Raw genomic sequence first — 72,089 nt, 5'->3', positions numbered from 1 at the left:
GAAAGCAATGTCATGTCTTACTTGCTTGAGGAAAAATGTCGGGAAAACTATTCCAACTGAGCCATCCCACATCCCTCCTACAGATGGGCCTTTTCAGGTAATACAAATTGACTATATCCAATTACCACCTTGCAGGAATCTAAAGTATGTGTTAGTATGTATTGATGTGTTTTCCGGTTGGGTAGAAGCATATCCGGCAGCCACTAATACTGCTGTGTTCACTGCAAAGAAAATTGTACAAGATTTTGTGTGTAGGTTCGTGATCCCTAGAATCATTGAAAGTGATAGGGGTACCCACTTTACTGGTGATATCTTCCAAAATATGTGTAAACTCATGGGAACGAGTAGCAGACTTCACACCCCTTACCGACCACAAGCCAGTGGTAAGGTGGAAAGAGTAAATGGTACTATTAAGAACAAGCTGGGTAAGGTAATGGCTGAGACTGGGTTAGCGTGGCCTGAAGCTTTGCCACTAATCCTCCATAGCATCCGAACCACTTCTAGACCTCCTCTTAATCTGTCCCCCTTTGAGATACTGTTCGGCCGACAACCTCATTTGATCGTGATCGCAAGACGACTTAAAGTGTAATAATGAATTGACTGTACAATATCTTATCAAAATGAGCAGACAGCTAAAACAACAACAACAACAAAATCTCAAAATGCTGTCACCTGGTATGTGTCACGGGCACTAGGAGTCTTTACCCAGGGATCACCAGGTGATAAGCTTACCAGAGGAGTATAGATGGTAATATGGTACTCTGGTAGCGGGGTGATCACGGAACAGGAGACAGCAGATGATAGAGATGCTCGGGAAAGTCTATGACTAGCAGCACTGGTAATATGTATGTAGTAATACACGAGGAACTGAATGGACAAAGGACACGTGAGGGTAGTCAGTGGTCTGCGGTAGCAAGTTGTACCACTGCTATAGTGAGGAGGAATGTCCAACAGAAACGAGGAGGTGATGAGAGTCAGCGGTCTGCGTTTAGCAAGTTGTACCGCTGTCTGGGTGAAGGAATGGAATCCAGGTGAAGGTATCCGGGGAGTCAGTGGTCTGCGTTAGCAAGTTGCACCACTGCTATGTGAGAGGACACTGGAACAGGTGACACAGGAAACAGGGATCAGTGGTCTGCCTCTAGCAAGTTGTACCACTGAATATATATGTGAGGAGGAGCACGGGGAGAGACTGCAATACAGAGGATACACGGGCACCTTGAACTTGATCCACAATGACATGCACAATATAGTAATGACGAACAGCACTGCAATAATACAAAGTCGCAGAAACTATCCGGGCAAAAGCTAACACAGTCAATGATGGCAATAGTCTCAGCGGATAGTAAGCTCCAGAGGAGAACAACTCAGTCCAGCAAGATATGCAATACACCAGCACAGTCAATGAGAAGTATGCATACCGTGGTTCAGGAGCAGGCTGTCAGACAGGAGTGCAGAGATACCTGAACGGCTGGAGGCCGGCAGGATGCGAAGTCCCGGGAGGGTGAAGCAGTAATCAAGTAGGTGCAGCGCACAGGTAGATAGACCAGCAGGGAACAAATACTCAGGAAGCAGTAGTATGTAGAACTGGACTCCTGGAGGACCCTGAAGAGTAGCGATGGTCTAGACGAGATGAAAGCCGTGAGGCGCAGATCCGATGCAGACTGGCGAGTAGACACCAGCAGGAACACTGAGAAGCACGGAGAGCGGATCAGCTGCTGCAGACACGAGCAGAACCGAGGAGTAGCAGCCAGCAGGACTCTGCAGGCACACGGAGGCAGCGGATAGCAACCAGCAGGTGCAGCCACGATGAAACACGGGAGAGTAGAGCTGAGCTGGAACTGTTGATCACGGAGAGCAGCGGATAGGAATCAGCTGGAGCAGTCTCGAGGAAACACGGGAGAGTTGAGGTGAGCTGAAGACTGTAGCGCACGGAGGCAGCGGATAGGAATCAACTAAACAGTCACGATGAAACACAGGAGGGTTGAAGTGGACTGAAGACTGTAGTGCACGGAGGCAGCGGATAGGAATCAGCTAAACAGTCACAATGAAACACAGGAGGGTTGAAGTGGACTGAAGACTGTAGTACACGGAGGCAGCGGATAGGAATCAGCTAAACAGTCACGATGAAACACAGGAGAGTTGAAGTGGTCTGAAGACTGTAGTGCACGGAGGCAGCGGATAGGAATCAATTAAACAGTCACGATGAAACACAGGAGGGTTGAAGTGGTCTGAAGACTGTAGTGCACGGAGGCAGCGGATAGGAATCAGCTAAACAGTCACGATGAAACACAGGAGAGTTGAAGTGGTCTGAAGACTGTAGTGCACGGAGGCAGCGGATAGGAATCAATTAAACAGTCACGATGAAACACAGGAGGGTTGAAGTGGTCTGAAGACAGTAGTGCACGGAGGCAGCGGATAGGAATCAGCTAAACAGTCACGATGAAACACAGGAGAGTTGAAGTGGTCTGAAGACTGTAGTGCACGGAGGCAGCGGATAGGAATCAGCTAAACAGTCACCATGAAACACAGGAGGGTTGAAGTGGTCTGAAGACTGTAGTGCACGGAGGCAGCGGATAGGAATCAGCTAAACAGTCACGATGAAACACAGGAGAGTTGAAGTGGTCTGAAGACTGTAGTGCACGGAGGCAGCGGATAGGAATCAGCTAAACAGTCACCATGAAACACAGGAGGGTTGAAGTGGTCTGAAGACTGTAGTGCACGGAGGCAGCGGATAGGAATCAGCTAAACAGTCACAATGAAACACAGGAGAGTTGAAGTGGTCTGAAGACTGTAGTGCACGGAGGCAGCGGATAGGAATCAGCTAAACAGTCACGATGAAACACAGGGGAGTTGAAGTGGTCTGGAAACCACAGGAATCAGCAGCGCTGAATACACGAGGAAACACAGGAACACCTTCAGAGGCTCATGGGGAATGAGACTCCAAGATCAGGCAACGAGGTATGGAACTCAGGTGCTTTAAATAGGGAGTGTTGCCTGATCAGCCAATTAACTAAAGGGACAGGTACTGAAGGTTTGAAAGGGCTGCGCATGCGCAGACCCTCAGGATGGTGGACGGCCACGGTTCCTAAACACACGGGAAGAAGCACTCACAGTCTGGTGAGTGACAGTATGCCAGAAACGAACTGTCATGATGTTGAACCTGGGGACTATGTTATGATCCGCAATTTCTTACGCTCAGGTTGTTTAACAGACCGTTGGGAAGGCCCGTACCAAGTGCTCCTGACAAGTACCACATCATTGATGGTTGCAGAGAGAGACACTTGGGTCCATTCCACCCACTGTAGGAAAGTCAGGAACCCGGAGACAGTGCGAGATAAAGCTGAGACCGACGACACTGATCTGTCACTCGTAAACCTGTTCCAGGAGACCTAAAGCCTGCAGTCAGGACACCTGAACCAGAGACGTTGCCGCAGAACTATCTTTCCATCGATGGAGTGGCGGTTTTTGTTTTTCTGTTGGTCCAGGATTTTACTTGTTTTTACTTTTTCTAGGACATTCGATTTTTGCGAAGGAGGATGGAGGACAGAGGCAGGTTCTGGTAGTGATACGGATGAGATGGAGTTAGTAGAATACCCAGAACAGCCCATTATCAAGCTTAGTCCATGGGTTATGAAAAGGTCTGCTAGCTCGGGAACTCGGAGACATTGTGAGGGGCTATTGTCTGATGAGTATTGCATCTGTAAGTTCTGTGACTCCCCAGTTGAAGAGAAGTGCATCCAGCGATGCCAGTCCACCAGTACCCTGGACATGGGCGGGCATCCTCTGGAGGATTATCACTCCTTAGTGGGTAAGTTTCTAAATCAAACTGAGTGCTGGTTGTGCTCACATGTGCCTCAGGGACAGCATAACGTAGGACTAGTGCCGTTCCCACTAAACATCTCTGAGGTAGTCGAATTGAGGGGAGGGAGGCCCATAGAAGGGAGGTACAATAACACTAGGTCCCCTAGTCTGAAGCTTCGACAATACTCCTTAGACAGATCCTTACTGTGCCTAAATATCTCTCATGCAAAGCGTCTGGAGAATTGGGAAGCTAACCTATCAGATCATACAATGGCTCGCCACACTCATGTTGGAGGGAGACTTGCAAGGTCACCAATAAGCAGGACTGTTGATGCACACCACAAATTAGGGCGTGTAACTAAACATAAGAAAGTATCCATTGGAAAGGTCTCTATAGGTAATTGTAAGAATGTCATCCATGCCGACACGTGTCTTGAACAAATGGAGACACTAGGCATGGGTAGTTTTGTCAAAACCTTATGTGATATAATTGCTGGGCATACTGTTCCTTTTGTTCTCCCTGATGATGTGTACTTTGTTTGTGGGAGAAAATCTTATTCCTGGGTGACTCCGAGTTCCAAGGGTTTGTGTTTCTTAGCTAAACTGGTTCCGGAAATCATGACTATTACTTATGAAGAAATGGTTGGTATTCACAAGACTACATCACCACCATACATACACACACACAGTATGAACACCGTGACAAGAGAAATCTGATTCCTGGTGAGGAGCCCATAGCTACAAAATTGATTAGTGAAACTGCTGGTTTTCAAGTTATGGTTGCTCTAGACCTCACCAGGACCGCTCGGGGAACGTTAAATTTTAAATATATTCAAGACCTAGCTAAATTGATAGATAACATCACTGAGATGTATGATGACACTTTCAGGTATACTGGAAGGGAGCTACAAGCGTACAAGAGGGAGTTGGTGCAACATAGGTTGGTACTGAATTATCTTACCTCTATTACTGGTGGATACTGTGTGACTTTGGCTACACAGGTTAGTGTCAAATGTTGCACGTACATGACCAATAATACAGATGACCCCAAAAAGGTTATAGACCGGAAGATGGACGAAATTCTGCAACTGAAATGGGAATTTCGAAGGAATCATAATTCTTCGTTATATGATGTCGGGGAAAAGGTGGCAGGTTGGTTCTCGTGGTTGAACCCTGTAAAATGGTTCTCCGGCCTAGGGGAGTGGGTACAGGAAATGGTTGCTAGTGTAGGTAAGCTCCTTCTCCTTATACTTGTTGTCATCTTAGCAATTGGTTTGTGTGTCAAATGTGTTCCTACTGTGTTGAAGTGTGGAAAACAGTCTCCTGGGAGAAACACTGAAAACGAGACTGAAAGGGTGGTGAGAGATACCGAGATCTTGGTCTGTGAAGAAATATTGTATAATCCTGAACTTGAAACGGTTATCATGTGATAGTTTGGTGTACTATTAAAGGGTGGAGCTGTCGAAGTCAGCTAATTGGATAAAGTCATTTCAATTAATATCGAGCAAACTTGATTGTCTTTGTCTGAAATTATGCGTAGAGCACGCTACGGTGTGAAAGGGCGTATCCAGCTGCAACACGTGGCAATAAACAGTTTCTACACTTTTACACACATTTGCACAAATATAAACATTTGTAAATAGTACACATTAATTGTAGTTGCAACACATAGTCATTTATGTCAAAATATAGTAGAATTCATGTTTAATAAAGAAGTTATATGCATACTAGTGAAACCTATGGTTCAGGTTAAGGGAAATGTGTAATCCCCTTTACATCAGCAGCTGTCCGGTGCATTCGGCGAAGAGATCGCACATTGCATACTCTGGTTATTGATGTTAGTGAATAAACCTTTAATATGATTCTGACTGTAAAATGTAAATGGACTGGTTGTAATTGGAGTTATGGCGGGAAGAACAGAGCTCATCCCCTGGAGAGATGACCCCCACCTTTGGATTCCTTAGATTAAACCAGCCTATGATCTACAACCCCCTGGACCTTCCTTAAACCTGGACCAATAGAAGCAAGCCACATCATCTGCATTGTTTTACTGTATTTCTGTTTGCATATAAGTATGAGCCTCACATCCAGTGGACAGACTTCTTGTCCACAGACTTCAGGATTGAAGGACTGTTTGCTGGATCCAGAGCGCCTGCGATAAGTAACGGCTGTACTTATTATTATTTAGCTTGAATTATTCTGCTACTTTTTAAAAAATAAATATTTGTGCGTTGGAAACACAAATCGAGATTCGACAATCGTTATTGGATAGCGACAAAACGCTCTTAACAATATGTATTAATAAATTGGTTTTGATGGGTCTTAAAAGGCACCTAAATCAGTAATTTGGAGATCACAGCTGAACACACATACACACACATTCACATTTTAATCACAATTTATGTATATGTATACATGTACTTAGATCAGTGTTGTACATATTCCAAGTAGCATTTCATATTTACCAGGTAAGTGTATGTCTTGCCCAAATGCTTTCTTAAAGTTTTTTTCTTTACTTTCATAGCACTGGTGTGTCCAGGTGCTTAAATATTTGTTCCTCAGGTAGGATCTAGAAGAAGATAAGTCTTTTATTTTGTCCAGTTCAGTAAGTATTTATTATTGAATTGGCTGAAATTCTGAAAAAATGCAGTTTTTCATTTATGTGGGGGCTGGCTAGAGAAGAAATTTTTTGACTCAGGTATAGGTATTTGAAACTCTGCAATCTGTAAATCTTCTTAAGGTGGATGCAGTGGTATAATTATCTGCATTCCATGCAGTCACAATTCTCAAACACCCTGACATTATATAAAATTTTTATGGGAGTAAGCCTGTGATGGATAATTTTAGTTCTAGTTCACCAGATTGCACATATTGCAATATATGGAACTAAAAAAGGTTTGCTTGAATGCATGCCTAAGTGTTTTAAAGTCTAAAATGTCTAACTCAATTTTTAAAAAAAAATTACTGATAAATTAATTAGATTTAAATTGTTATTGCTGTCGGTAATTAATTTGTACTCTTTTCCATTGTTAACAGAAATAAAAGGTATGGAATTTGGTGAATTTCTGGGGGAGGAAGGTTGAAGGTCTGAGCTGTGGATGTCATTTTAATACTGCAGTAAAGCTCTTTTTGTTAAACATTACATACCGCCATGTTGGTGCATATTGCTAGCTTTTAATTGGCCACCAGTGGTAGACGATTATAAGCTACTTGTGCACACTCTCATGCAATGCATGACGCTTAGCACTTCTCGGGAATGGAAGCACTGCAAGCTGCAAACCCAGAAGACAGGACAGGTACACAAAATAGCTGGTTCGGGATCAGGACCCAAAAGGAGGAAATGTCCAGGGCAGGGACACTACAGAAGAAATTCTGGCCATATTATCACTGATGGGTGCACTATGGGGAATTACTATCATTACTTGACACAGTGCCAAAAACTAGGAATGGGGTCACACAAGCAAAAATATATTTTGGGAAGTGGGATTTAAGGGGTTTAGGCAGAGAAATATGTAATGGACTTGTATTTGTAGAATGTGGGAGGTAGGGTAATGGTGACCATGGGGAAAATTATGGTGTGAGGAGGTGGTCAGGTAGTTGGGAAAAGGGGGGAGAGCAGGTTCCTGGCATAGAGAGTAATGTAGAGTGCTTTAAGAAGACAAAGCTCCATGGAGGGCTTTTGAGTATTGGGGAGGAGCTGAGGTGCAGGAGACAATTGCGGGATGGAAGGTGCACGGAAAAGCATGAGCACTCCCAACCTGTCCCACAGGAATTTAGAGGGTTTCGGAGACTCTTGTGCTTTCTCAGAATAACTCAGCAGACCTACTCAAGTGCGTAGTTCTTTAATCGATCAGTCATTGATTTCAGGGGGATTGAAAGACTGAGCTTTCATTTCTGAAGCCTAGTCCTGAACTAAGGGTTGCTAAGGGGTTAGTCTTTGGATTCTGCCCAGCATCATTCAGGTACCAAATATGGCAGGCAGGGGAATATTGTGCAGGTAATATGTCTAGTCCATGGACCATGTCAAGTCCAATATGTCCCATATTTGTTGCAAATTACTGAAATCATAGATGTGTACTCTGAATAGCTCTTTCCATCTTGTCTCATATATGCTTGATTACATTGCGGTTTGGTGACTATGGAAGACACTGCATTAAACTGGTTTACTGTGAACTTCCTGGAACCATTACAGAGCTAGCCTTATGACATGGAGCTCTTTCTTGCTGAGAAGGTCATTCACAGATGGTTACACTGCTGTTATGAAAGGATGAATTCGTTTAGGAACAATGCTCAGAGATCCTATGGTATTCAAGTGTTTCATTACTCATATCAACGGACCAAATGAGTGCCACAAAAGCAAACCCCACATAACCATAAAACTTCAGCCTGGCTGTATTGTTGGCACATCATGATGGATTCATGGACTTTTTGCCACACAGCAATCAATTTCCAGTTTTTTGGCATATATGTTCATTTGGGAGCCTGTGATTCACACTTGGATTCGTGTGCTCCAATTCTAAATATAAAAGCAAAGCAAGGGAGGTTTTATAGAGGAAAAGGAGCTGGTGGTTACAAATTCCATCAAACTAAGTCATATGTTGGTTGTCTGAAGGTCTTCCGGCACCCTTGAACACAATACAAAGGGTCACTGGTCAAACCATTTTTCTTTTTCTTTTTTTAATGATTATGACCACTGTATATGTGTATTACAAAGATATTAATACCTGCAGAATCTATTTCAATAATGGAAAAAGAAAAACATTTTTAAAAAAACTAAAGGCAAATAAATACAACAGAAGTTCTAACAAATGAAGATAATTGACTTGGGATAACGGAACAGACCATTGCTAGGAAGAATATTTTTCTCTTTTTTAAACAATAATTGGCACATTATTTGTTTGCTTCCTGTGCAATGATATGAATATAGGATAAGGATTGCATTCTATATATAGCAAGCATGGTGAGTTGTGAATTCATTTTCCTTTACATATTTAACTAATAGATACTGTGTAACCAATAGCAGAGGAGGGCTGGCAAATGTTAGCCCGGGGGGCTAGACTTAACTCAGCAGCCTATTAGGAACATTTTAAAGGAAAAAAATGCAGGTGGCCCAGTGACCTAGCCCAAGGTAGCCTGTATGGGACCGGCCCGGGGGAAGGGGGGGGGGGGCAGATGCCCCCCAGCTCAGCCTGCCCCTGACTATTAGTAATTTTAAGCATTGCTTTGTCTTCTTACATGGACAAGTCCACATAAATTAAAGCCTACTGTTATTAACCTGCAATTTCACTTTGATGATTGGGAAATTGTAAGGAGTAGAGGAAGCAACATTGTGATATGGAATGGACTACATTTACAGCTATTTTTAGTACTATATATGCTAATATTACTATTCATAGTAAAAGAAACAATGAGTGGGCATAGTTTTCAGGTGTATAGAAGTAACCAATTTATTTTTGAACAATATCCTGATGGATAGTCCGTGGGCTTTACACAATTAAATTCCCTATTTCCACCTCTCTCCGCTTATGACCTTTTCATCCTTGAGAAATGCAGGAGCTGAGCAGCATGTTTCTGGGTATGAGTAATGAGAGAGAAACAGAACAGGATCATTTATTACTGTGCTTGCTTTTGTCTGCATCCACACCACTTATTCTCTGTAAGAGTTAGTATTATGTGAGCTTTGCATTCTATATCAGTGAAAACTAGGCTATAAAACAGAAGACAGGAATTTGGCGTACTCACATTTAATTTATTATAGAAGTTATTGCTCCTTATCGAGATGATATGGTGTGTCATTGTAACACAGCATATAATTCACTGCACTGCAAATAAAGGCAGTAATGTAAGAAAGAGTGAATTCATTCACAACCAAATATGTACCAAACTGGTGCATATGTGTTACCTGGAATGATCGTCCTGTGTAAGTTAAATGAAACATCTCCAAATCTATTTATTCCTAATGGTTTAAGGAGGAAAAAGCTCAATACTCCCATATCTGTTAATATGAAAGACTTGTTCCCTTACCTGCAGGGATTTTGTCACTCCATCCTGTTAAATTTATTATTTTTAGCTAGTACTGCCAGCCATAGTAACTCTGGGGAAAGGGGGTAAAATGTGTATCATACTGCCTACGCTAAACAAACCTTCCCACCATAATAATGACACTATCATCAATACTAAAACTATTGGTAAGAAATATTTCATTGCAGTAAACGTATTTTGTATGCATCTTTAAGACTTGGAGGCTAATGCAAAGTGTGTACTATGCCAGTTTGCGCAGCGTGTTTTGCGTTAAGTCACTTTGCACATGCTCAGAAAGCGAACGTATGCAAAGGTGTGAACGCAGCTGAAAAACAAGAATAAAAAAACCTTAGCAAAATGGCACTTAGATGGGAGACTGCTAATCTCTTAAAATATTGTCTCAAAAAATACTTGCAAACTTAGTTAACACTATACTCCCGACACTAGTACATCCTGACCAGGTTGGGTTTGTCCCAGGACTCCAGGCCGCGGACGATACTGTCAGGCTTCGAAGTGCGCTGTGGACTAAAGACGCTCAAAAGCCACTAACTGTATTAGCGCCACTGAACTAAGAGGTGCAGAGTCTAACGTACCCCTGGTGTTCACCAGGGACCCCCGCAAGGAGGTTTGGACTTAGCTGACAGGGTACGCAGGTCGTGGTCCTCTTAGACAGTTACCAGATAGTGATACAGAGTGGTCAAATCGGTCTGGGTCAAAACCAAACAGGAACAGGCGGTACCAAAGGGAGATCCAGAGAGAAGTCAGACAGGCCGAGGTCAAAAGGATAGGACTAATAGCGAAATCCAGAATAATGGTTGATAAGTTGGGGTCACAACAGAGGCAAACAAGTACAATTCAGATGAGAAGTCAGGGGAAGCCGAGTCAGAACCAAAACAGAAGCAGGAACATACAATAATGCTGGAGAACAGGAGACCTGATAATGGTGCCAGAGCAGGTTTTAAATAGAGGCAGCCAAGCTGTGATAGGAGGAGGAGAGAGGCGGTCAGGTACGCTAACCACCAAGACATGGAAGCGTCCCTTGCCTAGCAACGGGACGTGTCAGTGCGCAAGCACTCCCACAGAGCGAGGACAGCCTGTTGCTTAGCAGCTGGACGCCTCTGCCCAGAATTATCAGGCGGCCGTCCCAGCTTCATAGAGGAACAGCAGGAACGGCACCTGACAAATACTAGACGGACCATAGACCTTATCCATCACATTAATGAGCACGAACAACCCTCCTTCCTCTTGTCTGTAGATGATGAGAAGGCATTTGACCACGTTGGTTGGCCCTTCATGATGAGGACTCTTGCTTCGTATGGGTTTCGGGATCGTTTTCTCTTTGGGGTTTTTATCCTCTATTTACAACCCCACTGCCTCGGTCCAGGTGAACTGATGCTCCTCCTCTTTTCCCATTCGAAACGGGATGCAACGGGGTTGTCCTTTGTTCCCCCTCCTTTTTGCGTTAGTCATAGAGCCCCTAGCTACGAAAATACGTCTAAATCCTGATATCACCAGTATACAATTAGTAACATAGTTGATGAGGTTCAAAAAAGACACCAGTCCATCAAGTTCAACCTATATTGGATCTCCTGCAATCCTGCACTTATGTTTGAAATTACATACTCATAAGATCGCTCTCTATGAAGATGACATTCTCTTCACTATCACTAGCCCCTTAACTTCACTCGACAATCTATTTCAGGAACTTGACACCTTCTCCACACTCTCAAATTTTAAAATCAACACGTCTAAAACAGACATCCTAGATTTCCACACCCCTCCCAAACTGAAGCAGCTTTTGGAGCTGAATTTTCCTTTTCACTGGAACTCCGACCACATCAGATATCTGAGTTTTGCACTCACCAGAAAGGTGGAAGACCTCTATCAGGCCAACTATCCTCCACTCATAACCTGCATCGAAAAAAGACTTGACATCCTGGGACAAACTTATGATATCTTGGGTGGGTCAGATCACCTCAGTGCAGATGAATTTACTTCCCAGATTGCTGTACCTCTTCCACACTCTCCTCGTTAGGGTCCCTCCTTCAACCCATAAAATGTTGCAGGCTTCTCTAATGCACTTTATCTGGTCAAATAAGCGTCCCAGGATCCCCGCCCGCATCCTCCAATGCTCCTCCATAGCAGGTAGTGTCGGCATACCCAACATCCGTAATTACTACTATGCGGCCCGTCTAGCTTAATGTGTGAGGTGGCACTCTCCACCTGGAACAAGGATCAGGGTTGATATAGAATCAGACCTACTGGAAGGGTCACCGATCTGCTCCGTTCTTTGGCTCCCTACCGCACAACACCCAGCCCCAGCTCGAGATCACCCGGTGGCGTCCCTTTCCCTCTCTATCTGGTCCCGAAGTAATAGAATAGCCTCTCTTTCTCCCGCCCCCTTGATTCTGATACCCCTCTGGTCTCATGCCTCCTTCATACCTGGCTTCTCCTGTCCTATGCATAGCAAGTCGGCAGGCAGGGGCAAACTACTTCTTAATCATATTACCAGGACCGCATCATTCCCACTGTTCTCTGACCTGGCAAAGCACTGTGGATTTACAATGGGACAGCTTCATCAATATCTGCAGATCAGGCACTTCCACCATAGAGTCAAAACCCAGGTGTTAGTTACAACGCCCACTGTGTTTGAGAACCTATGTCTCTCTGGACCTTTTTCAAAATACCTCCTCTCTGTGCTGTACAATGCAATGCTTCCTCTCACTGCAGAGGTAAAAGACCATTTTCAGACACAGTGGGAGGCAGATCTGGGTGAACCGTTAGTGTACGAAGATTGGTCAGATATCTACGAATGGACAGCACGCTGTTCCATTCCAATATCTGAATTAAAGAAAATGGCAATAAATTACTCCATAGTTGGTACTATGCCTCCAGATTTCACACTATATACCCCCAGACAAGCACTGCTTGCTGGAAAAACTGTGACCACTGTCAAAGTCGTATAATTGGATGAACGAAAGTATATTGGTTTAATATTGTTTTGCCGTGCAATTGCGATCCGTACGCCACGTAACACGTGGCGTGGTGTGATCGCACGGTAAAATACGCACGCACACACTCGCATTACTACATTTAGTTATTTATATAATTCATATTCATATTGGTTTCGTTACACTGTAATTTATGAGCAGATAATATTTGGTTTATTAGTAGTATATATATAAATATATATATATAATGATTATACGTACACTTCAGTGATATATATGGTTCAGGTTGTGGGAAAGGTGGCATGTCTGGTATCATACTGAAACCCTATTCATCAGCAGCTGTCCGGTGCAGTCGGCGAAGAGATCGCACATTGCATACTTAGTTATTGATTTTAGGGAATAAACCTATTGTATGATGCTGGCTATGAAAGGAGCAGACCACCTGGAGAGACGAACCCCACCTTTGGATTCCTTAGATTGAATCAGCCTATGACCTGTTTGCCCTGGAGACACCCTTTGTCTGGACCTATAGAAGCAAGCTACGTCATTTGCATTGTTCTCTGTAACACTGAATGAATATATATGATCACAGCTGCAGCTGCCAGCCAGTCTACTCTGACCACAGTTATCTAACAGATATACTGTTCCATAGGGACCCATGGAAGCGCAGCGATTGCAGCGGTATGTATGTATTTATCTTTTGGTATTGGCTGTACTGTAATGTATCATAATATAATAATGTATTGAATTGTTGACTATTTACATCTGCTAAAATAAATCATGTTGTGCTTTGGAAACACATACAATTGATTGGGCAATGCTTATTTGAAAACGATAAAATTACTTTAATACCACATTGGAACCTTTATGCATATATGGTGGGAGTTTCCCAAAATACGCCCATACTGGGCAACAGTCTTTTCATTTGCTTCAACAATCCTTGGTATTTGTCACAAACGCCCAGCCTGTCCCATATACAGCTGGCCGTGACTGGCGTCACCTTAGTCACTAAGCAATGAATACACCTTTTCTATCACCACAATGGATTTATTATGGTGTCCTTTTGTTCACCATAACCACTTATTAATGTTTTACAGTTAAATCACATACACATGTAGCATGAGCCTCCCTGGGCTTTGTAAATTCACAAAGAATCACGGAGAGCACACTAGATTAAATTTATTTAATTTGAAAAATGGTTCCAAGGCTTAGTTACAAAAATGAATAACAAGACATACAATATGTTGCACATATAAGTTTCAGAAAATACAATAGGAAATAAAACCAGAGTCACTACTTACTAGTTAAGACCTGGTGTCTGAGGGAACACAATTGAGAAATATGTGACATTTCAGTCTTGATAGACCCCCTCATTGTACATTATTGTCTAAGGCATAAGATTTTAAACCTTTCTATACATAGCTCTCACCCCCACCTTTGGAGTTTAGCTGTCAATAAGAATAGATTGATCTCCCAGATGTCACAGGGCTTTTGAAGTGAGCTAGGGATGTCCTGAGCTCTGGAATGTTCACAGAACCTGATTTCTCACCTCTGCTCACTTAGCTGGTCAGGTCCACATCCTCTGCATATCAAAACACCTCCTCAGAGCGCTTATCTATCTCTGGATAATTTCAAAAGATTAATGACACTTGCATAGGTTCAAACTCATGTCATTTGCCGAAGCACATGTTGAGATTACATTACAAGGTTACATTAAAATATTCACATTGTCATACATGAATTCAGCAGAAAATAACAATCAGTCATTAGATATACTACATAATCATCACAGTATTCCTCTACCTTCCGCTCCCAAACACGTACTTTTGCCCTTGCCTATCCTAGACCTTCCTTCTCACTCCCATAAACTTTTCAGACATATTATTAGTGCGGCAACCTGCCAAATCACTGCTTCCTGAATGAAGCCCACACCTCCAACGCTTCAAATGGTCTGTGGTCGGATTTGGTACACCTACCAGTTGGAACATATTACCAACATCTTGAGGGGCTCCTCCGTATCTTAACCAACCTTTGCTCCGATTCTGACCGGTACCGAACCTGTGACCAAATTCCCAGCCTAGACCATCTCTGCATTTTCATTGCGTGAGCTTTTTCCCCCACACTTCACACCTAATTTCACCCCTACTCCCCCCTGCAACTTTGTACTATTCCGCTATCTCCTCTTCACCCTATAGCCCCTTCCCTTCCTTTTAAAAGTGTTAAAAACATAACATCACAACGGTACAAAACCAGCACACAGCTGATATTGGGGAATGTTCACTACTGGCATCATATAACACATTTTAAAATACTATATGCCCCATACCTGTCTATATAATGTTATTGCTGCACTCTTCTTTAATTTTTGTATTCTTTTGTAATCAATTTTTTTAATAAGTATTTTAAAAAAAATTCAGAAGGGCAAAATAGCAGCACTCTTGGTCAATCATATAAGAAATCAAAAAAATATATAAATGGGGGCATGGCTTGAATGCGATATTGTGCAGTAGCATCTTTTTGGAACTCTGCACACAGGGACCTTAATTGACACGATTTAGGGTTCCCCACCTACCTAGCCTGGTTGGCATTGGCTGCTTGGACCCCTTTATAACAGTGGATCAGCTATCTCCCTTGGTCCATCATGGAGGTGAATTCACTAGCAGAGCAGCTATCTTTCCCATCTGCCTGGTCCCTGATACAGAGAAGCTCCATTCCTACACCAAATGCACGGCCCAGTGAGCGACCTTGGGCAAAACTTACATGCAAGCTCTCTTCTTTGTCCCCACCAGCTCTCCAGATAGTGGACTCCGTTCAGCGGCCCTCCCATTCAGCTCAATGTGCTTTGTGGCCTATTTCTGGTTTGGGATCCCCAGACTGGAGTACGTGCTCTCAAGACAGCAAACTCACACAGGACTCTAACCCTTGTTACTGACATTAGTGTCAGCATGCATTCAGCAGAGGTGCATTGAGACCACTACAACACCATACCGTGCACTTCCAGTGCTCCAAGCAAGGAACCCTGGTGCTGCCAACAGATTTTGAGACCTACCTGTGGGTCTCATTTCCAGCATTAAACTGGTTTACAGCCCTGGCCACATTTCAGCCTATACAGACCAATACTATCACCATCTGATACTATCGAATTGTCTTGCAGTATACAGTGAATGTCTCTCTTCGCTACTTGGTGACATCTGATATCCTCATATACCGCTCCACCATTACATCACATGAGAGTTTGGAACACTAAGTCCACTGCTTAAGATAAGATGGCGGACATGGAGGATTGCTCCAGATGGACCAACATCAAGATAGGGGATATCCAGGAATCTGTCTCCGCCTCTGTGTTGTCTGCTTTTGTGACAGAGCTCTTTCATAAGTTACTCCCTGCAATGTCGGACTGCAATCTACTTATCCACTGCATCCATAGGCTGCCTAAGCTGAGATCTGCCCTTGAAGTGGCCCCTCATGACACACTTATGCAAATCCATTTCTTCCATATAAAGGAAAGCATCCTAAAAGTAACCAGAGCATTGGAATCTGCTATCTTCAGCTCTTCCATGAATTTTCTGCTGCTACGATTGCCAAGCAGAAATCCTATCACGTCATCGCGAAGCACTGTGGGACAATGAGATTGTATACCGGTGGGGTTTTGCTGTTAAAGTTAACATCCAGTAAAAACAATTTTACTCATATTATCTCCACAGTGGAAGATAGTGTTCACATATAGAAGTCTTGGGACATCCCAATCCCCCAGGGCCGGATCCATTGCGGAGATTGAACCACTAGCTTTTGAATTTCTTTCATCTGTGTTTTTCTCTTACTTATGGGACCCTCTTTGTGTACCATTACTTTGTTTATATTTATTTTGTGACTTCCTTCTACTACAAGAAGGGACTACGATTGGAGGCTTTGCTTCAGTTCTGTTGGCATGGTAGTGCGAGGGCTCCACAACGGTAAGCCAAACTCTTTTCTGTTATTTTTATGGTTCCGTCAGTGTTTATGTTTCACATGGATCTCTCAGATATTACACTTACAGTTTACTAATGTTCTTCTATATGTTGACATGCTGATTCAGTTATGATATTGTAGATTGATCTATGTGACATAGCTAATCACTATTAAGTCCAGAGGGCATAAGGGTTTTCATTCTATAAATATATTCCATCTCTTAACTAGCTAAGATGGTATCCCTATTCCTATTTCTCCAATCCTCCTTAATTTGTTTGCCACATTTGCAGGCAATATTATAAATACAAATTTTGGAATTACAAGTAGTAAACTCCTTAATTGCAAATTTGCGCCCATCAACGCAAGGGGATCTCTCAATCATTTTTGATGATTCGCCTTTAACTAATTTATAACCAATGCATATTATGCATATTCCGCACCTATGGAACCCCTTAGTAATTACTAATGATCTAACTTCTTATCTTGGTAATACACTCTTGACCAAATTATTTCTCGAATTAGGGGCTCTCCTTTACACAAACATGGATTTACCCTGAATAATTCCTTGATAACCGTATCTTTAGTTAAAAGATGGCAATGTTTCTCATGATACTCATTTCTATTAATTTATATTGAGCATTTTACTTGGTTATGAAAGCTATTTTGGATGTATCCTTACATTTCTTGTGTTCATCATATATAAGAGAATCTCTATTAAGATCTATTAAGATCTTTTGCTTTTTTATTGCGTTCTCCATCTGCTCTCTAGCATACCCTTTATTAAGAAATATACTTGTTCTTTAGAGCAGTTTCTTCTAACCTGTTGGAACTGTCCCAAAGGTATCCCTTTTATTCAATTCTAAAACAATAGCTGTCAGCCCTGATATAGAAATTACTATTTGGGCTTACTATATGTCTTAGTTACTATATATCCTTCTTCAACATATATGGTGAGGTCCAGAAAATTCACTGTCTCTTTACTATCGTCAAACGTGAGTTCTATTCCATATTCATTGGTATTCAAATAGGTACAAAACATATCCAAATCCTTCCTTTAACCCCTCCAAACAAAAATAATATCATTGATGAAGCGGTACCATGCCACCAGGCCCGCTTCCTGCCCGGAACTCGTCCATGCAAACTCCAACTCCCACATATTCATAAACAGATGCGCGTACCAAGGGGCGAACCTGGTGCCCATTGCACTACTGACTTCATGCAGGTAAAACTCTTCCTCAAAATAAAAATAATTGTTTTTTAAAATAAATCCAATCCCATCGACAAGGAACTTCCTAAGACCTTCCACACACCCTCTTCCAGAAAGAGCCCTATTCACAGCTTCTATTCCCTTTTCATGGTCAATAACTGTGTACAGTGACCTCACATCCACTGTCACCAAAAAACTATCACTGTTCCAAGGTAAGTTCTTTAATTTCTTGGGGATATCTGTTGTGTCTCTTAGGTAGGTTCTATTCTCTTTCACTATTGGTTGTAAATGATGGTCGATGAACATAGACCAATTAACCGTAAGGGAATTAGTCTCTGCTTTATTGGTCTTCCTTGGGGCTTCGTTTGATTCTTATGAATTTTGGAGAATATATAGATAACTGGTATGGTAGGATTAGTAACTGTGAGAAATTCTAATTCCTCTAGAGTAATATTACCACTTTCAAAGTGTGTTTTCAATAGAGTGTTCAATTTCCCTCTTACCCTCTCAGTAGGATCACCCCTCAAGTTTCTATAGGTTTTCCCATCACTTAATTGTCTATTAATTTTGTCAATATAATACTTTTTATCTAAGATAACTATAGCTCTGCTTTTATCGGCGGGCTTGATCACTATGGGCCTGATTCATTAAGGTTCTTAAATGAAGAGGATTCTCAATTCAGTCTCCTGGACAAAACCATGTTACAATGGAAGGGGTGCAAATAAGTGTTCTGTTTTACACATAAGTTAAATACTGACTGTTTTTTCATGTAACACACAAATATCAACTTTAAATTTCAGTGTACAAATAAGCTATCAAATATTTCTGTGTTACATGAAAAAACAGTCAGTATTTAACTTATGTGTAAAACAGAACACTTATTTGCACCCCTTCCATTGTAACATGGTTTTGTCCAAGAGACTGAAATGAGTATCCTCTTCATTTGAGATCCTTAATGAATCAGGCCCTATATCTTTATTCTCACTCAGACTTTTCAATGAGTTCTTTTTGTCACTCACCGGACCGTGAGTGCCTCTGCGCTGGTGCGTGGTTCTCTAGCCTTCCTGCCGGCGCCTGTCCTGAGCCGCGGCCGTCCGCCATCTTGATGGACTGTGCATGCGCAGCACCCAAGAACTCTTATGACCTTTGCTTTTAATCTAATTGGAGGATCAAGCACCTCTCCCTATTTAAGCACCTGTACTCATTGCCTCGTTGCCTGATCTTGAGTCTCATTCCCTGTGAGTCTCTGAAGGTGTCTCCTGTGTCCTGCTCGTGTTTTCAGTTTCCTGCTGATTACCTGCTCTACTCATTGGTGGTTCCCATACCCGCTACTGACTCCTGTGTCCTGCTCGTGTCTTCAGCTTCCTGCTGATTACCTGCTCTACTCATCGGTGGTTCCCATACCCGCTACTGACTCCTGTGTCCAGCTCATGTCTTCAGCTTCCTGCTGATTATCTGCTCTACTCATCGGTGGATCTCATACCCGCTTCTGACTTCTGTATCCTGCTCGTGTCCTCAGCTGTCTGCTGGATTACCTGCTCCGCTCATCAGCGGTTCTCATACCCGCTACTGACTCTTGTATCCTGCTCGTGTCCTCAGCTGTCTGTTGGATTACCTGCTCTGCTCACCTGCGGTTCCCATACCCGCTTCAGCCGTTCAGTGCTCCTGCTGTGCCTGCATATCCTCGTGGACAAGCTTCTCTACTCATCAGCGGTATGCTTACTTGCTATTGACTTTAAACTGTTACCTTGCATATCCGCTTAGGACAAGCTTCCCTACTCAGCAGCGGTATCCATACCCGCTATAGACTATTAGCTATAATGCTGCATATCTGTTTGGAGCAAGTTCCTCTGTGCTCTCATTGTATTCATACAATTATTGACTCTATTCATTCCTCCACTTATCCTCACCTGGACAAGTCCTCACCTCCTCGCAGTGGTACAACTTGCTGTCCGCAGACCACTGACGCCTCCTCTACCTACCTGCACCTGGACAAGTCTTCTCATCACAGCAGTGGTACAACTTGCTGTACGCAGACCACTGTCTCTCCCATTACCTTCCTTCACCTGCTCACGTCCACCCGGCTCTCCGTGGTTGAAACCTGCCTTCCACTATAGCTGCAAGTTGCTGACTTATCTACCAGTATAGCTGCAAGTCGCTGACTCATCTACCAGTATAGCTGCAAGTCACTGACTATCATCAATTCCATTGGCATCCTCTCTCCATCTGCTGTTATATACGTTCCACTATTCACCCTGCTGCCAGAGGACCGCTGTGCAAACTCCGCCCCTCTGGTAAGCATAGTCACCTGGTGAATCCTGGGCAGAAATTTTAGTGCCCGTGACACTTTTCTTTCTTAAATTTATTTTGCTATCTGTATTTTGGGGGGTTTATATTTTCTATCTCATTCATGACCAACTTTCCGAAGGTCTTGATGAAATTTCCCGCTAACATAGGTAGGATTAAAAGTAGACTTTTTCCTTAAAACCTTATCAGGGTTTTCTAGTTGTTGTTGTTTCATAGATGCAAAAAAGTTTTTGAGGGGTAACTTGCGCAAGAATTTTTGTACGTCGACAAAAACTTTGAAAGTGTCAATTTGATTATTAGGGGAGAACTTCAACCCATTTTTTAAAAGTATAGTTTCCTCCTCTGTTAAATTATATTTACTCAAATTGAAAATCTTTACACTTTCATTATCATTAATCGGATTAACTTTATTCTTTTCATTCCATCCCCTGGTAGGAGCAATTGCAACATTTTATTTTTATATGTTTTAATAAATTAATTTTAAGGTAATGCACCTAGATCAAGTTTTATATATTTTTTTTGAGTGGGATCTGTCCCGGCAAAAGGGACTGTGAGAAAATATAAGAAGAGTTGCTGTGGGAATCCGCTTAAAAGTGATGTTACAAGGCCTGTATTACTTGTGATTGATGTAAGCCTAATACCATTGGGGGTTATCAGAACTCATGGTGATTGAACTTGTATCTATTTTCACTGGGATTTGAGTTTTGGGTGATAATTCCCCTACGCGGTGAAGAATCCCATTGGGTATTATAGAGAAACCTGTGTGAGACATACTTCACCATCATATATATTTCCTTTTTTTACCGGTCTTCACTGAGGAATATTAAAACGGTGGAGAGAAAAAGTTTTTATATTCTGTGTGACATAATCTAACGTTCCATTTTTTGTTATATGTGTTTATTTAGGAGTGTGGCCTTCTGTTGATGTGATCTGGGCTGCTGTGATATATTGAAGCGCTCTGGAATATAATCTTTTAATTTGTATTAAATCTCTTTGTGCTTTGGAACCACACTGATCGCGTTGGACAATATTGGTGAGCTATATGGACATAACACAGGAGATGTAGCTCACAATACACTCCTTCTCTCCATTGACTTAGTGCTCTTTCAACACATATATATATAATATATATAGCATGTCTCACAAATCACTGTAATATAAAGGCTTTATTTATATGAAAAACATATCAAAATCGTATATTACATTGTATACACATAACACTATAATATGCTTTCAGTATGTGGCCACATTCCTTCATACAACAGAAAACATGTAGTCCAATCTAAAACATTTAATCTGTAATGCAAGCCTGTAGTGAATCCACCTATCCTGATTTAAAACAACTGAGCTTATTAAAAATATGTATGTATATAGGGTCTAATTCATCTTCACATGCAAGTAAGTGCCGTATTTTGCCGAGTTAGCTCTAAGCATGCTCAGAAATGGGCATTATGCCAGTGAATGCAAATACATGCAATGCAGGTCTGAATGCACACTTACTGCTGGAATGGTGGAGGGAAGGGGCAGATGAACGTAGGCAATGTACAGTAGCGGCATCTTGAGGGGTTTGAAATGCAGATGCAGCCAATTTAAGTTCTGAGTTTCTCTGTTTTATAGCCGTATCAATTGCACCAACTATAGGGCAGGCGTAAGTGCCTACTGATAATGACTGTCGCGGCATTGTCTTTGTATTAAAAATAACGTCTGCATGCCGATAAATAGCACAGTACATGTATATGCAGGTAAGACAAACTATATGAATGTATGTACAGTACTTATTAGGAACATCCTGGATTTATTTCATTAATGTAAAAAAAAAAATGATAAAAATATATTTTTTTTAAAAACACTTTTTTTTATTAATAAACAACATTTTTATTAATGATTATAGTATTATTAATTGGTTATTTATTTTATAAAAAAAAATGTTATGCATGCATTCTGATGGGATTTGATATTGCACATATGCAGGTCCGTATCCTGCAGACTGTTCTGTCTGTTACCATATGACAAGTACTGTTTAGGCAGCTGACTCGCGGTATTCACATAGAGCAAGCATTGCTGATAAATTTGTAGCACCAACTGAACTTGACAGTAGAGCCCTGTTTAGCAGGCAAACTGAATGTTCTCTTTCATGTACGTTTTAAATATAATTAACTGTATTTTTTAACATTTATGTAATTGTTTATATGCACTTTGCAGCACTTTACATTTTAAAAAAACAATTGTAAACACATTGCTATTTTTTTTCTTGAATTTGATTTCCTTTCTTCTTTAACATGTTTACATTTCGACCAGCATTATTATTTATTCCCTCTGCTTTTGATAGCCTGTTTTATTATATTGTTTATTCCCTGTTTATACAGACATTTATTTGGGTTAAAAGGAATTGATGTCTGTTATGTAGTAAAGTAAATATTCTGTCTTATTTCTCTGACACATAGCACATTGTGGCTGAAATTGCCATACACATGGCCCAAAGACGTTGTTGCCTCCGCTGACAGCAACTTCAACAACATCACCGGCCCAGGGATCATGTCTACAGCTCACGTGTAAGCCTCTTTGGGATGCCAGATGCAGAGGTGATACACCGCTATCGGCTCTCACCTTTGTCATCATGGACACTATGGCTATTGTGCTGAGTGGCCTAGAACCTCGGCATCCACAAAGCAATACCACCACTGACTAAATTGTTGGCTGTGTTACATTTCTGTGTGTCTGGGTCTTTCCAGATCACAGTGGATGTTACAGCAGAAATATACCACTACTTTCATTTCAGTACTGAAGTGGATACTGTGGGCATCCCTATTTATTAATCTGCAATTGGATGAGGAATTCCTTGTGCCCATAAAATAGTAAGTCAAGAAAATATTGAGTTTTCCAAACATCATACAGGCAGTGTATGGGACGCTTGTAGCCATGATACCATCTTAAGAAATTAGTATATTTTTTCTAGCATTTTAGAAGACTGCATGTACACTTTCTACCATTGCAGCTACTCATACATAGGTTACATCCGTACACAGAGCAAGACTTTAAATACAATTACTTAATTACTAATGGGGCAGCATTATTGAGTAAAACTATAGCAGGGTGGTTAGGCAGACGAACATCAGTGAGTTGTTGTATAAGGTTTATGGCAATGTCCCAAAGCGATTGAATAATGGGACATTCCAAACTCACATGGAGGTGAAATATCAGCCCGCCGTGTTCGCCAGCACTTATTTGAAGTAGATGGAAAAATTCGGTGAGTGTGTACGCAGACTCCTTAACAGTATCATTAATGGATGCTTTATCCACCCGTTTCCTAACTGTTGACCACCCCTCTCTGTCCATGGCGAGCCCAAAGTCCTTTCACAGGCTTTCTCATGGGAATATAAAGGTGGGATGTCTAGAATAAGGACAGAGTGGTAAAGGACAGTTATGCTCCCTCTGCGACTCAGCAAGTAAACGCATTGCCTTTTGAAAGGTGGATAGTTGCCGAAGCGGCTTAGTACATGTTTGTGAGTGGATAAAACTGCAAATCTGTAGAATACCTCCTCTTGGTTGGTATCTTGTATTACCTGTTCCACGATCAAGACCTTCGGTATCGTTGCAGGAACCTCGTGCCTCATAATCAGTCCTGTTCTCAGCTATTCACTATCTAAAGACCTCAGTGCTTCGGTTCACTGCCATTCACCTCAACCTCTGCATTTATCATCCAGCAGTCCTGCTCCACTCCACGGTTCCATCTCACCCTGATCTAATCCCCCCTTGAGGACCGTGACCTGCGGCTAGAGAGCAGCTAAGTCCATATTCCCTTGCAGGGATCCCTGGTGAATACCTCTCTATCATTAGACTCTGCACCTTCCTGGGGGTAAGTCTAACTAGAGCGGGGCTTTGAGGCCTATTCCAAACTCAGGCTCCGTGACAAATGCCTTGGCTTTAGATTTGGTGTCATTAACCTTGTAACTGGATAGCTGCCTATAGTGTGGAAGTTCAGAGAGGAGGTTGGAAAGAGAGATCTAGGGGGTGGCCAGCGTCAAGAGCACATCGTCAGCAAACGGATATTTTATATTGCTTGGGCCCTAGCGGGATTCCAGAGATATCCTGGTTGTTCTTGATTTTAGTGGCCAGTGATTCAATACAAAGTGTGAAAAGCAATGGTGTGAAGTGGTAGCCCTGAGGGGTACCGTTACGGAGGTGGAGACCTTTCCATTAGTCATGACCCTAGAGTTGGGGGTTGGCATATAGGGCTCTAATGGCTGTAGTGAATATAGTCTTGAAGCCAAAAGCCTTGAGCATTGAGAACATGAATGGCCATGAGACCTATCGAATGCCTTTTCTGCGTCCTGCACTAGAACTACCGATGGGAATTATTGGGCGTTGATGTGATGAATCAGGTCAATAACCTTGTGGGTGTTGCTTGTCTATTGGGGATAAAACCCACCTGGTCAGGGTCGATCAGTCGAAGACAGACGCCATTTAGTCTATTACCGAGGACCTTCATGAAGAGCTTAAGGTCTGTGTTCAGCAATGAAATGGGCCTATAATTATGTGATCTTTGTCAGACTTGGGGATTACAATGGTAGTGGACAAAGTGATATGCAGGTGTAACCATTGAGTACTGAGTGATTGAAGAGCATCACCAACCTGGGGAGAAGCACCAGAGCAAAGTTTTTGTAGTAGCCGATAGTGTAACCATTGGGACCCTGTACCTTGGAAAGCTTCTAAGAGCTGAGAGCGAGTTTCACCACCTGGTCGGAAACCTCATCGCACAGGGCCGAGGCCTTGGCCGGACTGAGCTGAGGCAGGTCACACGAGGCCAGATATACTTTGAAATCAGCACCATGTGAGTGAGCATCCAGAGAAGGGGACAAATTATAAAGCTTGCTGCAAAAAATAACACAATGCTTGCTTGATGTCCTTGGGGTCATAGATCAAGTAGCCTTCCTTAGCCCAGATCACCGCAATGGATTGCATGGCCCTCTTGGATTTAGTTTATTAGCAAACAGAGTGTTGGATTTGTTGCTTTTCTCATAGAACTTTTGGTCTAACTGTCGCAAGTGTTTTGCTGTTATTTCCATGTGCAAATTGTGTAGTTCTCCGCAGAGATCGGACAGCTGACCAAGTACCCAACTGGAGGGTGCGCTTCTAGATCTGTTCCAACCCCTGGATTTGGGAAGAAAGTGAATAAAGCTGCTCTGTTTGCTGTTTTGTGCGGTGTGATGCATACTTAATAATCTTCCCTTGCACAATCACCTTGTGAGCTTCCCAGGTAGTGAAAAATTGTACATTGCTGGTCGTGTTGAGGTCAAAGTATTCCGTGAGCTTTGCAGTGACTAATTCTTTGAACTGGGGGATCTTAAGGAGGGTCTCTTTGATGCGCCACGTGGGTCTTCCCCAGAGAGAGACATCAAGATCGAGGAGAAGTTCAGTGGCCGAGTGGTCCGACCAGTGAGTGTGGAGAACTGAAACAGACAACAGAGAGGGGATAAGGGAGGTGCAGCAGTGGAACATATCAATTTGTGAGTAGGAGTCATGGGAGTGGGAGTAGAAATAGTAATCTCTGGCTGTTGGATATAGTGCCCTCCAGGCATCAAACGGGCCTGCTTCTGATTGAGTGGTTTAGAACCCGAAATATGAGTCCTGAGGGCGGAAACTCCCGAGTGGTCCAGTGAGTGTGATAAAACTGTTGAAATTGCCCCCTCAAAAGAATTTTACAGAATGATTAGCGGATAGGGTGTGAAAAGAAGATTGAAAAAATACAGAGTGGCCGCTATTAGGTGTATAAACATTCGCAAGTGTGATATTACAAAGGCTAATTTTGCTCTGGAGAATAAGAAAACAGCCCTCAGAATCGCTCAAGGTTTTGGAGACCACAGGGTGACTGAGCCACAGATGCAACAACATTGTGTTTAGAGGCGTAGTTAGCATAAAAGCCAGATGGGACAGCGAGTGATGGTGAGCGCCCTTCAGATGTGTCTCTTGTAAGAAGATGATGTCAGCCCAGTGTTTGGTAATGTAGGTGTGGAGAAGGGAGCATTTCTGCTGTGTGTTCAGCCCCTTGACATTGATAGAATTTAAGAGACATAATAAAAACTGGAGTGGTGCAACACTGAGGAGTGTGGCCAGACACTTAGAAGAGAATAGTTGGGGGAAGAGCCACGGGAACGTGGATAAGACAAATGGGTCAGAGAGGACAGGGAGAAGAAACAATGGAAGAAAAAAAAAGATGGGGGCTGGAAAGGAGGGTTGTAGGGATTGGGGGCATAGAAAGAGAAGAAAAAGAGTGTAGGAAGGTGCCCCAAGACACCGTCCACACAGTGGGAGCCCAAGAAAGAGTGAGGTTGCTTGGTCGGGTTTTGTGACTACTCCAAGTGGCATGGGAGGACGGTAGGAAGAAACTAAGTAGTAGAGTAATCCTAGGGGATCGTGGTTAAGGGTCCAAGGCAGGGCCGCATGGAGAGTCAGAAAGTGGCCCCATGGGGGTACCGATAAAGGCTATCAATCTCGCGGGGCAACAGTTAGATCAGAGTGGCATCAGGGCCACCATCAGAGTGCCCAGAGGGGCTCTACCTCAGAGCCCCAACCACGCATCCCAGACTGTTTTGTGAGCATTAACGTATAAACAGCCATGAGAGGACAGGCCCATTTGGTCCAAACACATGGGAATCAGAAGGAGTGTGAACCTGGGGTGAAATAGGTCTCAGGAGTGTGGGAGTGGAGCCAGGTGGTGTCCTGGAATATTTGAAAAATAGATTGGCATAGAGGGGTAGACACCAAAGCAGGGGGTAAATGTATCAAGCTGAGAGTTTTCCGGCGGGTTTGATAAACCATCCAGATTTGAGCTATCATTTATTTATTACATTCTACAAAATGATAGCTAGAATCTGATTGGTTGCTATAGGCAACATCTCCACTTTTCAAACTCTCCGGAAAGCTCTCCGCTTGACTCATTTACCCCTCGGTGTAGTTTTTGGTAGACAGTGATGTTGACTTTCCAGGGGCCAAACGTACATACAGACAGGAGAAGGTGGAGTGCCAATCCCCACACACTGGTGTCCAAATCTACCACTCATTCGCGGCGTCACGGTGCCTGAGAGTCCAGATATAGCCGGGTTCCATGGCATTCGGGTGTGGGGTTCCCAACCCAGCCAGGTGATGCCGAAAAGCGCAAAGGTCACTGCGATGAAGCTCCGGTGTGTCGGGGGGGCCACAAGGAGAGCAGCAGAGCCACCGAAGTCTGTTAAGTTGGAGTTGCAGGGATAAATTGTGACAACTAGGGGCAGCAAAGCACCAGCAAGCTTTAATTGAGGGCAGACACAGTATGTCAATTAAGTTGTGTTATACTCATTGAACAAATTGCGGCAATCAGGTGAGTGAAGAAGCAGAAGTATCACAGCCAGGGTCTCTCCCTGGGGAGCACTTCCTCTCCTTAGATGATCTGGGAAGGAAGCTCAGGAGATCGATGTGGGAAGCCTTGCTGTCGGATCCCAATGTAGTTCAGGGTCCGGGACGGACAATATAATTGAGCCCAGGGATTTAGGCGCAGGGAAGGCCGCACAGCTCAAGAGCGGACTCAGGCCGGGTGGAAAGCCAGATAAACGGACAATCAAAGCTGCATGAGTGGTAGCGCAGTGAGGAAGCACAAGGCAGATTGTTTGGGGCCTGAAAGACTTCTAAATCTGTCAGAAAGCGTCGGGGAGTCACAGAGCTGTACGAAGTCGGTGCATTGCAGTATGGATGCCTAGCCATACCCCTAAATTGTTCATTTTTTACAAACACATATGCATACATTTCTCCAGAGGCCCAAATGTAAAGGCCATCTTTACTAATCTTACCAAATATTTTTGATATATTCCCCAAATATGAATAAATGACATATGTCTGAAATGTCTTAAACTTTATTTATTTTGTATAATTGTTTGTAAACATTGGAATTTTTACATTTTCTTATGCGTTTTCCTCCAGTCAGGTTTGGACTATGATGTGAAGATATCACTAAGCAATTTTTTGGAGTATCTGCAAATATACGTGCATCCCCTTTTGTTAGTATTTCACCACACCTGTCTCTGAGTCACCCAAGCACTGGGGCCTGGTGGAGCAGAGGGAGGTGTCCTCTGCCTCCGCAAGCTCAGGTTCCCCGAGGATAGATACGGTGCCAGGCCCTGGAGCCATGGGGACCAGGTGATTCAGAATTGCTGCCAGGGATTACCCAACCAACTCTACTGCTGTTATTAGTCAATCCTGCTGGCCCCTGGGGTGAGAATAAAATTAGACAGTATTCTTTTCACTTTGGTGATACTTCTTTCCAAACTCTTCATGAGTTGCACAGATGGTAAATGTGTGGGACCAGCAGGAGGTGAGGAGGTTGGTGTCCCTGGCAGCTCCACCTCCAGATCTCCCTCTATGGCCTCCTCCAACTTCTCTTCCATGGTTTGTGGCTGTACCGCATCTAAGAATAAAAATGAAAATAATGTCACAAGTTAGTTTAGACTGATGACTACTTGCTGGTATTGACACAGCTAAGTTTGGAGGCATGGAGTCTAACGCGCCTCTGGTCATCACCATGGATCCCCGCAAGGGAGTGTGGATTTTGCTGCAAGAGAAGCAGAGGTCGCTATTCTCCAAGCTAGCCACCAACGAAATAGCAGGTGAAAAGGTGTAGCCGTACTGTCCAGAGTCAAGCCGTGCAGGATGCAAGGTACAAGGGGTTGAATCAGAAGAGTGGCCAGGAAGCCAGGGGTCAAACCAGGAGATACAATGCAGCCCAAAAGAGAATCCAAGAGCAGTGTCAGAAGCCAGGACCAGAACCTGGAGCACTAGAGCATAGGGGACCTTGATACTCTGGCACCACTAGGGAGAGACAGAGTGGTGCAACAGAAACAGAACAGACTGCAGGATATGCACATGCATACGTGCAATATAAAGTCCTTTCAGAATGAATGTAAAAATTGTATAATATAAATTTCCAACTCATAATGCCCATAATAATCAAACCATTAATAAGAATATGTTTTCATTTTTTGTAATCCATTTTTTTTACATTAAATACATAAATCAGGATGTTCTTATTGTGTACTGTAAAAACAATGCGTTCATTTAGTCAATCATCCTTACATACACGTTTTCTTTGCTATCAGTGGCACATATACGTGTAGTTTTTATTACAAAGACTATGCTGTGACAGGTATCACTATCAGTCGGCATTTACACCTGCCCTGTACCTGGTGCAAATGAAACAGCTAAACAAAAAAATAGTACTTTAGAGAAACAGACCTTGAAACTGCCGCATCTGTGTTGGCACGCCTTTGGCATGCCCTTACTCTACATTGCCTATGTTCATCCCCACTTTCCTCACCCTTACCGTGTCTCAAGTCGTAGGCTGTCATAAGCAGGGCCGGACTGGCCATCTGGCACTTCTGGCAAATGCCAGAAGGGCCGGTGGCTAGATGGGCCAGCCGACACTTCCCCTGGCTTTCTGATGGCTGGCTCCTCCCCAGGAACCAGCCACCTCCAGTGCGCTGGATCACTCTGCACTGTGCCCTGTAATGTGGACACAGTTTGCAGATTTTAATTTTTCTGAATGAGGGAGGGGGGTAGGGGGGGGGCCGCGGAGGGGATCGCGTGGGGGGGGTCATGGGGGGTGCCGCGGTTTTCATGGCTGGGGGTCGTGGGGTGTGCCGCGATTTTCGCGTGGGGGGGTAGGGGGGGTGCCGCGATTTTCGGGGGGAGGGGGCTGCCACGATTTTTGCAAGGGGGGAGTTGTCAGGAGTGTGAGAGGGCCAGGGTGGAATGAGAGCAAGAAGAGGACAGAGAGCCAGGGGGAAAAGGGGGTGCTGGAAGTGGGGTGACAGAGCCAGGGGGAAAAGGGGGTGCTGGAAGTGGGGTGACAGAGCCAGGGGAAAAAGGGGGTGCTGGAAGAGGGGTAACAGAGCCAGGGGGAAAAGGGGTGCTGGAAGAGGGGTGAGAGCCAGGGGGAAAAGGGGGTGCTGGAAGAGGGGTATGAGCCAGGGGGAAAAGGGGGTGCTGGAAGAGGGGTGAGAGCCAGGGGGAATGGGGTGCAGGAAGAGGGGTGAGAGGGACAAAGGATAAGATGGTGCAGGGGCATAGCTAAAAGAAAGTGTAAAGGGAGAGACATCTTAAGAATGGGAATGTCAGGGATGCAGCCATCATAAAACTCTAATAGTAATGAAGAATGGGAATGCACAGAGGGGACAAGTGTTAAAAAATAAATTAAAAAAAATCAAGCCTTCATACTCCATTCAGGTATATTTTCTATACCCCCACTTCTAAATTTCCACTTCGACCACTGCCCTCGGCCCCTGCTCCCGACTGGCTGTGTGAGTTGACAGCTGCTGATCCCTCCTCGCCCAGCGTGCCCAGTAGAAGAACAGAACACAGGATGCCATAATCGGGTAAGTTCATATATTTTCTCGTGTCCAATGTGTTTTTCTCCATCCTTTCTTGAACTGCGGGCACTACTGTGTATCCAATGATGTATAAAACACTATGTATTGCTCATTATTGCACTGTAATGTTTCTTGCATATTTATCTGTACAGAGATTTTTAATTAAGAGGAAAAAACGCTGTTTGTCATACATTTTATCTGTGATTGTGTCAATATATCTATTTTTCTTTGCATTGTAAATGGGGTATTAAGCTGCTCCTGGGACTCACACTCTCAGTATCTGATATGCTGTACCAATTTTTATTTGTGAATGAGTTTTTGTCTGGTCACTACTATTGATTTGCGGCACTACTATGGCATACTGTTATTTGGGGGCACTACTGTATTGCACACTGTTATTTGGGGGCACTACTGTATGGCATAATGTAATTTGTGGGCACTATTGTGGCATAATATGATTTGTGGGCACAATTGTGGCATAATATGATTTGGGGGCACTACTGTATGGAATATGATTTGGGGGCACTACTATGCCATAATATGATTTGTGGGCACTACTGCATGGCCAAATATGAATTGAGGGTAATATTATGTGGCATAATATGACCTGAGGGCACTGAGATGTGACATATTATGAGCTGGGGGCACTATGGTGTGGTATAATATGAACTTCTGCCAAAGGAAAGTCTCTCATTGTTGAATATGACGGGAGCACAAAGAAGTTGCTGTACTGGGGCCCAAAATTCCTCTTGTCGGCCTTGCCTGTGAGTGAAGGGGGTAGACATCTTCAGGTAAATAATCTAAATGTTTCCTATCTAATCAAACTGATGGATCACATCCAATTATCTCTCACCCACCTCCTTTACCCCCCTTAATTTATATACTGTGTTATTTAAAATGACCAGAAAAGACGCAAATCCAGTTACTGTAGTAAAAAAAATATTTTTCTCTGACATTTTGCTGTAGATGGAAACACTTTTAATGCGGCCGTGTGGGTTCAAATGATCGTTCAATAGTTATGTTTTTTCTGATATATTTGTTAGAGTTTTATTGCATGTGGAATGATTCATAAAAATTCTGCCATTACTATATAATTGAGGGAAAAGGGTTCCTGTTACCTATATGTGTGTGTAAGTATTCTGTTGTTTTGTGAGAGATTTGAAAATAGCAAAACATTGGTTTCCTACAGTGGCACCTGTATAATTGGTGGCATTGCTGTAATATGGGGTGACGTAGTGGTGGCAATGTTGTAGTGTGTTTGGGGCTTAGTATTGCTAATAAGTAGGAGAGAGTATTGCTGTAATGTGGGGGTGACGACGGTTGCTGTAATGTGGGGAAGGGGGGGGGTAATTCTGGTTGCTGTAATGTGGGGGGTGACGACGGTTGCTGTAATGTGGGAGGTGATGCTGGTTGCTGTAATGTGGGGTGTGGGGGTAATTCTGGTTGCTGTAATGTGGGGGGTGACGACGGTTGCTGTAATGTGGGGGGTGATGCCGGTTGCTGTAATGTGGGGGGGGGGTAATTCTGGTTGCTGTAATGTGGGGGGTGATGCTGGTTGCTGTAATGTAGGGAAGGGGGGGTAATGCTGGTTGCTGTAATGTGGGTGGGTATTGATGTAGTATGAGTGTGTGTGTTTTTTTTTTTACTGCTGTAATTTTGGTACAAATAATGTATTGTCATGGTATTTATTGATGTAATATGGGTGCTAACAATGTAATGTTGAGGGTCATTAGGAGAAATAAATACCCCCCCACTCACATACACTCATACTACATCATGTTGTACTGCACCAGCAACGCACACTACGCCAGCATCAGTGTGCAACAATATAGTGCATGGAGCCCACAACACGTGGGCCTGTGTGCTTTAAATGCCAGGACTGATTTTTAGTCCCAGTCCGGCCCTGGTCATAAGTGTCATTTGCATTCAGACATGAATTGCATGCAATTACTTTCACTGGTCTAAGGTCCATTTCTGAGTAGCACAGAGCTATAGCATGTAAAATACGGCACACAAGCGGTCTTACGTCCGTCGATGAGGGGGTTAAAATTTTTGTGACAAACTTTGTTGTGCCTCTACTTATTATGGCATAGTTGTTTTTACTGGTTGTGTGTGCGCATCAATATCTACTATAATTATTATTATTATTGCTTGCTTGACTTTTATTTAAGGGATTTAGGCGATGTGCAGTGGTGCTTCAGTGGGCATATGTTAACACCACAGACGGGTGTAGTACCTATTAACGATACTGACTACCCCAACATGGACTACGATGACATGAGGATTCCGAAGAACTACTACCCCGACCGAAAAAAACGACTTATCATGATCCAGATGACTTCATGTGGCGACCCAATGTCTTCCCGACTGTGGAAAATGATATCACGTGAAAACGCAACTCCTCTTAAAGCGGCGATGGACGGTCACGCCTGCCATTCATCTAATGTAAGTATTATTTTAGGGGTTGGGGTTATGGTTAGAGGTATTAGGGTTAGGAGTTAAGGTTAGGGTTAACCTTACCATTACAAGCCAGGTCCGGCTCCTCCAGGGAGATCCACAAACCTGTACTTTCGGTTTGATTACTGATAGCCCCACCTTGCAGTCGGTGAATGTATTCTTTATTGCATTAGTTCTCTTGTATGATGACCCAGACCGTGTGGCTTCTGCTGAGTCCCACCTGAGATCCTTAAAGCAAGTCCGGCGCTCAGCCGAAGAATACTCAGCTGAATTCTGGCGGTGGTCCACTGACAGCGAGTGAAATGACCGAGCATTACATAGTCAGTTCCGCCTAGGCTTGTCCAACTAGATTAAGTACTCTTTAGTTCAATATTCTTCACCCACTTCCCTGGAAGGTCTTATGCAGCTGGCTATCAAGATTGATAAACGTGTCAAGGAGAGAAGAGCTGAGAGTTGAAACTCACTGATGTATGAACCTGAGATTTCATGTAAAATCACCAGAGATGTTTTTTTGTCAAAATTGCTATTTCAAAAATCGATAGAGATCACGGTCCCAAATGTTTGCCACTCTCGCTATACAAGTCTCAAATGTATGAAGATGGAATTAAGAAAAATCTCCCGAGTTAGCTTTAAAAATCGCTAGATACAACACGCTGCTTCCTAGCTGCATGATTACTGTTACACTGTCCTGTTTAAAAGTTTAAAAATAGATGGCTGTCAAAAGTTTAAAAATAGATAAATGATAAAAAAAAAAGTGCATGGGGTCCCCTTGTCCGAACACTATTAAACCTAGTGCTACGTGGGGTCCCCCTGATTTTCACATAACCAGCACTAGGCAAACCAGCCAGTGTGGTTGGCACTATAGCAGGGGGACACGTGGCAGGGGTCTTCCTGCCATAATGATATACCAACCCCAGGCTGTTCAGCGCTGGGATGGATTCTTTCGGGAGTGGGGTCTGCAAAAAAATAACATGTGGGCCCCCTCTCTAGGAATAACCAGCCCAGTGCTGAAAGCACTAGGGCTCTTCCTACACGCCTGGGAGGTAAATATAGGGTAATATCGGCAAGTATAATGTAAAAAAGAAAAAAAAAAAGCCATTTTGCTTTGTGGAACTACAAGTCCCACCCATGCTAGGGTGCCATAAACAGTGTGGGCATGCTGATGCTTCTATAACTACAAGCACCAGCATACCCATGGCAGCCAGATCATGCTGGCACTTGGAGAACCACAAGTACAAAAATGGCCTGACACCCATAGCTGACTGAGACCCGTAGTTCCACAAAACAAAATGGTAAAAAAAAACACAACACCCTCATCAAAACCACATACTTTTAATAAAAATTAAAAAATAAAACCAATAAAAACATAATACAGTTTCTTTTTTACCACATAAACTTAATAAAAATAATAAAACCCAAAATACTCACCAATCTGAATTTTTCTTCTTTTCTCAGCAGCTTTTAATCCAAATGTGTTTAAAAACCATGTCCATAAATATTTTTAGATCCAAATGTCCATGCTTGAAAACAATGTTCATAAATATTTATAGATCCAAATGTCCATGCTCTAAAACAGGGGTGTCAAACTCAAATTCATGGGGGGCCGCATCAGCAGTTTGGTCCCCATCAAAGGGCCGGTTGTATCTGTAGGTCTATGTGTCCACTCTTTATTATCATAAATTAATGTCACTGCATTCAATTATTACTGTTTTTTGTAATAATGTAAGTAATAACTAGCTCTGAAAGCAGAAACATAGTCAGAATAATGACAAGTAGATATTCAAATGTACAATTATTGTACAATGTATTGAAAAATGTTTTTTGGTAACAAACATTATTTTTTTTTTAAACATACAAATATTGCCAAACACTGTTTATTAAACATATGGAAAACACAAGGCATTACCTTTTTTTTAAACTTTTCTGACTAGATGGCTGACATCGTTTTCCTAAGGTCAGTCCATCAATGTCTGGCGTTAGGTCTTGTGCTGTAGCAATCCGCAAAACAGCATGGAGGTTATCATCAGTGATGCGTGATCTGAGCTTGGTCTTGTTCAGATTCATGACTGAAAACATCTGTTCACATAGATAAGTGCTCCCAAACATGGCCAGAACACGTGCAGCTTGAAGTCGGAGCTGTGGCATCAAAGCAGGGGGGAGGAGACGGTAAAAGTCGTTGACTGTCGCATCCTGGAACTTCGCTTTCAGGCTGCTGTTGGACTGAAGTTCTATTAATTCCATTTGAAGGTGATGTGGTGCACTGTCAACATCGATGTTGAAGGGATTGGCAAAGCTGGTAAAGGTTAAGTTTTGTTCTTTAAAATCAGAAAAGCGTTGATTGAATTCATCAATCAGCCGATTCACTTTGGTACCCAATCGAGCACATGAAAAAGTACCTGGGAATGAGGTTGAAATGCTCTGGCAGATAGGAAAGTGGGCATGACTGTCTTTTTCAAGCTGTGACTTCCATAGGCGCAGTTTCTCCTGGAAAGCTGTTATTGCGTCATACATTGAGGTTATGACTTGTTTGCGGCCTTGCAGCCTCAGATTCAGTTGGGCGAGATGCTCTGTTATGTCACACAACATGGCAAAATCGCACAGCCAGTTTGGATCTGACAGTTCTGACAAGGGCTTCCCTTTACTTTGCATAAAAAGATTAATGTCTTCCAAAAGCTCAAAAAATCTCTTGAGAACGGTGCTCCTACTCAGCCACCTTACTTCTGTATGGTATGGCACATCTGTATGTTCCATGCTCACCTCCTTCAAAAATTGTTGGAACTGACGATGATTCAGACCCCGTGCACGCAGAAAATTCACTGTTTTCGTGACTGTGGACATTATGTTATCCAGTTGCAGAACCTTGCCACACAGAGCTTCTTGGTGGATAATGCAGTGATAAGTTATCAGCGGCGTGTGGCAATTACTTTTTTCCATTTTCTCTTTTAACAGTCCAACCAAGCCATTTCTCACTCCACACATTGCTGGAGCGCCATCAGTAGTAAGTCCCACCAACTTTTCCCAAGGTAATTTCATTTTATTTACGGATTCCTCCACTGCATTGAAGATGTCCCTCCCAGTTGTTGTCCCATACATGGCGACCACATCCAAGAGCTCCTCACTGACAGACAAGTCTTCCTTCACACCTCTTACAAAAATAGCTAGATGAGCTGTATCAGTATTGTCAGTGCTTTCATCAACAGCTAATGAAAATGCCACATAACTGCATGTCTCTTCAGCCAACTTTGTTTTAAGATTACAGGCTAGGTCCCTGACTCGGTCGGTGATGGTGTTTCCTGACAAGCTGACATTGTTAAAAGCCTGTCTCTGCTCAGGGCACACCTGTTCACATACCTTCAGCATACACTTCTTTACAAATGCACCTTCTGAAAAGCACTTTGAAGCTCGCGCAATTTCTTCAGCCACAAGATAGCTGGCTTTCACTGCTGCATCATTTTTTGCTGTCATTTTTGAAAAAATATTCCGTTGAGAATGCAGGCTACCTTTTAATTCTTGGACCTTTTGTTGCTTTTCCTGGTGGCTAAAGTTAGCAAATTTGGCTCCATGTTTGGTCTCAAAGTGCCGGCGTAAATTGTATTCCTTCATCACTGCCACTGCCTCATAGCAAATAAGACATACCGGCTTGTCTCCATTAATCACAAACATGTATTCACTTTCCCATCTCTCCTGAAATTGCCTTCCCTCTGCATCAACTTTTCTTTTCTTGGACATTTTTGGGGTATTTGATTGTAGTTTATGGTCCCTATACCAATGTAAAGTGACATGGAAGTGGTCAGTATATCCAAAGTTTACCGCTCCACCTGCCTTATATGTGCCCAGCCATCTGCCCCCTTTTAAAGTGCCCAGCCATGTGCCCCCTTTTATAGTGCCCATGCCCAGCCATCTGCCCCCTTTTATAGTGCCCAGCCATGTGCCCCCTTTTAAAGTGCCCAGCCATGTGCCCCCTTTTATAGTGCCCATGCCCAGCCATCTGCCCCCTTTTATAGTGCCCATGCCCAGCCATCTGCCCCCTTTTATAGTGCCCAGCCATGTGCCCCCTTTTATAGTGCCCAGCCATCTGCCCCCTCCATTTACTTTACTTACCTTTTACTTCTTTCTTTCTTTTACTTCTTTACTTCTTTCTTCTTCAGTCTGGCTCCTCTCCGCGGCGTCCGCGCGCTCCTCTGATCCCTGGAGATGTCGGACGGACGTCACGTGATGACGTCACGTCCGACACCCAGGGAGCAGTGCGGGGCAGGAAGAAGTCGGGCCAGGTCCCGGAAGGTAAGTAAAAATTTTTTTTTTTGTTAACTTGAGCCATTTTTTAAATGAATTTACTCCGTGCAGGCACGGAGTAAATTCATTGAAAAAAAAAGGGGAGGCTGCAAGGCTGACAGGGGCTCCGCGGGCCATCAGACGAGGTCTGGCGGGCCGGATTTGGCCCGCGGGCCTTGTGTTTGACACCCCTGCTCTAAAATATGTTCTGTTCTTCTGGTCATCATGACCCCTTAGTTGCTTGCAGTCTTCAGGCAGTCTTCAGGCAACAAGGGCCCCCATATTTGTAAATCCAAATCTGGAACATGCTTGAATAAAAAAATGAACCCAATTGATAAATGACGCAACCTCTGCTTGTGCAGTGTACAAACAGACCAACGCTAATGAATATAATCCAGTCACAAGGTCTATTTATACTCTATGGGGCATCCCCATGACAGCGTGGGAAATCCCCATAGAGTATAAATAGACCTTGCGGCTGAATTCTATTCATTAGTGGGGAAAACACGGGAAAATCAGAAAACAATGAACAAAAATTTTTTTTTTTAGAAACACAGACAATAAGTCAAACAATGGCAACAAAACAAGAAAGAAATAAAAAGAAAAAGCACACTTTCCTCACTCCTGAACAAACACTGATCTCTCTCCTACACTCTCACCTCCTCTCTCTATACTCCTTTCAACTCAAATAAGGAAGTAGTTGTCTTTTTAAAATGTAAGGGAGGTCAAAATCCCCTGGGTTTTGCAGTTCTAACTTGAAACCAATCAGAAATGAGTCTTGTATTTCTAATGGGAATTTTCAGCTATACACGGGAGAGTTTGAAATCCCAGCAAATCGCCAGAGATGACCAGCGATTTTGAAGATCAGAGTCAAAATCGTATCTTAATACATCTGCAGATTTGGGGACTAAAGTCTCGGGTTATCACGATTTTTAATCGATGAAAAAAATCGGACCAGGATACATTTACCCTCTAGGTCTTTTGATCCGTCTAGCGCTTGTCCTCCAGTTCAGAAACCTATCATTAGTCCATTTAAGATTCTAGTCTTGACCAAGTCATCACCGAAGACACCTCCCATTGGGCGTTTGTCGTGGATGTTCACCTTCACCCCAAACTCCTAACCTGGGCTCTCGACTATGCCGGCCACATGGGTATCAAGAAAACCATTGCTCTCCTATCCTGTAATTATTGGTGGCCTTCTTTAAGCTCCGATGTCCACAAATTTGTTGCGCCTGTGACATTTGTGACCGCCACAAGACACCTAGGCGATCCTCAGTTGGTCTTCTACCGCTTTCGGCTCCAGAAGTCCCCTGGACCATCATTTCAATGGACTTCATTAGAGACCACCCCAATAGTCATGGTTTAAACACCATTTGGGTGGTGGTAGATCGTTTTTCTAAGTAGGCACACTTCGTTCCTCTTACAAAGTTACCTCCTGCCACAGAGCTCTCCTTTTTGTCAGGAATATATATTTTGTCTACATGGTTGCCCCCTGGAGATCATTTCTGATCGGGGGGTACAATTTATTTCCAAGTTCTGGAGGTCTTTTTGTAAAGATCTTGGAATCCATTTAAAATTTTCCACGGGCTACCATGCCCAGACCAATGGTCAAACTGAGTCGGTCAACCAGGATTTGGAAACCTTTCTCTGTTGTTATTGCTCTGACCATCAAGCCTCCTGGAGTGTCCATCTTCCTTGGGCGGAGTTCTCTCATAATAACCATCAGCATGAATCCACCGGAGCATCATCATCATCATCATCATCATCATCATTTATTTATATAGCGCCACTAATTCCGCAGCGCTGTACAGAGAACTCATTCACATCAGTCCCTGCCCCATTGGAGCTTACAGTCTAAATTCCCTAATATAGACACACACACACACACACAGACATATACATATATATACAGACAGAGAGGTAGACACTAGGGTCAATTTTTGATAGCAGCCAATTAACCTACCAGTATGTTTTTGGAGTGTGGGAGGAAACCGGAGCACCCGGAGGAAACCCACGCAAACACAGGGAGAACATACAAACTCCACACAGATAAGGCCATGGTCGGGAATCGAACTCATGACCCCAGTGCTGCGAAGCACAAGTGCTAACCACTAGGCCACTGTGCTGCCCTATCCCCTTTCTTTACCATCTTCGGCAGACACCCTTTTTTACCTACCCTTTCTGATGGTCCTACTGTTTCAGTAACCACTATTCAAGGAATGGTTTGTGACTTCTCCAGGATCTGGTCTCAAGTTCAAGACAAATTGCTACAATCCTCCAAACACTGTGCAGATCGCCATCGCAGGAGTCATCCAGTTCTTCATGTAGGGGACAAGGTGTGGTTATCCACCCGTAACTTCAAACTCAAGGTACCATCTATGAAGTTTGCACCTTGTTACATTGGTCCCTTGTGCATCTTACATGTCATCAGTGCAGTGCCGTTACCTAAAAGCTCTGGTTACCTTCCTCTCTCCGTGTACAAAATTCCTTTCATATATCTCTACCGAAACCCTTAATTTATAATGAATTTTCTAAAAGTCATCTTCCACCTCCTCCCATCAAGTCTGTCCTGGGAGACAAGTATGAAGTTGAATGTATTGGTATTGGTATTGGTTCTCACGCCTGCTCCAGCACCTTTTCTGTCACCCTGATCCTGCTACCATTGTGACCCGGCTACGTCCTTGACTTCCCTTTGGTTTATGTTGTGGGACCTACATTGACCTACATCGGCTGCTGGGGAAATTATTCATGCTAGCTATGAGTAGGTCTCTGCTGGCAGACTGACATGCAGTTCAGATGGCTAGCCTCTAGCATCAGAAAAATTTAGAGCCAAACAGGAACTCTTGCAACTTCAGCTTTGGTGAATCTGCTCCCAGTTGTGGATCTGGGAAATTAAATTTGAATTAAATGCCAGCCACATACACAAACCGATACAGCTGTTTGGCACAAACTCAGAGCACGAGGTCAATTGTGTATACATTTGCCCACACACAGATACACTTTGCTCACACACTTATATTGGCAGATTAACCAACATTGCCACAGATATAGACAAATTATACTCATAAAATTTCCAAGGAAACAAAATGATCAGTGAGTATAATTTACCTACTTCTTCCTCCCTAACACATTGTGCCTAACAAAGGATGGGTCATAAAAATCATGCCAACTCTGATCAATCCCTGTATATAAAAAGTTTTATTGATCAACTGCTTGAAGAACTTTCCTTCCACACAGAGCGTCACTGAAAGCTATGAGATTTAAAAGGTAATGTCTAGAAAATGTATGAAGCAATCACCAGCCTGCTGTTTTGTATAGATAATTTGCTGAAGTCTGATCCATGTATGCTCATGATGATGACTCCGCCCTTGTGGAATGTGGATTCTGTATTTTTGGCACCTCATATCTGTTCCTCTTATTAGCCTGTGTAATGTCTTCTCAAATCCATCTTGCAAGATTGTTCTTGGATAGATCTTGCCCTTGACATGGATCCTCTTAAAAATCCTCTTGATAAAGCATAGCGAAACGTGCGTCGGCGTTGTCGCTGTTAAGCTCTCTGATCCAGTTTTACTATTTTGAGATCTAATGGAACTGAGAATAGGCTCCATATATCCAAAGTTAGCGCAGCTTGAATAGGTAATTAGCAATGCAGTCCCCGTAACTCTCTTCATTTAACCTTCAGAACAGATTCATTGGATACGTGTGTCTGAGTAGACTACAGAGGGGTCTATATCAGTAGGTGATCGGCATTATATAATAAATATACCAATTTGACTGGGGGGAAGCTCTCTAATATTGAGTGGAGAGGGAGAGTCAGTATCTCTAGCCAGACCTTAGAATCGATTTGATGTACTAGATCTGGCCGTTGTCACGGGCACTAGGAGTGTTGCCCAGGATTTCACCAGTTGACTATGTGTCACTCACCAGACTGTGAGTGCTTCTTCCCGTATGTTTAGGAACCGTGGTCGTCCACCATCCTGAGGGTCTGCGCATGTGCAGCCCTTTCAAACCTTCAGTACATGTTCCTTTTAGTTAATTGGCTGATCAGGCAACACTCCCTATTTAAAGCACCTGCTGTCTATACCTCGTTGCCTGATCTTGGAGTCTCATTCCCCATGAGCCTCTGAAGGTGTTCCTGTGTTTCCTCGTGTATTCAGCTTAGCTGATTCCTGTGGTTTCCAGACCACTTCAACTCTCCTGTGGTTTCCAGACCACTTCTAACTCTCCTGTGTTTCATCGTGACTGCACCAGCTGATTCCTATCCGCTGCCTCCGTGCACTACAGTTACCAGCTCACTTCTAACTCTCCTGTGTTTCATCGTGACTGCACCAGCTGATTCCTATCCGCTGCCTCCGTGCACTACAGTTACCAGCTCACTTCAACTCTCCTGTGTTTCATCGTGACTGCACCAGCTGATTCCTATCCGCTGCCTCCGTGCACTACAGTTACCAGCTCACTTCAAACTCTCCTGTGTTTCATCGTGACTGCACCAGCTGATTCCTATCCGCTGCCTCCGTGCATTACAGTTACCAACTCTCTTCAACTCTCCTGTGTTTCATCGTGACTGCACCAGCTGATTCCTATCCGCTGCCTCCGTGCTCAACAGTTCCAGCTCACCTCAACTCTCCCGTGTTTCATCGTGACTGCACCTGCTGATTCCTATCCGCTACCTCCGTGTATCTGCAGTGTCCTGCTTATCGCTACCCTCCAGTACTCCTCGTGTCTGCAGCCAGCTGATCCGCTCTCCGTGCTTCTACAGTGTTCCTGCCTGTGTCAACTCGCCTGTCTGCATTGGATCAACGCTCCGCTGCTGTCTTCTCTGCCATACCACTTCTACTCTTCAGTGATCTCCAGGTGTCCAGTTCTATATACTACTGCTTCCTGAGTATTGTTTCCATCGTTGCTGGTCTACCTACCTGTGCGCTGCAACTACTTGGTTACCGCTTCCATTTGCCTGGGACTTCGTATCCTGCCGGCCTCCTGCCGCTCAGGTATCCCTGCACTCCTTTCTAACAGCCTGCTCTTCTGAACCACGGTATGCATACTTATCATTGACTGTCCTGGTGTATTGCATACCTTGCTGGACTGAGTTGTTCTTCTCTGGAGTTGCCTTTCCATTGAGACTATTGCCATCATTTGACTGTGTTACCTTGTAGTCTGGATAGTGCCTGTGACTTTGTATATTTGTGCAGTGCTGCTCAGTTATTATTACTTTGTGCATATCGTCGTGGGATCAAGTTCAGTGTGCCCGTGTATACTTTGCATTACATTTATCTCCCCGTGCTCCTCCTCACATATATATTTCAGTGGTACAACTTGCTAGAGGCAGACCACTGATTCCTGTTTCCTGTGCCACCTGTTTCCAGTATCCTTCCACATAGCAGTGGTACAACTTGCTAACGCAGACCACTGACTTCCTGGATACCTCCACCTGGATTCCGTTCCCTCAACTAGACAGCGGTACAACTTGCTAAACGCAGACCGCTGACTCTCATCACCTCCTCATTACTTCTGGACATTCCTCCTCACTATAGCAGTGGTACAACTTGCTATCCGCAGACCACTGACTACCCTCACGTTTCCTTTGTCCATTCAGTTCCTCGTGTACTATTACCTATATATTACCAGTGCTGCTAGTCATAGACTTTCCACGAGCATTCTCTACCATCTGCGGTCTCCTGTTCCGTGATCACCCCGCTACCAGAGTACCATATTACCACCTATACTGCTCTGGTAAGTCCATCACCTGGTGATCCCTGGGTAAAGACTCCTAGTGCCCGTGACACTATGCTTACCAGAGAGGCGGAGTTTGCACAGCGGTTCTCTGGCAGCAGGGTGAATGGTGGAACGTATATAACAGCAGATGGAGAGAGGATGCCAATGGAATTGATGATAGTCAGTGACTTGCAGCTATACTGGTAAATGAGTCAGCGACTTGCAGCTATATTGGTAGATGTTTCAGCGACTTGCATCTATAGTGGAAAGGCAGGTTTGAACCATGAAGACCAAGGTGGACGTGAGCAGGTGAAGGAAGGTAGCGGGGAAGTCAGTGTTCTGCGTACAGCAAGTTGTACCACTGCTATGGTGAGAAGACTTGTCCAGGTGCAGGTAGGTAGCGAGGAAGTCAGTGGTCTGCGTACAGCAAGTTGTACCACGAGTGGAGGCTTGCAAAGAGTCAATAACGGTATGAAGACACTGAGAGCACAGAGGAACTTGTTCCAAACAGATATGCAGCGTTTACAGCTAATAGTCTATAACGGTATGTATACCGCTGCTGAGTAGAGAGGCTTGCACAGAGCGGATATGCGGGATAATAACTGATACTCAATCACAAGTATGCATATCTCTGCTGAGTAGAGAAGCTTGTTCCAAACTGATATGCAGCGTAACAACAAATAGTCTATAGCGGGTATGGATACCGCTGCTGTGCATGCCCAGTCCATCAAGATGGCGGACGGCCGCGGCTCAGGACAGGCGCCGGCAGGAAGGCTAGGGAACCACGCACCAGCGCAGAGGCACTCACGGTCCGGTGAGTGACAGCCGCGCTGACGATTTATAGCTACACAACCATATACCTCTATTATAGTAAATAGTATGTGTTACCGCTAGAGTCAATAGTCATAAAATTCAGCATAGACTTTGCAATATCTGTCAATTTTGAATATAGAGCTGACTTTTATTTATTGCACATCAGCGACTATCAGCGACTGAAAAGAGTTTGAATCACCAGAGCGGGGAAGGCATAACGATATCATGACTGGAGACTCTTCAAAGATTTACCTGTTTGGGCTCAGCTTGCTGAACTTGATAGAACACTGAAGAAATGGTTACAGCCAGTAAAGAACATTGCCGGCAGAATGATCGAAATTCTGGCCATTGCCCATTGTATCCATGGTATGGACCAAGGGCTTCAAATGTGGGCACTGCAGGCGGACTCTCAGACGTATAAGGAACTGGCTGTTGTGGTGGAGAGATACAGGTCCTTGTGGCATATGCCTAAACCTTCATTGCCCGCTCCAAAGTTTTTGCCTCAGCCAAAACCTGGTAGGTGGAAATGTGAACCGGACGTTGAGGAAATATTGCCTGACAAAAAGACGGCCAAAACTACATCAGGACCAATCTGCTTTGTGCAAACAGCCTGGGCATTTGCAGGCACAATGCCCAATGTTAGTAGAACCTATGGTTTGTTCACTAGCGTACACACAACCAACCTATTTGAGCTACAGTACTAGGAGTCCAGTTACGAGAAGTCTTGTTTGTTCCTTATGGTGGTGTTTGTGAATCACCATCTGGTGCTGGTTCTGAAAGATTTGGGAAGTGAACTGTCGTTAGCTTCCAGCTGTATAATACCAGAGAAACTGGCTCACAAATTTCCCAAAGGTAAAGGTACTTCTGTGTCCACGGAATGGCCTAGGAATACGGACTCAGGACTCTATTGCCTGTGACCATATACGGACAGACCGTATTGGTAATAGCGGCAGTTGTCCTAAAACTGCCATACCCTTTAATCCTGGGCAGGGACTTTCCACTGTTCAAGCAGATGCTCCAGGAGCGAATCCAGCCGGACACGTCAGCAATTAAAACACCAGCTGAAAGTCCAGCCTTGACGGAGGAGCTTGAGGGAACAGGAAACGGAAAGTGCCATGATCTACCACGAAACCTGCACCACAAAGTTCAGGAATATACACCTCCTAAGAGGTTGGAGCATAGATAATGGAGAGCTGCACAAGTGCCAGCGCAGAACCGGTTCCTGGCATCGTTTGTTGGCGAGGACTCGGGTGAAGTGGCCACACCTCCCAACGAGGACTCAGACTGGGCAGGATTGTTTAAGTTATTTCCATTAAGAGACTTTGGCCGAGACCAACTTGCTAATGTCTATAAGAATGTAGTTGAGATAAATGGGGTAGAGAAGGCTGACAAGCCTGCAGATGGTATTGCCTATTATATGGTAAAGAATGATCTGTTATATAGAGTTGCTAATGTACAAGGTAGAACTGTAGAGCAATTGTTAGTGCCACAAATCCATACACTACTTGTTCTCAAAGCTGCGCTTACACATCTGTGTGGGGGACACTTGGGGGAAGATAAAACATGGGAGTGTATATTGCTCAGGTTCTATTGACCGGGAGTGTACGAGAAAATAAAAAGGTTTAGCCAGAAATGTCCAGTATGTCAGAGAAAATGCCCGAAGCCAGACTACCGGGCCCCACTGGTTCCCTTCCCTGCTGTGTAGACTCCATTTGAGCGTATTGGTATGGATTTGGTAGGCCCATTAGAGAAATCAGCCCGTGGCCATCAGTGGACTATGCCACCAGGTATCCTGAGGCTATATCTTTGTGCAATATAGTACAATAGCAAAATAACTCCTTGTGTATTGTAACAGGTTGGGTATCCCCAAAGAAATATTGACTGATCAGGGTACTCCATTTAAGTCTCGTCTAATGAAAGATCTGTGCCGGTTGTTAAGAGTAGAAATGTTACATACATCAGTATATCACCCGCAGACTGATTGGTTAGTGAAATGTTTTCATAGAACATTCAAACACATGGTGAGAAAGGTAGTGGCGCAGGAAAAATGGAACTGGGATGTTATTACTCTATTTAATGTTTGCAGTGAGGAAGGTACCTCAAGCATCTACAGGGTTCAGCCCCTTTGAATTGTTGTAAGGCAGGCAGCCAAAGGGTATTTTGGATGTTCTCAAGGATGGCTGGGAGCAACAGTCCTAAAGAACCCAATGTGGTCCAATTTGTGTCCCAATTGTATGACAGGTTGGGGAAGATCACCCTGTTGGTACAACAACATATGCATGAGGCACAGGTGAGTCAAAAAAAGTCAGAAAAAGATAGGTCAGCTGTAATTAGAGCTTTCTAACCAGGTAACAAAGTTCTTATCCTGGTACCCACACAAGAGAGTAAGCTCTTCACACATTGGCAGGGGCCATATGAGGTGATTGAGGCTATGGGGCCTGTTAGTTATATAGTTAGGCAGGAGAAAACCCATTCAGACATATCATGTCAACTTGCTGAAACCATGGCATAATAGGGAGGAACCATCATCATCATCATCATCATCATCATTTATTTATATAGCGCCACTAATTCCGCAGCGCTGTACAGAGAACTCATTCACATCAGTCCCTGCCCCATTGGAGCTCACAGTCTAAATTCCCTACTATAGACACACACTCACACACACAGACAGACAGAGAGGGAGAGACTAGGGTCAATTTTTTTATTTTTTTTTATTGCAGCCAATTAACCTACCAGTATGTTTTTGGAGTGTGGGAGGAAACCGGAGCACCCGGAGGAAACCCACGCAGACACAGGGAGAACATACAAACTCCACACAGATAAGGCCATGGTCGGGAATTGAACTCATGACCCCCAATGCTGTGAGGCAGACGTGCTAACCACTACGCCACTGTGCTGCCCTACCGCGTTGGTAAATGCAGTTTTGCAGGAAACCAAAGTTCCCATAAGGGATGATCTGTCACATGTGCGGAGGCAACAGATTGAGGAAATGGTTAAGAGGACTCTTGATGTGTTTTCTGAGGTACCTGGACGTACCACGCTTATAAAACACGACATAGTTACACATTCAGTAATAGTGGGAAGAGTAAGACCATACTGTATTCCTGAAGCTAGATGTATAGCTGTGAAACAGCTATATATATATATATATATATATATATATATATATATATATATATATAAACTCTGGTTGCCCCAATTCAAAGAGACCCTGATATTTCCGGGATCCAGATATCCCTAATTTGGTCAAAGACCTGGCGGAATATGGTTCAGTAACAGATTATAAAATAAATAACTCAAGGTCGAAAGCCCTAGCCCTTTAAGTTTCTGGCCTCATTAATGCCACCCTTGAATCTAAATTCCCTTTCCAATGTCGCTTTAAGTCCCTTTGATAGCTGGGATTCACATCACCAAAAGGTACAAACATCTATTCCAGGAAAACAATACTCCCCTCCTCGACTCTGTTAAATGTGATCTTCTCAAATCAGACCCTCTCTACATCTTGTGGTGCGGCAGGATCAATGTGATTAAAATGAACGTCCTGGACCGGGTCTTATACCTGCTTTAAAAGCTACCCATCTCTGTCCCCGAGAAGTTCTGGGATACTCTGCAAATGCTCTTCGCTAGATTTATCTGGCAGGGCAACAAACCGAGAATCAAATGTTCTTATCTTGCTAAAACTGCTTCATCTTGGGGGTACAGACTCCCACTATTTGAACGCTACTTACAGGCGATCAACCTCAGATACGTCATCTCCTGGCAACCAGCCCCGGGGATCAAACAATGCGTGGTCCTGGTAAACACACTTACACCTGCTTATGCCTTGAAATTTCTCCTTTGGCTTCCTCGCAATCAAAGGCCACCCCATCTTGCAGTTCACACTCAACCTATAGGACAGACTTCTCAAGTCAAGGGAACTCATAACATTTCCCACCTCCCATGCTGCAGTGGTACCATGCAGCAGTTCTGCCAGGGAACTCTATCTCATATGCATAACTTGGCAAAGGGCAGCATCACTCAGTTTAACTACCTCGCTCCACAATCATTCCTGGACCTGAGTGAAAAAACAAGCCTTCCCCCATCATTGTATTTCTCCTACGTACAAAGACGTGGATTCTTCCAGGCTCAATGTAAGACTGACAAATTATGAAAGCCCACAGCATTTTAGAGGCAATGTATGTACCGGGTGAGTTTCCCAGGTTTGGTTTCTCTCATGTACCACTCCACTCTGCCGCCTGAGGATAAGCCCTTGGAGACATTTCAAGCTGCATGGGAATCACACACCCAGAAGACTTTGGATCAGGAGTAAATGACCTGTCTCAGACTTAGGATCTCCAAGGTATTCATAAACACCTCGATCAGGGAAAACGCCTATAAAATATACACTAGGTGGTACATGGTGCCCACTAGGCTACACAATCTTTATCCTGGTATGTCAGATCTCTGGAGGAGAGCTTGTGGGGTTGTGGGATCTTTCTTCCATGTTTGGTAACAGTGCTCCCACATTTCCAACCTAAGGCTCCAGGTGTCTGCTCTCCTAACCCAGATCCTAGACAGCGAAGTAACCCCTGTCCCACTCATAATGTTGCTGTGTTCCCCAGTGAAATATCTTGCCAAAAAAATGATAAATTGGCATGTCTGTGCACAGCATGTCTGAAAATAGCCATGGATTAGGAGTCCTCCCATCCCCCAAGCCTGCAGGTGGTTGTCTCACAGGTATGGTATATAGTATCAGTGGAATATATCACAAGCCTTTTATGGGACACAGTTTTGAATAGGTTGTGGGATCCTTGGTATACCTTCTATCAGTCTCCACTGCCTGGTACAAAATTTTGGTACAAAATGCCTGCTGCAAAATCAGTAAGTTGCACTCCATGTTCCTGTCACCTTTCATTCTCTTCTCCATGGTACCGGGCCTTTCGGACACACTTTCACTACTTTCTTCACTCCTCTCCTCTCTTCTCCCTTTAGGATTCAGTCTTTCCTCCATCCTTACTTACTCCCATTTTCCCCCACCCCCCTCTCTACCTTCCCTTTTCCCTGTAATATAGGAAAATACAACAACATGTAGGTCTTTAGGACTCCATTCCAGGATCCTCTACAGTGACTCTTGCCATAGCACCAGTTCGCAGTTAGGGTGTAAATACTTCTGAAGAGCAGAATACCTAAACAGCCCTGGATTTACCGTTCTACGTCAGGTCTAATGCTGTTTAATGTATGTTTGTTCAGGCCGTGTAAGAATGTAAATGTATGTATTACCCGTTACCTTTCTCTTTTCTGTAACATTCCCTTACAGGCAACAACAAAAAAAACACCAGGGGGTAAATGTATCAAGCTGAGAGTTTGCCAGCGGGTTTGAAAATTGGAGATGTTGCCTATAGCAACCAATCAGATTCTAGCTGTCATTTTGTAGAATGCACTAAATAAATGATACCTAGAATCTGATTGGTTTTTCAAACCCGCCGGAAAACTCTCAGCTTGATACATTTACCCCCAGATCAGATTATACAAATCTGTATTTTTGATTTGTTTATGTGTTGGGTTTTAAAAAGCAGATTTTTATTAAGTCCATTGGAAAACATATGTTGTAAAAAGAAGCAAAACAGAAAAGAAAATAACTCCTATAAGAAAGGAGGGTGTATATTCACTAGATATATATATATATATATATATATATATATATATATTTATATTATATATATGTTAGTGCAGAGCTGTGAATACAAGTCATCATAGAAAACAATAAATTCATAACAGAAAACACACAAAATGATTATATTGAGCAAAGCAAACACACTTGGGAGTCTGAGATGCAGGCAAAAATGTCTATACAGCGTGACAAACTCATAATTGTACCTGAAAAAGTAAGTTAATATTAACTTTAATTATGTTACATGAAAAGTAAGTGTTTTTGCTATATTAACTAATCCATGTTATTATTTAATTGATCCATGTGATCCACATATGGATCAATTCTGCAACTTAAAAAGACCACAATACTATTAATATTGATATAATAATAATAATAATAATAATAATAATAGGATTAAATATTAGTTCAGATGCCCTGTGGCCAGGTCAGATGCCATCTTTTCACTTCAGTAAGTATGCTAATGGGTCATGATTGAAAAAGTTAAAAGTCCAATTTACATAGAATTGTGCTGCCATATATGATGCATTAGAAATTTGGAATGTTTCAGTGGACATTAAGGCTGTAGGAGGGGTTCCCATGGTAATAACATGCAGTATGTCATTCTGTGGCAGTCCTGTAGCTGCAAAATCAGGGTGCTGTGGAGAGTGGGAGGAAACAATGACAGGAGGGGATATGTGGGTGGAAGACTACACTAAGTAATGGTGTTGTCATTAGAAGATATGTGGCAGGCAGCTTATAATCTATGACCAGTCACCTGGCATGAAACAAGATTTTTTTTTTTAACATCTTCCAGGTATCTATGAAATGTTTTGGTGGAAAATGAAGATATATTACATTCTAAGCTGTCTGTGTGTTACCCCTTACTTCCAGTAGTATAAAACTTAATCTTGTAGGAAAAAGAGAATACATTTGATCTGTTGTCCCCACATAGAGCATATTGGTAATGACCAGTGGTTTTTTTTCCTTGTGGCCAGATCAATCTGCACATCTTCGCTATGCATGTATTCCACTTTAAATAAAGTTTTGAAAGTTAATTTAATGTTTGACGGGTATATGTAGGGGACAGATCTTTATTTTGGTAGTATATTGGCATAAATATATTTTTATCTCCTTTGGGAAAGCGAAAGACAAAACAGGTACTTCACCATGGCTAAATTCCCTGTTATTTTTTATGTAATTAGAGTAAACCCTATATATCCCTAAATTCATTATATGAGTTCTAATGCTTATAGAACTACCAAATATGTAGGACTTTTTAGAGATTTGCTCTAAAAATAGTAATATGTATATTATGTGTATGTGTTATCCTCCTCCCATAAATATTTTTCTACAAATAAACAAAGTGTAGACCCAAATCTTTGGATATTTTTTATTGCAACTGTTACGAGCCGCGGCAGTGCCCAGCCGCCGCGACTCACTCACCCGCGTCCCGGCCGTCGCCATGGCGACCGGGACGTCATTTCCGGCCATAACCCGGCCGTTGCCGGGGCAACCAGCAGACGCTTCAGAGCTGCGTCCCGGCAATAGGAGGAAGCTGGGCGCAGCGATTCTACAGCCTGTGGGCTAATTAATAGGGGCAGATTATAGGAGGCAATTACAGGCATTAGCCTGCAACTGTGCAGGCCAGGGGCAAGCCCTGATTGGCTCTATTAGTGACTGCTCTATTAACCTGCAGGAGTGTGTTCAACCTGTGATTGGTTCAGCTGGGTATTTAAGGCAATGAGGTCTGCTGCCTCATTGCCGGTTATAGCTTCTGTGCTCCAGTCTGCTGACCTGCTTGTTCCAGTTCCTGTATCCTGTATCTACGTTTGACTTCCCGTGTATGACCCTTGGCTTCGTATTGGACTTCGCTTGTGTTTCCTGTGACCCTGATCCTTGGCTTGTTTACCCGTTCTGCTACTTTGCCTGTGACCTCTGACCTCAGCTTGTTCATCATTACTGTTACCTGCTGCCGGCCTTTGACCTCTGCATGGACCTGACTCTTCTTGCCTGGGTTCTCCCCAGCCGGTACACACTTCACGACCCTCTGTCAGTCTGCAGCCCAGTCTGTCCCCACCATCAGGGGCTCCAGTGAACACCTGACTGGCAGAGTAGACTCCGGGTTGTGTTGTGCCGGCTGGAGGGGTTCCTAACATTATAACCGGCCCACTCACGGAGACAAGATTAGGATGGATGCAAGTGGATCCACACCGTCTCCGGCACAAACCCTAGCAGGCCATGTTGAGTCTTTGTATCAGATGATGCAGGGATTGGCTGAGCTATGTCTGTTCAAGAAGAAGCCACAAAAGCTTCACAATCTCCTCCAGATCCCATCTGTGAGCCCAAAATTAATTTACCGGATCGGTTCTCCGGAAATAGAACCTTGTTTCGGAACTTCAGGGAGAGCTGCAAGCTCTATTTTCGGATGAGACCCCGCTCCTCCGGGTCAGAGCAGCAACGAGTTGGGATTATTATTTCCCTTCTACAGGGTGACCCCCAGTCTTGGGCGTTTTCTTTGCCACAGACCAGTCCGGCCATGCAGTCCGTAGACTCCTTCTTTGAGGCATTGGGTTTACTGTATGATGACCCGGATCGAGTGGCCTCCGCGGAAGCTCACCTACGGTCCTTGAAACAAGGCAGACGGTCGGCAGAAGAATACTGCGCGGAATTCCGTAGATGGTCACCTGACAGTGGATGGAACGACCCTGCCTTACGTAGTCAGTTCCGTGTCGGCCTATCTGAACAGATTAAAGATTCGCTAGTGCAATACCCGTCTCCTAGCTCTCTGGAGGATCTGATGCACCTCTCCATTAAAATTGACAGGAGATATAAAGAGCGGAAAACTGAAAAGGAAACGTCATCACCTCCATCCGCCTTCGTTCCTATCTCCCAGGATGGTGAGGAACCAATGCAATTGGGAGCATACCGTCTTTCCGCTGAGGAGAGAGACAGGAGACGGTCACAAGGCTTATGTTTATATTGTGGCGCAAGAGGCCACTTCTCCCGTTCTTGCCCAAACAAGTCGGGAAACGAGCATGCCTAAGGAACAAGGGGAGAGTTCACTTAGGTCTACAAATTGTCTCCCAGAAAAATGCACTATTGGTCCCTGCACAGCTCACGTTCAGTGCTCGTTCTACGAAACTATCAGCCTTCATTGACAGTGGAGCTGCTGGCAACTTCCTTGACATCGAGTTTGCCCGCTCTGCTGGGATTCCGCGGATTAAACTCCAATCTGCCATTACGGTATGTGGCTTAGATGGTAGTCCGTTGCCAGGAGGCAAGATTACTTGGGAGACCCCACCACTACAGTTGAACGTTGGCGCTCTCCATTCGGAATCCATAGTCTTACGCCTTATCGAATGTCCATCGGTTCCTTTAATTCTGGGCCACCCTTGGCTATCCTGCCATAACCCCGTCATGGATTGGGCAAAAGGAGAAATTGTCCAGTGGAGCCCCCATTGTACACAGTCTTGCTTGACACTACCTCTACGTATTATTCAGTCTATTCCGGAGCAGCTCCCTTCTCAGTATCATGGCTACTGGGATGTTTTCTCCAAAAAGGCTGCTGACACACTACCACCGCACCGCAATTTCGACTGTGCCATTGAGCTCATCCCGGGCTCTAAATTACCCAAGGGACGCTTGTATCCTCTCTCCGGTCCAGAGACCAAATCCATGCAGGAGTATATTGACGAAAACTTGGAGAAGGGCTTCATCAGGCCATCCAAGTCCCCAGTAGGAGCAGGGTGTTTCTTTGTACCCAAGAAGGACGGTGGACTCAGACCCTGTATCGACTATCGAGGGCTGAACCTTATTACGGTTAAGAACACCTACCCCCTTCCCCTCATCTCCGTTCTTTTTGATCAATTAAGAGGAGCCACTATCTTCACAAAAATTGATCTTCGTGGAGCCTATAATCTCATACGTATTAGAGCAGGTGATGAGTGGAAGACGGCGTTCAACACGCTCTCGGGCCATTACGAATACCTGGTCATGCCGTTTGGCCTGAGTAATGCTCCTGCCGTATTTCAGGATTTGATTAATGAGGTGTTACGTGAGTTCCTGGGACACTTTGTTGTTGTTTACCTTGATGACATCCTCATATATTCAAAATCGTTGTCTGCGCACCAGGGTCATGTCAGACAAATCCTACAGAAATTACGGGAACATCACCTCTACGCGAAACTCGAGAAATGCGAGTTCGAGGTCCAGAAGGTATCCTTCCTCGGTTATCTAATCTCCTCAGAAGGTTTCTCCATGGACCCAACCAAGGTCCAAGCAATTCTGGATTGGATTCAACCGAATAACCTCAAGGCGGTCCAGAGATTCCTGGGATTCGCCAATTACTACAGGAGGTTTATTGGCGGCTTTGCTGATATCGTGGCTCCTATTGTCACCTTGACCCGCAAAGGAGGTGATCCAACTGTTTGGTCACAACAGGCAATAAATGCATTCAAAACCCTGAAGAAAGCTTTTGTGTCTGCTCAGGTTCTCAGACATCCGGATCCTAGGGTACCGTTTGTTCTTGAGGTAGATGCTTCTGACGTCGGTGCTGGGGCTGTCTTGTCACAAAAAGACCCCCAGACCCACCGCTTACATCCATGTGCCTTTTTTTCGCGTCAGTTCTCATCAGCGGAAACCAACTATGACGTGGGAAACCGAGAATTGCTGGCAATTAAATGGGCCTTTGAGGAATGGCGACACTGGTTGGAAGGCGCTGCACACCAGATCTCCGTTATAACGGATCATAAGAACTTACAGTATATACAGTCAGCCAAACGTCTGAACCCCCGACAGGCTCGGTGGTCGCTGTTCTTCACTCGGTTCAACTTTATTATCACCTATCGTCCTGGTTCCAAAAATATTCAAGCGGACGCCCTGTCTAGAAGTTTCCTGGCACATCATGCTCCGGTCACCTGCTCAGAGCCTATTGTTCCTGTGTCTATGATTCATGCCGGATTAACTCAAGATTTGAGCTGTACCTTACAAAGGTTCCAGAGGTTGGCTCCTGATAACACTCCGGCAGGATGTTTGTTTGTCCCAGTTCATCTAAGGAAGACAGTCCTTGCTGAGGCACACAACAGTCGGACTGCTGGGCATCCTGGAGTCTACAAAACACTGGAAATCCTTTCCCGTACTGTATGGTGGCCGTCTCTGTCTGCTGACGTCAAGAGTCACGTCCGGTCCTGTGAAGTTTGTGCCAGGAACAAAGTTCCCAGGACTCGCCCGGTAGGTCAGTTAGTTCCGTTGGCCGCCCCTGGTAAACCTTGGACACATCTGTCCATGGACTTTATAGTCGATCTGCCACCCTCTGCGGGACACAATACCATTTGGGTCGTGGTAGACCGGTTCAGCAAGATGGCACACTTCATTCCACTCACTAGGCTGCCTACTGCTCGAGATTTGGCAGTTTTGTTCATTCAACACATTTTCCGCCTCCATGGACTCCCTACAGACATCGTCTCCGATCGGGGTTCCCAGTTCATAGCGCAGTTCTGGAGATCATTCTGTACCCTCCTGGTAATCAAGGTCAGTTTATCATCTGCATACCACCCTCAGTCAAATGGGCAGACTGAAAGGGTTAACCAGTCCTTGGAGAAGTTCTTGCGATGCTACATATCGGAGTTCCATGACAACTGGTCCTCCTTGTTGCCCTGGGCAGAATTTGCCTGTAACAACTCCTGTCACTCATCCACGAAAACCACTCCGTTCTTTTGCAATTATGGTTTCCACCCCAGATCTAACTCTTTGTATTCACTCCAGTCCGTTGGTATCCAGGAGATCCGTTCCACTGCCAGGGATCTCAGAGTTGTCTGGAAGAAAGTACATTCATCTTTAAAACAAGCCTCACTTGTTGCAAAAAAAATTTCGGACCGACACCGTACCCCCTGCTCCCTTAAGGTTGGCCAGAAAGTCTGGCTGTCTACAAAAAATATCAGGCTCAGACAACCTTGCAAGAAATTGGGCCCTAAGTTCATCGGGCCGTTTCTTATCATCAAGCAGGTGAACTCCGTCGCATTTAGGTTAAAAATTCCAGGCTCGTTAAGAATTCCAAACACCTTTCATTGTTCTCTATTGAAGCCAGTGCTTTATCCTGGTCAAGCCCAGTCTTCAAGTGTGCCTGGGAGAGGTTCCAGTGGGCCACAAAAATTCGTGATTCAAAAGGTCCTTGATTCTAACAATGTTCAAGGACAGGTGCATTTCCTTATACAATGGAGGAATCGCGGATTAGAAGAGCGATCTTGGGTTCCGCGGAGACAACTCCATGCCCCAAAGAAACTGAAGGAGTTCTTCAAAAAATTCCCTAGGAAACCAGGATGTCGGGGTCCCTCGACCCCTCCTCAAGGGGGGGGTACTGTTACGAGCCGCGGCAGTGCCCAGCCGCCGCGACTCACTCACCCGCGTCCCGGCCGTCGCCATGGCGACCGGGACGTCATTTCCGGCCATAACCCGGCCGTTGCCGGGGCAACCAGCAGACGCTTCAGAGCTGCGTCCCGGCAATAGGAGGAAGCCGGGCGCAGCGATTCTACAGCCTGTGGGCTAATTAATAGGGGCAGATTATAGGAGGCAATTACAGGCATTAGCCTGCAACTGTGCAGGCCAGGGGCAAGCCCTGATTGGCTCTATTAGTGACTGCTCTATTAACCTGCAGGAGTGTGTTCAACCTGTGATTGGTTCAGCTGGGTATTTAAGGCAATGAGGTCTGCTGCCTCATTGCCGGTTATAGCTTCTGTGCTCCAGTCTGCTGACCTGCTTGTTCCAGTTCCTGTATCCTGTATCTACGTTTGACTTCCCGTGTATGACCCTTGGCTTCGTATTGGACTTCGCTTGTGTTTCCTGTGACCCTGATCCTTGGCTTGTTTACCCGTTCTGCTACTTTGCCTGTGACCTCTGACCTCAGCTTGTTCATCATTACTGTTACCTGCTGCCGGCCTTTGACCTCTGCGTGGACCTGACTCTTCTTGCCTGGGTTCTCCCCAGCCGGTACACACTTCACGACCCTCTGTCAGTCTGCAGCCCAGTCTGTCCCCACCATCAGGGGCTCCAGTGAACACCTGACTGGCAGAGTAGACTCCGGGTTGTGTTGTGCCGGCTGGAGGGGTTCCTAACAGCAACAGTATATTTTTGCATGCAAGAACAAAAGATTAGCGGTCATAAAATCTAAACGTAACACTGTGGCCTCAAACATTAGGCACAGTAGGCATATGCATAGGTTTAACTAAGAATGAGAGGCAGCTTTTTTGCTGAACACTGCAGATATTACGCAAATGAGGCTTTGAGGGTTTCTTATGTTTTAGAATTTGGAGAGGAAGTTCAGAATTATGTTAGGAGGTAGTTGAGCGTTTGATCTAGGTTTAGGGTTAAGCAGACTTTTGATAAGGCCCAATGCGTTAAAGTGTAAATGTCACAGCAAAGTCCATCTTCTAACCATTCTAGAACTACCCCTCTCATTAAAATATACTTTTTAGTTTTTCTGGTAATATACTGCTTTGTTTATCCTCATTTATGGCTTACATTAATCGTGAGAGTGAGGACACCAGGTTTGGTTTTTTTGTGTGCAGCTTTTTATTACATTGTTGGGAGTGCACCTAAAACAAACTTGCCAACTTTATGTAACTGGTATCCGGGAGATCCTCGGGAGGGGGTGTGGTAGGAGGGCAGGAAGGGGCGGGGCAGGGAAATGTGTGTCACTCTGGCTCCGTGGCAGGGCCAAAATGACACCATTCCCTGTGAATTATGTCATTTTGCCATCCGATAGGCAGGATGGCAAAATTACAAAATGGTAGAAATGCCTGCTCTCCTGGGAGTCCGGGAGACCCTACCTGTAATTTGGGAGTGTCGCAGACATTCCGTGAGAGTGGGCAAGTATAACTTAAGAATGCTCTTCTCCACTAGAGTGCAACATGAAGTTGCAAAATGGGCTCCATTAGTGGAGTGTATAATTCTCTGTGCTGGTGCACAATTCAAATCCATTTGTGGGTGCGCCCCTTCACTCCTTTATCTCCTTTCAATAATCTCGCTCCACAAAATAAAATCTGATATTTGCACATCTTGGCTGAAGTAGTCACACTCCCCACTTTGCAAGGAACGCACTCACTCCACCCTACTTCTAGCCACCTGTGCAAACTTCTGCTTCAAAACAAATGCTTCCACCTTACTCTATAAGCTTTGGCAGAGATCTAGGTGCACTTCATTAATGATCTCCTGTGTCAACACAGCTCAGAAGCAAAGTTTAAATACTAAGCTCCTCTGATTTTGTTTACAAGCTGTATGTTTTATATTCTTTATTAGTCTATATTCAGAATTACATAAAATTTGTGAATGCTCTGCAATGGAATATAATAATACCAAGCTACCAAAGTGCTATGGCGGGGGCTTATTTCCAGAAATGTTCTGAAACAAGATATTATTTTCATTTGATATTCATTCCAGCAAATAAAGTGACAGATTCTGAGTATTACTAATAGTGCCAGTAACCAGCATAGCACCCATAATAAGTATGTTAACCTCTCATCTTCTGAAAACAATAGGGTTAGTAGATTATTAGTCTTGCTGTTCTGGAGGCACTTGAAATACAAATGCTGCATGATTCACAAGGTTTTTAAGCCATGTCAAATCATAGTGACCGGTGTTTGTAATATGATAAATTCCAATTAGCATTTTTCTTTAAGACTGACTAACTGAGCCAAGCCTCTTACACTCCCACATCATTTCACACTCTCTGCTTTTAAATAATTAGACACTGGAATGAAGCTTAAAAGGACTCTACCATGACTGGGCCACGTGGGGGCACATAAGGCAACACTTGTGGCATGTGGGGCTATATATAGACACATAAAGCTCTGATATACATATAAGGGTGGCATATGAGACTATATTGTGCCTTGTTAGGCTACATTGTGCCATGTTATACTATAAGGTGGCATGAATCTATTTTGAGGTATATTGATTACATGGTGATATATTGGTTATATAGGAACATATGAGAGGATAGTTTTGCTCTGATGTACACAGTATTAAGTATTATGTTTGCCATACCAATCAGTTAAATGTAGCCCCCAGTAAATGTGTATTACATAGTTGGGTTATTTCACAGTTATAGAAAGATCTTACCTCTTCTTAGATGCAGTGTCTCCACATGAGTTGATCTACTAAAATTTGTGATTGTAGCTATTAGCAATGTCTACCAGGGGTTGACTTGGGAAACCCTTTGCTGAAGTCAAAGAAATAACTGGTGATTACTCACTGGCGCAGACACCAATTTAAAGGGAAAAGCCACTTGACACATTTATTAAAAGGAATGGAAACTGAAAGGCTAGTAAATCAATGCATAATGATGGAAAAGGAGGGACTAGGCCACAGATAATTTAAGGTATCTTAGATTACTTTTACAGAAAAATAAAATGTTGCACACTAAATGACAATAAGAATAATTTGGTACACAGGGTTTACATGAAGATGAATACAATTACTTTACAACCAAAATGGTCAACATAAATCTTGATAATGAGAATATTAAAGCTCACAAAAATAATGAGAAGTTAGCATGTAACCATATGAATGGTATCGGTACAATAATTAAAACCCAGCTCTTAGCATGCAATCACTTAACACCTGTTTTATTGACATTTAGACCACACTATAACTATCTAACAGCATGAACATACACACAGTAAATTAAATATCAAGAATGGAACAACTACATCTATGAGTGTAAGGAATTATAAAATAGCTAGGATCATCTGAGTCATAGAAATTTAGTGGCGACAGGGTGTATTATAAACCACTATTAGTTGTGTCATAAACCAATGTAACTAAAATGTTAAATTATTGAAATACAACCAGTGAAATATTCTGCATGTTCCCTTACAATGAGTTATAGTAAACAAAGAGAGAGTTGTCATTATTGCAAAGAAAGCGGTCATAGAGAGTGGAAAGTGCTGTCCAGAGAAACTACCGGTCCCGGATAAAATAAAACCTCTCCATAATAGTGGATGATGAGAATAATAGTGGATGATGAGAACAATTTGGAGTAAGAGGCATAACATGCCTCTTTCATTAAGAGCATGATGAGGTGAGTAGTTTAAATGATAATTATATATATATATATATATATATATATATATATATATGTGACGATGATGTGAGGAGTGATCTCTATTGTGTTAAAGTAGTTCAAGGCCAGACTTCTTGTTCAGCCTTCCACAGTAATGAAGTTCTGCTCTGTGTATGGTTAAATGCAAGGTTATAAAGGTTATTCACACATGCCATGGACCAGTTCTGGACGCCTAGTGGGCAACTGTGGGTCAAAGGTTTTATTGGATCCCCAATAGCTTTTCTCAATAAGCCAAAAAGTAGATGTAGAAGCAATACAGACATCTGGACACCCTGCATGAACAGGCCAGCCTTCCCTGTGAACAACCTGGATGGATCTGGACTCTTTGTGGACACCTGGAATGGATCTGTGCTCCTTCTGGATCAGGACTCACTCTGGACCAGAGCCGGATTCATCACTAGGCAACCTAGGCAATTGCCTAGGGCCCAGCGGTCCCCAGAGGGCCCTCCCAGGGCCCGCGGTGAGACCAACCTTTAAAAATGGGCCGCTACTTATGGGCTATTTGCTTGCCCCCCTGGGCTAAAGTCTGCCAGCCAGCCCCTGAATAGAGGTATATGTTATGCTAAAAACTATAGTGCTATGGATTTTTTCAGGAAGGGGGCCCCAAACCAGTATCTTGCCTAGGGCCCCATGAGGTCTAAATCCGTCTCTGCTCTGAACACTTGGCTCAGATCTGGATTCTCCCGGGACCGGTTGTTTCTCTGGAAAGCACTTTCCACTCTCTATGACAGCTTTCTTTGCAATAATGACAACTCTCTCTTTGGTGCTAGCAGCTTACTCTCTGAAACTGGCAATTGTCACACTGAAACTGACAGCTTTCCTATAGCACTAGTAGCTTGCTCTGTGACAGTGTCAGCTCTCTTGATGGTAGACATACCTCTGCAGTGGCTGCATTCCCTGTGGCTGGGCCAATCTCCTCAGAGCTCATTTGCTGGTGCCATGCTACCTCTCCATCTTGAACAGCTCCCACTTTGCAGGCTCTGATGGAAATGCCTCTTCCTCAGTTGCCCTCCAGCACTTACACTTTTGCTCCTCGGGCATGCAGGGGGATGTAGTTTTCAGCACTGATGAAGCATTGCACTGCCCCCAACCAAGGGCTTCTCATCCCTTCTCTCTCATCTCTCAGGCTCAGTGTACCTATACAGATGAGCACGGAGTCTGGGCATTGCATAAATATTTACCTTATCCTTATTAATTATAACATACATGCTGAGTACTCACCTTTAAACTGAAATAAAGACATATTTTTGAATTAAACAACATGTCAGGGAATATATTTCCATGCTATAGCGTTCACTGTACAGTATGGGACACTACATGCTTTATTTTTGCTGTAATGGCATCTCGAGTTCAAATTATGGCGACATGCTTCACTAACTTCACAAGCTTTTCAAATGAATTATATGGTTTGCAGTGTGCTGCATATATCAGTTTTACATTTCAATGTAACCTTTTGGCTCTAGTTTAGCCTTTTACCACTGATTTAGCACATTTATTTTGCTGCACATTGTGCTATTAGAACATTTTGGCAGTATCAATTTAACCCATTTATTTTGCAGTGTTAGTCAGGCCATCACACTGGGGGAAAAAAAAATATTTGGCAGGTCTACCTGGTCTCACCTCCCAACAGTGTCAACGGTCTGGCATTCAGAGTCTCAACCTTTTTTGGTCTGATGTATGGTCATTATAGAAAAGCACAACAACTTGAATTCCTAAATGCAGGTGCTCAGCTCATTCTATTTTGGGCAAATACGCCACATGCATATATCAGTGCAGTTCCCCATTTTGCTTTTATATGTTCATTCACGCACTTGCTTTATGTGGCATTCTACAGACTTGTGGTTAATGATAGGAATGTGCATGTCAGCAAAAAATAAAATTCACCTCGTATCTAACTGAAGCAAAAAATAAATTCAATATTAATGTTTAGTGGTCCTTCAGGCTATAAGATAAATCAGGAACTGCCCAATCGCTAGTCAAAGGCAATTGCAATTGGCTAAAGGTCTTAGAGGCTTAAATAATCATGCCACTATGTTACAACTATTATCTTTCATTCCATTATTTATGAGAAAAGTTCCCATACACAATATTATCAAATAGGTAATTTTTTGACATAAAGGATCTTTTAGACATAAGATCAATTAAGAGTTAAGGGGAGCAGCTTGCATGTTATTTTCAATTCAGGTCCTAGATTTTGTTGAGCCACCCCTGACAGTAAGGGAACATGCAGAATATTTCACATGTTGTATTTCAATAATTTAACATTTTAGTTACATTGGTTTATGTGTTTCCTATATAAAATGTGCAGAGATGGCACAGGTGGTACCCCAGTGGATGTAATGGTATGCACCCTATCTCCGCCACCTCAGTGACCTTGTAAAGTGCAAGTTTGTTTGTGTTTTCGAAAAAAATTATGGTCACCTAGTAAACCAGACTGTTCCCTACCTAAACCTACAATCTCCACCCCTTGAAGTGCATTGCAAAATCACATCCCGCTAAATAAATATTAGTTTTTGCATTTGAATGCATTGATTCGCCTAGCTTTTCCAATCAGAGTGTATAAAATGTTGCTTACTCACAATAGATGCCATCTTGGCACGCTAACCCATGCATGTATATGTAAAAACAGGTTAAAACCATTTGGTATATAATTATAATATGGAGCAATACTATCTGCTTGATAATGGGAGAAATAATAATTTTTTGTTGATGATGCTACATTTATTATTTAATGATGAGGCACCATTTATACAGCACATTGCTGGCCCTTGAATAGGTTTTCGTAACACGCAGGATTGTGACATCAGAACCTCTATAAAAGCCACTTGCTCATTTTCTTTGAGAAAGGTTTAAGGAGAGAGGTGATAGGAGTGAGTACTTATTGAATAGTTTTTTGGCAATTTCTTAAAGTTGCTTTATCATTGTTTGATGTTTTATTATTTATTGGTTTGTTCTTATTACTCTTCACTATGTTTTTCTTTGTTTAAATCCTGTCAGTGTTATTTATTGTGAGTGGGGTATAGTTTTGTGGTTTTTTTCTCTGTGTTTAGTATTTATAGAAGGATGTGGAGAGAGGAAGGACCAAGTGACCAGGCTAAGCCCCCAAATAAACTGTCAGCGACATGACTGGTTCTGTTGTGGATTCTCAGCATGTCCAGAGAGAATTTAGGCATGCACAAAATAAGCAGATGTGTCAAATCCATAAGGAATTGAAAAGGGTGGCAAAATACCAAAGTATCCAAGCGTATTCCCAAAATTACATTGTCAACACCATGGAGCACATGGATACACATTTACTGGGGCTTTAAATGCATTAAATTCTGTGATGGAACTGAATGCAAATTGTGTGGCTGTTGTTTCCCAATTGCAGCATGACTTGCTGTCACGCCTACCCGTTCTATTAACTTCTACAGAGAGTAGTGTTGTCAACACACCGTATACATCTTCGTTCGCTAATCCTTCAAAGGCAAAGTGTCTGCACCAGTGGTGTGAGAAAACAACATTTTTTTATTTGTTCTGTACAGCATTGTTAATTAGTAAAAAAAATTGCGCACCATTTTCATATGAAATAATTGTTAATTATTTTTTGTCTGACCTGCCTCCATCTCCTTCCCCCCTATATTATTCACATGACAGGATGGTAAGATGACCCCTGCTTTCTCGCTGTCTAATGGTATATTAATAAAACTATTTTGTTGTAATGCCAGATTGACCAGTAGACAACAAATGTCAGCCACCATTGCAGAGCCATAAAGAAGCACACCACCAGATTTATCAAGTCACTTGCACCTGCTCTACAGTCCAAACGTAGAATCTGCCACAACCCTAGTAGCACACTTGTTTTTGCCACTTTTTATAGGCATCATACTGTCGAAGATATTTCTGGGACCCTATTGTTCAATATGGGTGCTAAGCAAATGCTAGAGAAGGCCAAGGTACTGCCTAAGGAAGGTACTATTGGTTCAGCGAGATTTCTCATGTGTAAGAAATATGGTGCATACGCAACTGCGTATTGCGACACGTGGGTCAAGATGACCAAAGGTTGTGATAGCCCTTTCCCAACAATAGGGAGGGAGTTTTAATGCAGAGGTACTAAATACTGTAAAAGATAAAGTATGGTTGATTACCTCAACGAAAGTGAGGAATAAACCTAATGATTGTTTAAAATTGTGGCAAATGGAAGGTAACACGTGGCAGAGAAGCGAATGCAAAGCGGAAGTAGGCGTGGCTAAAGTACAGCCGGTATTAAAACTGAGAAAAGAAAAATTGCTAAGTTGTATCCTGTTTTAAGCCAGTTTAAATCAAGTGTATCTGAAGATGAAGATGAACCCACTGTGATTTCGGCCATTGCCCATGCTGTTAGTGTACTAGAGGCTCAGCGCAAGTATGAGAAAGGTGAGAGTAGCGTGATCACTAGGAGTGAAAGCGTTCTAAATCTAGAACCAGCAAATCCTGTAGTGTCCCCTGAAGTCAGTGTACCAGAGGGTGCGTACCCAGTCCGCACAATATCAGTTCCCAATGGGAAACCGGATAAGGATGGTGTAGTTCCTTTAAGAAATGTTACAATGCATTGTCCCTGGACTAGATCAGAATTACGTTCCATTATGACTGAATTCCCAGATCCTAGAAAGGAGTTAGCTAAATGTCAGAAATTTGTTAAAGACTTAGGAAATGCCCACGAACCAACCAATAAGGATTGGCGTGTAGTGTTGAGGGCGTGTCTTCCTCCCAATACTAACATACAAAAATTTATTGAAGATTGTTTGTTGGAGGAAGATGACACCTTGACTGATGAGATTAACCAAAAGATTATAGAAAGAATTGTCAAACACTTAGCCATATATTTTCCAGTAGTGGTAAATTGGAGTAAGATTTTCACCATAAAACAAAAAGACAGTGAAACTGCAGCGGATTATTTTGGTAGACCTCTTGCATCAATGACACAGTTTACGGGGGTATCAGATATAAGGGAGAACCCACATCATAGGGAAGTAGCGGTAACAGTACTGATGGATGGTTTAAAGGAAAATCTAAAAACAAGAGTACAAACCTCAACCCCTGGTTGGAGAGGCAGCACGGTAGATTCTCTTAGAGAAGTTGCTGTGGTACATGACAAAAATATCTTTAGGAGAAGGGAAGAAAAGAGTGATAAGTTGATGACGGTGAGTATACAGGCATTAGGGGAATGCATACACGACCACCAGCATGTAACCCACTTAACGGGAAACGCAGAATGTTCAGATGTTACAATTGCAAAGAAGAAGGACATATGAGAAAAGATTGTACAAAGGGAAGGTATAATCCTAATGAAGGGTCACATAGATATCCTCCAAGGAGGGATTCACATAGACTAGAAGACTCACATTTACCCGCGCTTATTACATCAGCAAATGCTGCGCGGGAAATCAATAGTCAGAGCTAGGGGTCAGGTCATACTTGTAGTCTACAGCCAGTGAGGTTAACTGAGAGTCAGAGTGAAGAACCAAAAATGATAGTTGACATAGCTGGTAGGAAACAAACTTTTCTTGTAGATACAGGGGCGGCCCGATCTGTGATAACCTCTCCTTTCAATCTACAGGTGACCAGTAAAACTATTCCAGCTATGGGGGTAACGGGAAAAGTGTTACATTATTCTCTAACAAAGCCCGCTGAAGTTACTATCGGGCCTCTGCATACTAAGCATTCATTTCTCTTAGCTGCAGCGGCTCCTACTAACTTGCTAGGGAGAGACTTGTTATGTAAAATGGGATGTGTCATATACTGTACTTCTGATGGTGTGTTCTTAGATATACCGGAGAAGATCGCACATGAGGTACAGGATATATTGGACACCCCTCAAAGGTTAATGTTACACCCTACTGTTATAGAACAGAGTCCATCTCAAGTAAAGGGGATGTTGCTGGAAATACCAGGTTCCCTATGGATCAGAGATGGACAGGACACTGGACTGATGGCAAACTAGCCCCTGTCATGGTCAATCTAAAAAGTGGTGGGATAGCTCCAAAAATCCCACAGTATCCATTAAAACTAGGGATGTGCACCGGCGACTTTTGAGGTCTCATGTTTTGTGTTTTGGATCCGGATTTTCTCGATGTTTTGGGTTCGGATTTGTTTTGCAAAACACCTGCCGAAAGGTTTTGGTTCGGATTTAAGGTTTTGGATTCGGATTTTTTTTTGAAAAAAACCTAAAAAGTGTAAAAATCAAGTTTTTGGGCTTATTTTCACTCCTACACTATTATTAACCTCAATAACATTCAATAACAATAATTTCCACTAATTTAAAGGCTATTCTGAACACCTAACACCTCACAATAATTTTTTTTTTTAGTACAAAACGTTGCAACGAGGTATCTTTCTGGACTGCGTAGAGGAGTGTTCCCCACAATATAATTAAAAACCCATCAACTAGTCTGAATTACACCCAAAAATAGTATCTGGACTGCGTAGAGGACTGGCCACTGGCCACCACAATATAATATATAGAAAACCTTCAACAGGTCTGCATTACACCCAAGAATAGTATCTGGACTGCGTAGAGTAGTGGGCACTGGACACCACAATAAAAAATATATAGAAAACCTTCAACAGGTCTGAATTACACCCAAAAATAGTATCTGGACTGCGTAGAGGACTGGCCACTGGCCACCACAATATAATATATAGAAAACCTTCAACAGGTCTGAATTACACCCAAAAATAGTATCTGGACTGCGTAGAGTAGTGGACACTGGGCACCACAATAAAATATATAGAAAACCTTCAACAGGTCTGCATTACACCCAAAAATAGTATCTGGACTGCGTAGAGGACTGGCCACTGGCACCACAATAAAATATATAGAAAACCTTCAACAGGTCTGCATTACACCCAAAAATAGTATCTGGACTGCGTAGAGGACTGGCCACTGGCCACCACAATATAATATATAGAAAACCTTCAACAGGTCTGAATTACACCCAAAAATAGTATCTGGACTGCGTAGAGTAATGGGCACTGGGCACCACAATAAAATATATAGAAAACCTTCAACAGGTCTGCATTACACCCAAAAATAGTATCTGGACTGCGTAGAAGACTGGCCACTGGCCACCACAATATAATATATAGAAAACCTTCAACAGGTCTGAATTACACCCAAAAATAGTATCTGCACTGCGTAGAGGACTGGCCACTGGCCACCACAATATAATATATAAAAAACCTTCAACAGGTCTGAATTACACCCAAAAATAGTATCTGGACTGCGTAGAGTAGTGGGCACTGGGCACCACAATAAAAAATATATAGAAAACCTTCAACAGGTCTGAATTACACCCAAAAGTAGTATCTGGACTGCGTAGAGCAGTGGGCACTGGGCACCACAATAAAATATATAGAAAACCTTCAACAGGTCTGCATTACACCCAAAAATAGTATCTGGACTGCGTAGAGGACTGGCCACTGGCCACCACAATATAATATATAGAAAACCTTCAACAGGTCTGAATTACACCCAAAAATAGTATCTGGACTGCGTAGAGGACTGGCCACTGGCCACCACAATATAATATATAGAAAACCTTCAACAGGTCTGCATTACACCCAAAAATAGTATCTGGACTGCGTAGAGGACTGGCCACTGGCCACCACAATATAATATATAGAAAACCTTCAACAGGTCTGCATTACACCCAAAAATAGTATGCCGAAAGTGTCCAGCAATTTTGCGCGCCACCGCAAGCATCTCCTGCACACCCCTGTCACTCTTGAGGTAATGCTGCACCACCAAATTAATGGTGTGGGCAAAACATGGGACGTGCTGGAAATTGCCCATATTTAATGCCCGCACAATGTTACTGGCATTGTCTGACACCACAAATCCCCATGAGAGTCTAAGTGGGGTAAGCCACTGGGAGATAATTTCCCTCAGTTTCTCTAATATGTTGTCAGCGTTGTGCCTCTTATTAAAGCCTGTAATACACAATGTTGCCTGCCTTTGCACGAGCAGCCATTTTGTAGATGCTGCTACTGATGCAGCTGTTACTGTTGCTGCGGAAGGGGATGCATCTACCCAGTGGGCTGTCACAGTCATATAGTCCTTCGTTTGCCCAGAACCACTTGTCCACATGTCCGTGGTTAAGTGGACAGTGGGTACAACCGCATTTTTTAGAGCACTGAGGACACTTGATCGTACTTCACATTTTTGGTATCGCCTGCCTAGTGAAGTGGAATCTCGACGGGATTTTGTACCGGGGACACAATACCTCCATCAACCCTCTAAATCCCACTCCACTGATGGCGGACACCGGGCGCACGTCTAACACCAACATTGCAGTTTCAGCCGCAGTTATACGCTTTGCAATAGGGTGACTACTATCGTATTTTGTGGTCATGGCAAACGACTGTTGGACGGTCAATTGTTTTGTGAAAGACTTAGCGGTCTTACGACTTTCCCTCTGGGAAGATGACCGACTAACAGCAGCAACAGCAGCAGTGGCAGTAGTAGGCGTACCGCTGCAGGATTCCTTTGGATGAATCCCGTATTGAGGAGAACTCAGTCTGGCTGCTGACTTGGGCTGCAGGACTGAATCTGATGGAGATTGTGGAGTAAGTTGACGAGGAGGGTGTTGCTGGTGTGTATCCAACTGGACCACGGGATTTAGCTGTCCCTGTACCGATGAGGGTCCTAGCCCCAGTTCCTGAACTAACCACTGAACTATGAAGGTTATTCAGGTGACGTATAAGGGAGGATGTTCCTAGGTGGGCAAGATCCTTACCCCTGCTTATTTGAGCTTTACATAAGCTACATACATTGGTTGTCTGGATTTGGATAAAAATAACTCCAGACTGAAGAGGTGCATTTTTTGGTCTTCTGACCAGGCATGACGATGGGCTTTTGCATCCCATGGACATCAGCTGTTTCCCCCCCTGGTGCCTCATTTACAATAACCACATCACCATCCTCATCATCAAGTTCCTCCACAGCGCCAGCTACATCATCAATAGGCTCCTCCCGAGCCACCTCTTCCCGTACAGTGATGGGAAGGTCAGGCTTGACAACCACCAACACCCTTGGACTCGCCTTGGGGATTTGTGATAATTTCTCTTTAGAAGGCAGAGTTGTTTGCTGTTTTGTTGCTGACAGCATAACTCTCTTCAATTTTTTGTAGGGGGGGGGGGAGGAGGAGGAGGGCTAAGATCCGTGGGTGAAGCTGAACCACTAGTCATGAACACGGGCCAGGGCCTAAGCCGTTCCATGCCACTCCGTGTCGTAAATGGCATATTGGCAACTTTACGTGTCTCCGCAGATGATTTTAAGTTTCTCTTTTTGCTACTTTTTCTTAACTTGGGCTTTTTGGATTTTACATGCCCTGTACTACGAGATTGGGCATCGGGCTTGGAAGACGATGTTGATGGCATTTCATCGTCTATGTCATGACTAGTGGCAGCAGCTTCAGCATTAGCAAGAAGTGGGTCTTGATCTTTCCCTACTTTATCCTCCAAATTTTTGGTCTCCATTATATGTAGCACAGGATACTGCAGAATGTGTGAACTTGGTAATATTGCAGTACCAATGGACTTATACTGCTTGATTGGTTTTGCAAATTTGGTTATAATTTTTTTTTTTTTTTAATTTTTTATTTTAAATTTTTTTATTACTTTTTTTTTATTTTTTAAAAACTTGGGAATAATGGGGAAATAACTATGCCCTTAGAAGCACAGAGCACAGGACACAGCACCACTGGACTGAACAGGACACAGCACAGGACCCAGCAGCACTACTGAACTCAGCAGGACAGAGCACAGGACACAGCACCACTGGACTGATACTGCAGAATGTGTGAACTTTGTAATATTGCAGTACCACTGGACTTTTACTGCTGAATGTGTGAACTTGGTAATATTGCAGTACCAATGGGCTTATACTGCAGGATTGGTTGTGCAAATTTTGTTGTAATTAAAAAAAAAAAAAATTAGTTTTTTGTATTTTTTTAAATAACTTTTTTTTATTTTTTTAAACACTTGGGAATATTGGGGAAATAACTATGCCCTTAGAAGCACAGAGCACAGGACACAGCACCACTGGACTGAACAGGACACAGCACAGGACCCAGCAGCACCACTGACCTCAGAAGGACAGAGCACAGGACACAGCACCACTGGACTGAGCACAGCACAGCACAGCACAGCACAGCACAGAACTGAACTGAACAGAACTGAACAGCACGAGATATAGCAGGACAGAGGACCACCTAACACACCCTCCCTCTACCCTGATCAATGCCCGAGTGAAGATGGCGACGACTAGCGGGGAATTTATAGGACCCGAGTATCGCGAGATCCGACAACGGGATTATGAGTCAGAGCCTCACTTTCAGATTTGAATTTGGCGCCAATACCCGGATCTGTCTCGGATCCGACTCGGATCGGCAACGTTCGGGTGGGCTCGGATTTCATAAATCCGAGTACGCTCATCTCTAATTAAAACCGGAGGTGGAACTAAGGGTATATCCTGTTATTGAGAGGCTGTTACAACAAGGGATTTTAATTCGTACAGCCAGTACAGCAAATAGTCGCATTTTCCCTGTGAAGAAGAATGGGGGGAGGGGCTATAGATTAGTCCAGGATTTAAGGGGAATTAATAAAGTTGTTGACCAATTCCCCGTAGTGCCGAATCCAGCTGTCATCCTCATGCAGATTCCACGGTCTGCCAGTCATTTTACTGTCATTGATCTATGTTCTGCTTTCTTCTCAGTCCCTCTTCACCCTGACTGCCAATACCTTTTTGCATTCTCCTACAGGGGAGTGCAATACACATGGACCAGACTACCCCAGGGGTTCATTGACAGCCCCAGTATTTTCTCCCAAGCCTTACATGACTGTTTACAATCCTTTCAACCCCACAATGGGTCTGTTCTAATTCAATATGTGGATGATTTATTGTTGTGCTCTGATTCTTTTATGTCATGTTTACAAGATACTAAATTATTGTTGCTTCATCTTTCACAAACAGGGCACAAGGTGGCAAAGGATAAATTACAGCCATGTCAGACTAAGGTCAAATACTTAGGACACTGCCTCACTAAGGGGCTAAGACACCTGACAACCGACAGAATTGAGGCCATACAACAAATGACTCTGCCGCAGAGCCAGAAGCAGATTCGTACTTTCTTGGGGATGTGTGGATACTGTAGATCCTGGATCCCAGTTTTTTCTATTCTGGCATTACCATTGCAGGAGCTAGTCTCTTCCTCAAAACCAGAACGTGTTGTACACACAGAAGAGTCAGAGCAAGCGTTCTTTAATCTTAAAGATAGTCTGACTAGAGCACCTGCATTGGGAATACCTGATTATGAAAAGCCTTTTGAGCTATTCTGTACAGAAGCTGATGGTTGTGCAGCAGGCGTCCTCGCACAGAAACATGGTGATGCTAGCAGACCGGTAGCATACTACAGTGCACAATTAGACAATGTGGCAAGATCACTCCCAACATGTCTCAGAAGTGTAGCAGCAACGGCTCTTCTGGTAAGTAAGAGCGAGGACGTAGTATTAGGACATAATTCAACTATCTATACACCCCATGCTGTATCAGCTCTGTTAAATTCAGCCCAAACCATACATGTCTCTTCAGCTAGATTCACAAAGTGGGAACTAGCCCTGATGGCACCCTCAAACATCACCATCAAACGATGTAGCACCTTAAATCCAGCTACATACCTTCCGTATGTGTCTCTAGAGACACAAAGGGTTGTAGGTGAGGAGACCCTGGTTGATGATGAGTTAGGCAAGAATACTGACACGCATGACTGTATGGAACACCTGAATCAGACCTTTACTGCAAGGCCCGACATACGTGACACCCCCTTAGAAAATGTAGATTTTACGTTTTATACAGACGGAAGTTGCCATAGACAGACAGGAGAGCTATGTACTGGTTACGCTGTGGTAGACGTTTAGGATGTGGTAGAAGCTGAACCCCTTGGCCCACCTTACTCAGCCCAGGTGGCGGAACTAGTAGCACTAAGGAGAGCGTGTGAATTGGCAGAGGGTAAATCAGCCAATATATATACTGACTCTAGGTACGCCTTCGGGGTAGTGCACGATTTTGGGGTCCTTTGGCGTCTTAGAAACTTTACGACAGCAGCAGGTACGCCAGTGGCACACTCACAACAAATAAAAGGACTTCTGACAGCGATACAGTTACCCAGAACAGTAGCCGTCATAAAGTGTAAAGCCCATACCTTTGAAGAAGACCCAGTGTCATTGGGCAACAACAGGGCAGATGAAGCTGCTAAATGGGCAGCAGGGCAACCTATGACTGTATCGACCGAGACTTTGAGGGTTTTTCAGATATTAGACATGCAGAAATTAATTGAAATGCAAGATTTGTGTTCCCTGCAGGAAAAGGCGGTCTGGAAGGCGAAGGGATGTGGCCAAGAGTCCTCAGGACTCTGGAGGGATGGACAAGGTA

At 43.5% G+C, this 72,089-nt stretch overlaps 1 protein-coding gene across 1 annotated transcript; it reads right to left on the bottom strand.

The window, feature by feature from the left end:
* Nucleotides 1-34,988: 34,988 nt before the first annotated feature.
* LOC142139920 (general transcription factor II-I repeat domain-containing protein 2-like) lies at nucleotides 34,989-36,829 on the bottom strand. The gene has a single exon (XM_075197784.1). It carries the CDS (start codon nucleotides 36,813-36,815, stop codon nucleotides 34,989-34,991), a length of 1,827 nt encoding a protein of 608 aa, XP_075053885.1. The 5' UTR covers nucleotides 36,816-36,829.
* Between the last annotated feature and the right edge of the window lie 35,260 nt (nucleotides 36,830-72,089).

Source organism: Mixophyes fleayi, chromosome 2 (assembly GCF_038048845.1).
Source record: "Mixophyes fleayi isolate aMixFle1 chromosome 2, aMixFle1.hap1, whole genome shotgun sequence".
Classification (NCBI taxonomy): Eukaryota; Metazoa; Chordata; class Amphibia; order Anura; family Limnodynastidae; genus Mixophyes; species Mixophyes fleayi.
This window is presented reverse-complemented; position numbering and strand designations above follow the sequence as displayed.

Bases quoted from the DNA above. Each gene is read 5' to 3' on its own strand.
- LOC142139920 (XM_075197784.1), bottom strand. From the start codon at position 36,815: ATGTCCAAGAAAAGAAAAGTTGATGCAGAGGGAAGGCAATTTCAGGAG.